Raw genomic sequence first — 72,089 nt, 5'->3', positions numbered from 1 at the left:
ACAGACTTTGTTTTGTGAAACTGTTACTTTTTTTGGAAGTAGTATGTTGCTGCTTAAACTTTACAGATACTCTGATTGCTCCATATATAGAAGCACAGGGGAAGACAAGCGATGCATTTGCAAATATGGCTGCTTTCTTTTGAAACCAAGCGCTGTGTTGGCTGTTTGTACTAGTTTCCTAATGTCACAGAAGTTGACTTCTATTGTTAAAAAGAATTAAGAATCTAACTAGGTGAGATCGGTTATCCTTGGGGAAAGGGTTTAGCTGAAGCTGTAGACTTAAAGAGTTTGGATTCAAATGGCATCTCAGCTTTCAGTGACATACCTTGGCCAGTTACTTGATTTCCTGGTAAAATGGGTATCATGAATCACAATGTCACAAGTTGTTTGAGAAATGAAACAGGATTAATATAGTTATGTGCCACTCCATGCAATACTTAGCACAGAATCAGTGCATAATGAGCTAATAATCATTATAATTGTCTGGAGAAGGCAAATCATCGTTATTCTGTCCTTCTTTTGGCCTAAGATCTGTCCCCTGAGAGTTTCTAGAACAGAGGAGTCACACAGAAGACTTTCTATTGTGTAGAGTAAGAGTAAGGATTAAAGACATGCAAGAATAGGTGGGTCCAGTCTTGCCTTGGGAAGAGAAATGGAAATTAAGTGTAGGATTGGTAAAGAATAGCTCTGGTTTCTTGAGATAATAATATTCCAATTTTTACCAATATGTGACTTTTCATTGTATAAAGTGGTCCCATAGGCCCTGAGCCATGTAATCATTGGAGGAAGAATACAGAGGAGGTAATGGAAGCGTGGTGAGATCAAAAGACATGTCTAAAACCATAAGAGTGGTACATGACAGAACAGGATGAGAAAAAAAATCTCAGGTTCAAACTTGCATCCATTGGACAGACTACCCCCTTTCTACACTACCCTGCCTATGGTTCTCAAAGGAATAGTTAAATCAGATTCAGAAGAAAATCGTCCATGAAAATAAGATAGAAACTGTGTTCACTAGGCTAGATGTATTTGGGAGAGAGATTATTATCTCTTGGGATTTGAAGGCAGAAGCACTGATAAAATTAAAGGAAGGTTATTTATTGATTTTTTCAATGAAAATCTGGAGAATTTCTTTGCCTATATTCATAGCAGTGCTTCAAGCAGTAATTTCCTTTTCTGCTTCTTTAATTTAGCCAGTGATACACAGATTTGCATACAGAAAGATCAGTAACAAACTGTAACTACCAATGGAGGTAATTTCTTAATTTTATTGGTGTGTTGCTAGCATCTAGTTAAATTTAAATTATAAATTCTAATCTAGCAAATATGTACTTTAAAACTAAAATTTCATTGTAAATTTGAAGCAGACACATTTATAACCTATTTCTTAAATTTAGGAACTGCTTATTATAAAGTATTAAAGGACTTCAAGGGAATGTGGCTCTAAGTCATGGCATACAAAATTTCTAAAATTTGAGAATTAACATTGGGTGTTCTTGTTTTTTAAGAAAGAATTCTACCTCTAAAGGCAAGTGTTCTCATTTTGTGTGAACGATAATATATGAATAAACTGTTTGTCTCTTCTTTCCTTTTTTTTTTTTTAAATGAAGGTCTGAGAAAAGAATATTAAATGAAAGGTGGTTTTGTGTTTGTCAGAGTTGCCCAGGACAAATGTAAAATGTCATTCTAATCAGTACTCTTACTACAACTTTAGTAATGGTGTATCTAGCTTTGATTCATAGTCCTACCCAGTTAAGTATTGTACACCTTCTTCAATCTATTGATTTATTATTACAAATTATACATTAAATCCATTTCCACAGGGTTATATTTCAATTTATGATTTAACTTTTGAGAACTGAACAATAATGATAGAACTAATGAAGGAACTGGCTGTAATAAGTTATACATCAAAGTTACTAAGAATACTTCAGATGAAAGTGGAGTGTTTTGTGAGCTATTTTTGTTCTGATTATAACACTTGTTTACGACATCTGGCCATTTCCTAAATTTATTACTAATGAGAGTTTGTCAGCAGCTGATATATCTCTAAGTTTAAGCTATATTTATTTAATTTGGGTTGTTATTACATGAACCATTTCCTGCTGCTTAAGAAAAGTATATTTTGCAGAAAGAATACTCTCATATTTTGATGATATCTATATGTTACAACATTTCAGTAGAATGAGCATTCTTCTTTAATTCTACAAGATGGGGGAAATACTATTCGTTTTTCATTTTTCTACAATAAGTGGGTTTTGTCATGATAAAATAATAATAATAATTGTTGGATTGCTCTTCAGCTACTTAGTATTAGGTTTTCATTGTTGCTGTTTTTTAATAAATTCATGTTCTTGATATTTAACCATGTTTACCAATATTTTGGCTTAACAGTAAATATATATATGGATATATGTAATTACTAATATATGTGTATGTGTGTGTAAATGTATCTATTGTTGAAACAGTACTTTAACATTATCCCCCCTTAATAAAATTAGAACAGTTTAAGCTTTAAATTTGATTGCGTGTAGGTGGTTTTAAGAGAATATATTATGAAGACAGAGTTAAGTATAGAAAGACTACTTTCTATATTTGGTTTTAGAAAACCTAAATTTTAGTCCTGATTCTAACAGTGAAGTTTTCTTAGTGTGCCACTGTATTCTTATCATCTGTTTCATGTTCCAGGCATATGAAATTTTTGGTAAATACCAAGCTGAACTAAGTTGACTTTCTGTCCTAGAGATCATCTCTGCTCCACAGAAGAATGTAAGAATTAGATTTGTACTATTTCGAAAAGGGAAGATTGTATACTTGATTTAAGAAAAATCAACTCACTGCTAAAAGGGGGCAAACATTCTTTTTTTTTTTTTTTTTAAAGATTTTGTTTATTTATTTGACAGAGAGAGACACAGCGAGAGAGGGAACACAAGGAGTAGGAGTGGGAGAGGGAGAAGCAGGCTTCCCGCCAAACAGGGAGCCAGATATGGGGCTCGATCCCAGGAAGCTGGGATCATGACCCGAGTTGCAGGCAGAGTCTTAACCCACTGAGCCACCCAGGTGCCCCAGGGGGCAAACATTCTTGATTTCAAGTTTATTACGTTCTTTTTCTTACGCTTAAAAAATCAGTGTGTAAATTACATACAACCAAATGCTCAGTTCTTAAATGTTCAATTCACTGATTTTGATAGTTGTGTATACTCAGTACCCACAACCCAAAGCAAAATGTAAAATATTTCCATCATCTCAGAAAGATCTTTCATGTCCATTGCTAATAAATCCTCATACTTCCAGAGGAAGCTAGTTTCTGATTTCTACCACAAATTAGTATTTCCTGTTCTTGGACTTCATATACATAGAACTATAACATAGGTACTCTTTTCTGTTTCATATCTCTCACTCAACAGATTGAGTGAGAGATTCACTCATGTTATTACATATATCAGCATTTTATTCTTTTTTAGTCTTGGTTTATTCTTGGTCTGTTCCCTTATCCCTTGCTCCGCTCTGTTTCAGCGTTTACACCTGCGTATTGGGTAGGGAATAGTTTCGGGTGTCCAGTCAGGAAGTCAGGGGCCTCCTATCTCTCCTGCCTAGACCTTAACCCCCTCCCTATTCATGGGGCAGGACCTGTGAGCAGAAAGAGCACCTAGATTTTGAGGAGTGACTGACTGACTATATACTTTTAAATTAGTGGGGGTTAGGAATAGCACAAGTCTCCAAGGAATCTGGAAGCAAGGCTTTCAGGACCTTGAGGGGCCAGCTGCTGCTAGGATAAGTTTACTTTAAACATTAAGGCACTAAGGCAGCCCTGAGTTCCTTGAGGAAGGTCACACTGCATGTTTCAGGTGCGTATCGAGGGCCGCAAGCTGTAAGGGGATTTTAACTGAAGCTTCATTTCTTTTGCCTTTGCTTCCCACATCACTTGTGACTTCATAATTGCCACACAGTCCTCCAAAGTGGTGGTACCATTTTACATTTCTACTGGAAGAATGTGAGAGTTCTGATTGCCTTACTCCCTTCCAGCACTTAGTGGCGGTGTTGTTGTTGTTGTTCTTTTATTTCTTGTTCTTCTAATGTCTGAGAAATAGTATCTAATTATGGTTTTAATTGCTTTGCTTTGCTCTGATAACAGAATATGTAGGACACCTTTCATGTGTATCATTTGTATCTCTTTGTTATGTGTCTATTCAAAGGGCTTTCACCAAATTATTAACTGGATTATTTGTCTTTTTATAATTGATTTATAGGAATTCATTTTCTATTCTGGATGGGTAATTTGTTCATATATCTAAATTACTGTTATTTTTATCCAGTGCAGACTTTGCTATTCATTTTCTTAATTGTGTCCTTAAAAAGCTGAAGCTTTGGGCCCCTGTTTGGCTCAGTTGGTTAAGTAATTGCCTTCAGCTCAGGTCATGGTCCTGGAGTCTCTCATCAACCTCCTTCCTTGGCAGAGATTCTGCTTCTCCCTCTAACCCTCCCCCCTTTTCATGCTCTCTTTCTCTCATTCTCTTTCTCTCTCTCAAATTAATAAATAAAAACTTAAAAAAAAAAGGCTAAAGCTTTTAGTTTTGAAGAGGTTCAATGTATCACCTTGTTTATGGTGCATGCTTTCTGTGTCCTATTGAGCCTGCTTCCCCCTCTCTCTCTGCCTGCCTCTCTGCCTACTTACGATCTCTCTCTCTCTCTGTTAAATAAATAAATAAAATCTTTAAAATAAAATAAAAATTTGTGTACTTATTTGCTCCAGTATCTTTTAAAAATAAATCTATAATAAATAAATAAAATAAATATAAAATCTAATAAGTTTTTTTTATTATTATTATTATCATTGAATTGACAGTGCTTTTACCCAAAATCAGTGTGGATTGATTTCTGGGCCAACACTTTTCTTCAGGTGTTCTGTTTTTGGAGAAAATGCTCACTCTTGCATTATTTGGAACCGGTATTATACTGTTCTGACTACTGTAGATTAAAACTTAAAATTTGATAGTGTGAGCAATCCAGTTTAGTTCTTTTAAAAATTTCTTGACTATTTTCCACCCATTAGATTGTTAACTGGCCTAAATTCACTGATTAGGAGGGTTCTTTATTTTATTTTTTTTTTGAGGATTTCATGGAATTTCTATATGCATAATTATATGATCTCTATAAAAGAGTATTTTGCTTTTTCCTTTCCAGTCACTCTGCTTCTTGTTTCTTTTGTTTACCGTGTGATGGCCAAGACTTCCAACACAATTGTGAGCAGAAGCTGTAAGAGCAAAGAAACATTTTTACTTGTTTTTTTAAATGGGGGGAAAGCATTTAAAGTTTGTGATTGGTAAAGATGTTATCAGCACATGCTTTGTTGATACTTTTGTATTTCTAATGTGCAGAGACATTTTAATATAAACCAGTATTTAATTCTGTTCAGTGCTTTGCTGTACTCGTTTAAACTCATACTTTTAAAAAATTAATTTATTTTCTTTTGCTAATATGGTGAATTACATTGCTTGATTTCTAAATGTAAACCAACCTTGAATTCTAGGAATAATCCTCATGTGGTCATGATATAGTAGCCTTTTACAATATTTAGTTTTCATGTCTATGAAGGATATTAATCTATGGTTTTATTTTTCTTAAAATATTTGGTATTATAATATTTGGTATTTGGGTTTTTTTTACCTCATAGATTGAGCTGGGATATATTATTTCTTCTTCTATTTTTGATAAAACTTCATGAAGACTTGTCATATTTCTTCCTTAAATTTTTTATAGAATTTACTGGAGAAGCCATTTGGGTCTGCAGTTTTCTTTGTTGGAAAGTTTTTATCATGAATGAGGCCTTTTAGATTTTTGCTTTTATGTATTTTTTTTATCACTTTTAATAAGGTTTTTTTAAAGAAATATATTCATGTCATTTAAATTGTCACTATATTGATATGTAGATTTTCTGGAGACAAATTCTTTCAGGTTTTGCTTAATGAAGATGTCTTTATTTCCCATTTACTTTGAAGAATATTTTTACTCGAAATATAATTCTAAATTAACAGATTCATTTTTCTTTTGAATAGTTTAAAGATGTCTTTTGGATTCAACCTGCATTAACTATATTTAATGAAAAATCAGCCATAATTGTTTTACACTTTATGTAATATGATTTTTTTTTAATTATCAAGTGCTTTCAATATTTTCTTTTGCTTTTTGATTTTGGTGTTTCATGATTTCACCTGTAATGTGTCCAGGCATAATTTTCTTCTTAGGGGTTTCTGAACTTCTTGAGTGTTTGAATTGATTTTGGAAAAATAGTGAAAAATATTAATCCATTATCTTTCAAAATTTATCTTTTGCCCCAATCTCTCTTTTCTCCTTTATTTTTATCTTTATATACTTCAATTAGATGTATGCCATACTGTATGAAAGTGTTCCACAGATCTCAGACACTGTTCCTTTTGTCTACACATTTACCCTTTTTGTCTTTCAGTCTGAATAATTTCTTTTTTGACCTGTCTTTAAATTAGTTGATGGCTTTCTTTGATATTTCCACTGTATTAAGCTTATCAAATGAGTTCTTTATTGTTGATGTCATATTTTTTTTTAAAGATTTTATTTATTTATTTGACAGAGAGAGATCACAAGTAGGCAGAGAGGCAGGCAGAGAGAGAGAGGAGGAAGCAGGCTCCCTGCTGAGTAGAGAGCCCAACCTCAATCCCAAGACCCTGAGATCATGACCTGAGCCGAAGGCAGAGGCTTTAACCCACTGAGCCATGCAGGCGCCCCTAGGTCACATTTTTCTTATTTCTTCATTTGTCTCACAATCTTTGGGAAGCATTGTGTATATAAGAACTGCAGTAAGCAAACTTTGCCTCAGATAAGGGCATACCTTTAGTTCTGTCAGGCCTCTGGTGTGGGGGCCGAGTCACAACAATTTGTATTTGAGCAAGGTCTAATCTAAACTGGGCAGCTCAGTGCCTGCCTTCAGCTCAGACCATGATCCCAGGGTCCTGGGATGGAGGCCGGCATTGACTCCCTGCTCAGCCAGGAGCCTGCTTCTCCCTCTCCCTCTGCCACTCCTCCTGCTTGTGTGCTCTCTTTCTCTGTCTCTCTCTCTCTCTCAAATAAATTTTAAAAAATAATAAAAAATAAACTAAAGTTGTTTCCCCTTTTTTTAAAATTTTTTAATTTTTTTATTTATTTGACAGAGATCATAAGTAGACAAGAGAGGCAGGCAGAGAGAGAGAGAGGGGGGGGGAAGCAGGCTCCCTGCTGAGCAGAGAGCCCAATGCAGGACCTGATCCCAGGACCCCGAGATCATGACCTGAGCCAAAGGCAGCAGCTCAACTCACTGAGCCACCCAGGAGCCCCATGCCTTTTATTGGTTTTAACTCAACACAGTCTTTAAATACTTTGACAGCATGATTAGGATTTTCTTTTCAACTAAAGTCTCTGAGCACAGACAAAACTCCAGAGAGTTCTAACCATTCACAACACAGAAGAAAGGCTCTGAACTTTGTAGGGTGTAAGGTCTAAAATTAAGGTGCAGTATCATGTGCTGCCTTGACATGTGGAACCTTGACATGTGGAACCCGAAAGGCCATAGATGGTCTAACCACAAGTCGTCTTCCCCACTTTGCCCTGGTGGATAAGGTTCCCTGTCAAACAGTCCTCTTTATCAGAGGGACCAGGCACATTTCCTGCTTGTCTCTAAGTCATAGGTTTCAATTCCCTGTCAGTCTGTAGAATTATTTAAACAAGCCAAGTGCATCCTCCCAGGGGAGCCAGAAGGCAGCCCACACTCTCATTATGATAAAGTCTTCTTCATGCCCCTAGTTGTTTATCCTGTTCCTCAGCACTACCTCTGTGTGACCCTGTATAGTATGTGATGATGTCCTCCTCAGTGTGAGTGTATGTATAAACTGCTGCCAGTTTCATCCATCCAGTGTCAGGTATCATGTGTTCAGCCATCCCCATAACTCTAGGCTGGGAATTCCTCCTCATCCGTGGGGTGAAGAAGAGGTGATAAAACACAGGGGGAGACCTCCTACTTTATAGTAAGAAAGCATTTTTAAAAACAACTCTGGTGAGTTCCCTTATTTTTCTAGATCCACCTGTGAATTTCTACACCATGAAGATATCTCTCTGAAGTTTTGTCTCCTTCTCCAGCCTTTTGGGGACCATTGGAGTGTAGTCAGTGAAGACCTGACATGCTTCAAAGCTATTTTTATTTTCTAGTTCTCTTTCCTTTACCCAGCCCTTGGAGGGTTAGAGCAGTGACTCATCGGAGCTCCCTTGATAGCGAAATTTCTAGCTTCTCTATTGGCCTTTTTCTGACAGCCAAGGGAGGGACGGGGGCTGACAACTTGCTGCAACCTTACAAAGGTAGAAGTCTAAGGTCCTCCATTCAGCCTTTGCTGCAAAGTGGGGGTGGGATCACATGTTTTCTGTAGCTTTGGTGGGGATAGTGCAGCGATTGTCTGACTAGATTCCTGTCTTTGTGAGCTCGCCTTTTTTTATTCCTTTTTGGCCTTTTTTGAAACTTATTGTTGTGCCATTGTGTTCCCTGTTGGCCAAGTTCTCCACCACTGGGATATGAGACAGAAAGAAAATTCAGGAAACCCAATGCTGTGGTATTTCTTGGGTCCTCCTTGCAGTATGGCTGTTTTTTCTCTACCTTTCAGAGTCTTCTTATGTTTGTTTGATATATACTGTCAAGGATTTTCAGATGTACTTAGCAGGAGGAAAAAGGAAGAATTATATGTGTTTCATATTTTTAGGAAGAGTCACTCAATGGCTAGACATAAATTGGGAAATGAAATATTGTTATTTTTTATATTTTCAAAAGAAATTATTCTTAATTTCATTTCAAACATACTGTTTTCCTTAAATAGAAAATATAAATTAAGCACTAAGATAATGTTGCAAACGATATATCAATATAGACTTTTGCTTATGAGGGATATTTGGTCTTGTGTTATCAATGTGTTCTTTATGTCCTTAATCATAAAGTTAAAAATTTGATATTAAGACCAATTATGTTGTGTTTTCTTTCCTGACAAACTAATAATATGCTTCTCTCACTTAATATTAAGAATAATATAATTCATTTCACTTCCATATTTCCTTTCCTACCAACCCACTAAGACCTAAATTTTGTTCTTAATTTTAATTTGCATACTTAGATTTTTTTCCTGGCATTACGACTTCCTCATTATCCTTTAATACACAGCTCTTAGTCTTCGCTTTGATTCTCATGTGCGGGCCTGGTTTTAAAATAACCTATTTAAACCACATTTTAAAAAATAGGTGAGGTAGAAACAATGGGCTTTTGAAATTTTATTTAGGGAAGATTGACAAGAGGCAATCTGGTTGAAGGGGTATTATAGGAGATTTTTGAAGTTTATTCATAAAGTAAGTATATATATATATATATATGTATATATTTAGATTGTTTTTTGTTTCTTTTGTGTGGCTATAAGTTGGAAAAATAGATCCCCTTTTTAACCCTCTAATAGGTGCTATTACTGAAGTACATTCACAGTTTCATCCATTCATTAATTTATTTAACACATATTTACTGAATGCCAATGAAGCACTGTCCTAGATGCTGGGAATGCAGCAGTCTTCTGCTATCCTGGAGGTTCCATTCTAACAAATGAAGAAGCATACTGTTGTGCTGTCAAAAATAAAGCAACGTCATCTCTTACAGTACTGTACAGAAATTGAAAAAGGCACCCAACCAAAGAGGAAAAAAAAAACAAAAAACAAAAGTTTAGACAAAAGGCAAACTTATAAAAACACAAACTTTCCCCTCTAATTCCATTAACTCAAATTTTAGTCATTAAATTATTAGTATACCTCATTATATGTTTTAGTTGTGAGATAAAAGCAAAAAATAAAGAAGTTAAAAAAAAACATTGAGAAAATGAATTTAAGACAACTTGTCAATTATTTTCCTCAAACTTCTATAAATTTAGAAATTTACTACTTCTTTTATAGGATATATTTTCAGATGTGGAAAAAATCAGAATAGGACATAAATATCTGTTCTATCAATTACCATTGTGTTATTCTAGGACATCATTTAACTTCGTTAAACTTAATTTTTTTATCAGCAAAAATGAAAGTAGAATACTTATCCACCATGACTGGGAGAACTAAATAAATGCCAAATTTAACTTATCTAGCACATTTACGGCTCATGAAAATCTCCCTGAAATCTGTTTCTTTCCCTCCCCCAGCCTTTTGACTGTATGCTTGCAACAGCCTTTGTGTGTGTGTGTGTGTGTGTGTGTGTGTGTGTATTCAAGAGGTTTTCAATATTTTCGAGCAACATAAAATTGAAAAAGGCTTAGAACTTTGTTTTCTGTGATTATTTTTTAGACAGTGACAATTTATGGAAGAGGGTTATAAGAGGTTAGGGTTCCTAGGTTGTTCACTCTGTTAAGCATATATGCTTTGGGCTCACGTTATGAATACAGGGTCCTGGGACTCAAGGTCATGATCCCAGGGTCCTGGGATCCATCAAGCTCCCTGCTCAATAGGGAGTCTGCTTCTCTCTTACCTTTTGCCCTCCCATCTACTCATGCTCTCTCTCTCTCTCTTTCAGAATAAATAAAATATTTGATAAATAAATAAATAAATATTTCAAACTATTTTTAAAAATAAGAATTTCTCATGTGAAAAAAGAATGAAGCTGCTCAGAAATCCTATTAATCTATTAGAAGTTATTCTATACCCCAACATTCTATAAAGGATAATATTCTTACAGCCCTAAAAATTGCTTTAAATAATACATACCATCATTGGCAAACAATAAAATCCTTAATCTAAGATTCTCTTTTAACTCATTTATATTTCTATTTCAACTTAATAAACATTTTTTCTAGTGATTAGAAAATTGATTCATGCATATTATAAAGGAGAAAAGAAAAATACAGTGAACACATTATCTCATTACTTGGAGAGATCCCAATTTGCAATATGTATTCAATGCTATATTTGTGATAAATGAAAAATAACCCAAAAAACCTCCTGATAGTACATAATATAATGATAATATATCATATTATATATCATATATCATAATATAATAAGTTTCATAGTTCCTTTCTTTTAAAATTACTCAAAGTTAATAAATGGCAATAGGGTAAAACAAACTAAAAACAACCTAATGGATAATGTGGGGTATAGCAAAATGATGGGATACAAGTATATGAAACTCTGATGATATAGTTTAATCCACAGATAGTATTTAAAGCAGTTAGAAGAATGGATTGAGTATCTTTAGGCAGTAATCGCAGAAATATAATTTTTCTTAATTGTTATTTGGTGAGTATTTGCATTTGGTGAGTCCGAGGAAGCAGAATTTGAGGTTAGGCCTCTGACAGTTTCTGGAGAACAGATATTTTATGTCTCCAATTACAGGGTGATCTATACATCTAAAACCTCCAAATGTGCTGGGGATTCTCTGGAGAGTTACATGGAAAGATGGCTTGGTGGACTGATAATGAGATACAGAACCTTTAGCCTTTTGATCACAAGGTCATTTGTAAGCTAGAAAGAGGGTAACCAAAAGTCGTTATTGGTCAATACCTTGCAAGAGCAAAATGAATTGCTTAGCTCAGTTCAGTTTTTATTTCCATTTGAGAGCTATTTGTTACCAGTTATAGATCCAATAAGTGACCCTTTACCACTAAAGTTCACTTGTCCTGAACAGGATTAAGATGTATTTTACAAACCATGGAAGCCAAAAAAAAAAAAAAAAAAAATCGTGTGCTATCATTCTGGTTGTTTCTTAAGCTTTCAAGGCAGCCTATTCCTCTGCTTTTATTAAATCTAAGAAAATGTATTTAAAATTGTACACTAAATAGAAGATTTTTACTTGGGTTTTCCTGAATTACTAGTTTGCTCTAAGCCAAGGCTAGTTGTTCGTGTCTTTTACAGATAAAGATGCTGTAATGTCTTTCTCTTAGTAGTAAAAAAAGAAAAAAAATTGTGTTATGAAAATTATACAGTTTCATTGTTCTTTTTAGTGATGAATTACTGCCTGGATTATCTGTGTTGGATCTATTTACTTTTTTACTAATGCAAGGTTTGTTGGATTTTTCTGTGGTATATATTCAAGAAACAGATGGGTTTTAATTCATATTAAAGTTAATTAGGGTTTCTACTGATTAGTATGTGTCTTGGTTTAAATAACTTATTATAGATCTCTAATTTGTCAACAGTATACTTGTAGAAATAAATGGTAAAAATTAAAGGGAGGGAAGAAGTATTATGACCAAGTAGTTAGTAGTTCAGAGAAAAAGTAGGCCTTGTTCCAAATCCTGGTGGTCTGAATACAGGATTAGGGACAAGAGTATGTATTTACAGTAATATGTAACGCAACAGGCATGAGGTTTCTGGTTATCTATTTTTTCTTTTTTTGGTTATCCAATTCTGAAAGAAAAAAATTCTATGGCTGAATATCAGCAAAAGCCTAATGCTTTGCACAAAGTGGGCAGAAAGATTAATTACACATAGATCTGAGCTTAAGATAACATAACAGACCATAAGCAAGTAGAGAGCCAAGAATATTCTTGCTTCGTAATCTCAGCACCTAAGTCAGCTGAAGCTGACTGAGGGTTTGGGTAATTACTGAAAGAATGAAAGAGTGGATGAACTGTTATAATGTGTTATTTATATGTCCAAAGAGTCTGCTGTGGAATTTTTTTACAGATGAGAGAGCTTAATTGAAGCCTGAAAATCAGAGATTTGCTATAGTAGTGAAGTCATAAATCCTATGAAGCATCTCTACTAGGAAAACAACCATAGAAAAGTCTTTAATCAATTTAGTTCTCTATTACCTACAGTTAATATCCTTTTGCAACACAGTAGAAGTACAAAAGCATTATATATGATTCCATTTTAATCTATTTTCACATGACTTCATTTTTCTTCATCTGTTATTATCCAAAATTCTTACTATTCATTCCATAAACTGGTTCTGAGAAGTTCTAACAGCAAAATTTAAAGTAAGTTCCATATATACCTGTATAATTCAATAATCTACACTTCTATTTTTTGGTATTACTTGTCATCACTGAGATTAACTTCAAGTAATGCTTTGGCAGAAGTATATTTATAAAAATAGGGGTATATATATATATTTTTTTTTCATAATTCAGCCTGTGATGTGTAAAAGGTTAGGGACTCTGTCAATGAGTTTTTGTTTGTTGTGCATGCATATAAGCATTTGAACAAAATGTGATTCTCTGGATGGGGCACAGTGGAAAAGAAACGTCATAATTTCTTTTTCTCATTTTCCCTGTGTAATAGAACAAAGTGTTAAACTCCTTGATCCAGCTCATCCAAACAAAATTCCATACTCTCTATCATCAATGTGAAATTTCTCTTCAAATCAGCAACCAATGAAACATGAGTGGACATAGGAAAGAAAAGTTACTTCATGTTTTTCTCATGATTTCCCTGATAATAATTGCCTGTGTTTTCCCATTTACCCTTAGCTTCGTCAGACACCCTTCGCCACCTCCATAGATCCATCCCACCCGAGGTCACAGATCACACAAAACCTAAAGAAACAGGAAATCAAACTTCCTGAGTCCATTACAAAACACAGAAACCTGTTTCCTCTGCACATCTCAAATTGGCAAAGCTCTGTCTTAGCGGAGTCAGTGTGGAAGCAGCTGTTGAAAAGACTAGAAGGACTGTATCTCCCAGTTTCACATGAGCTTTCTTGCTACAAACTACTGAGATGAAGAGAGCAAAGCTATTTATTCTGCTTTCTAGTTTATGGAATGGGGGCTTTGGGCTTATCAACACCACGCATACTTGGACAACCCCTGAGGATGCAAGCTCCCAGGAGAACATAGCCTCTGCTACGGTTCCTCTAAATAAAATGCTTCCAACCCCTCAGATCATGTCAGCTGAGATAGCTACAATTCCTGAGGCAAGAACCTTTGAAAAGCGTCTTCTAAAATCAACACTGCCTCCCTCAAAAAGAGGCACACCTCCTGAGGGTGTGGGAAACCAAACTCTCACACCCCCAGAGAAGACAGAAGGGGCGCTGAAGTTACAGCCTCTCGCCCTCCCAACCAAACCTAGCCTCAAGTTCAGCCCAAGAGCAGAGTCAGTGGTCCTTTCCAACTCTACAATGAAATTTCTTCAGAGCTTTGCCAGAAAGTCAAATCAACAAGCCATCTCTCCCAAAGCAGTTGCAGGCGACCTGGGAAATCGGTCCCCACGGGAAACATACCTCAGCAGAGGTGACAGCAGTGGAAGCCAGAAAACCAACTACCAAAAATCAAGTTTTGAAACAACTAGAGGAAAGTAAGAAAGATTCTTTCCTTTTCTTTCTTCTTTTTTTTTTTCTCTCCTTAATTATAAAGTCTGTAAGATTGCAAGCTAACAGTTTCTCACTCTTAGAAAATGTTTTCATGTTCAGGATGAAATTGGATCACATTTCAGTTAGATAAGGTAATTAAGCATTACTTTATCTAATGTAGAAAAGATGAACCAAAAAAATACAGCTATTTTGTTTTAATTGAACTGATCGTAGTCATTTATAATGGGGCTTTTACTTGAGATGCTCACTAACAAACACTTAATACTACAGTGATTGTTAATTGCTTATTCAACTCAAGGGTATATTGGTGGGCCTCAGAAGGACACCCACAACATGAAGGAAAAATGACAGTACAGCGAGATGTGAACAGACTTAAAAGTTGACAGAGCCTGGTGCTGTTGAAGATATAATTCTCAAGATCAAACCAAGCAGAGCTGGGGTGGAATCCCGGATCCAGTAATGTCTCAGTTGGTGACTTTGAGCAAGTTAATGGGGTTCCCTGACTGCCTTTTTTCCTATGTAAAAATACAGATATGGTATGGAGGTACAGATAAAAATACCAAGTTCACAGAGTGATCCTGCAAGGTTCATATTATTTGAACATACTTAGATGTATGCTTCTCACAGAACAGGTGCTAAGAAACATATTTTACTAGTACTCTTATATTGAGTTATACCATTATCATGAATGTGATGAGTAGAAAAGCCCATTTTTCAAATGGATTTTGATATAAAATTCAAGCAAAGTCCATGTGAATTGTTGAAGTAAAAAAATAAAAAAACTTTTAAAAGTACTGTTAAGGAAGACTTTCCAAAGGGCCCCCAGAATACTAAAACAAACAAACAAACAAAATAGCTGTGAAAAATGAAGGCCAATGTTTTTATTTGTTCAGTGTCCAGAGCAATCTGATTGGAATACTAGTAGTTTAGTGTTATGAAACTAAACTTTCAAATACCTTTTACCTACAACAAAATAATTTCAAGACATCAAATAATGCCTTGGGATCTTAGTTGAATTAAACATCTTACTAACTATATAACATAGTTTAAGGCAATGATAGTAGCTTACACCTGCTCTGTGAGAGACATCATGTCAAAGCAGTTATTGATATTGATGAGTATCAGTGTTATTGATACTGATAACAATATCAGATATAGGTATTGATAGTTATTGATATTGATACGATGAGGAGACACTGGGAAGAATATAAGCCAATAGATTCATATCTATGTATTCTTTATTTTTAAATCCCATTATTTCACTGTATTTCAAAGGTTATGGAATTTTTAAAAATATATAAGTAAGTCTGATTCTAACTAAATATTTATTTACTTAGTGGAATTTAGAACAATAGCAATGTATTATAAAACTAATTTTACAGATTACAAAATGTTCAACTTAGGTTGGGTAAACTATGCCTATAACAGACATTTTAACATATAAATTAAACTTTCTCACGTTGAGGGACAACAGGATGTGGTCTATTAAATGATGATAGCAAATGCCATGTCACTTTATTAGATTGCATGATTTTATTTTTTAAACCAATTATATAGAACTCTTAGTACTCATTGAAAATGATTATGAACTTTTTAAAGATACTGTCATCAAGAGATTTTTCAATAGAATATGAAATATAGTGAAAACAAGCAGAAAAATCCACATTAAAATGTCACATTTTATATAGTATTATTTCATAATTAGATTGCTTTTAAGAGTCTCATGCTCTACCGACTGAGCTAGCTGGGCGCTGAAATACTTGCTTTTAAATAAATGCTAGTTGTTTTATTATGTGCCTAACACTGTTCTAGTTTCTAAGGACACATAGAATTTTTAAAGTAAGAATGATTCTGCCTGCAGGGATATGTCTTATAAAAACTGAGCAATAACATATCTTCCAGATTTTTAAAACTCAATATGTATTAGGAGGAAATAAGATGTTAAAGGTGTAACCTTTAATGTCATCCCATGGATTTTCTAAAGAAAATACACATATATTTTTCTTCAATCATTTGATCACTACCATAACTTCATGAAGAAGATTCTGTTATTATTTCTTGCAGAGAGATTAAGTAATTTAACTAAGGTCACTTAAAAGTAAATCTTGTAGATTCAAACCCTGCTGGCAGGCTTCAGTGATGTAACTTTCAACCCCTATATTATACTCCTTCAGCAAATGCGATCTGTTCTCCCAAATGGTTAAGTGAGAGTGACTAGTTTATGCCCCTGCTTATGAGCCCTCAGAGGCTATTCTTTGCTTCCAGAACAAAGCTCAGATCCTTACACAGTTAACCGTACAATGTCATCTTTGATCTGTCTTCTGCCTACCTCCCCAGCCTTGTCTTTGACGTTCTGGCCAGTAAAATTTGTAGGTCTCTGGTCCACAATATGCTATTAAACCTGTCTTTGTTCCTTGTTCATCCCTCTGGCTAACATGTCCTTTTCCCATCATCTTCTTCCTTTTCACCCAATAATAATAGCTCCAGAAAGCATTCTCAGGCTGTGAGGTGCGTCTTCCAACTTTCATAGAGCGTTCCTTGAATTCTTTTATCACTGCACTTACAATAGTGTATTATAATTACAGTGACCTTTGTGATCTCCTTTCTTATAGAGACACATTTGAATGCTAACAAGGTCTCTGGGTTATAATAGGTACACAATAAATATTTAACAAGCTGAATGTAAAATTTATAGATTAATATTTGAATATAAAGAAGAATCTTTCCCAAAGAAATATTCTTGTTTCTTTATGATAAAATCTAGATGATTTATTTTAGGTTTTCCTTGTTGTGCTTATTTTGTTTTGTTTCGTTTTTCATTATTGCTCTTGGAACTTTACAGTGATTCTAGGTAAAAGGAATCCTATAGAATTTTGCTGGCATATTCTTGTCTCATCTTGTACTCTCTTAGTCTTAGTGCTGCAGGAACTGTTGGCTACCCCAGAGCTGTGGTTTACTATCTGGTAGAGTGGTTATTGATCAGTGAATGGACTCTGAAATAGGCAGATTTTTTAAAAAGACATTAGAATTAACCTATTTATGCATTGGAAAATTATTTGTGGAGGACCTAATATGTCCCCAGCATTGTGTTCATTTTGAGGGTAAAATAGTGAACAAAACGGCCCCCTCTTCTGCCCTCGTGGAGTCTATATTCCAATGGGAAGGACATGAGGAGGAAAAACAGTGAATCACGAAGGCTGATATTGAAACCAAATGGTGGTAAACATTCTGAATGACGCTTATGAGAGTATGTGACAGAGTGAATGACCTACCTTGAAGGTGGGTAGACCTTCCCCAAGAAGATACTTGGTTAAATGAGGTATAGATAGATATCAATTGCCTAATTAACTTTTCCCACAATCCCAACCCTGTACACACCTATGTGAATCTTCATCATCTCAGTTAATGTCTAGCTCCCTAACCAGAAACCCTTGATATATCCATGACATTTTTCTTCCCTCCTTTTATCTAATATATCAAGACTTCTTCTTGGTACTTCTTCCAGTATCTCTCAAATCCCTCTCTACCCTCACTACACCATCCTTTCCTAGGCACCATTATCTACCACCAGACTCCTAGCTTGTCCAAATATTACCACTCTTATCCCTTGTAATTCATGTTCCATTCAAGTGAAAGATCCTTTCAACTTTTTTTTTTTTAAATAAATTTGACATATATCATTGGGTGTTAAAACTTTTAAATCAGATTAATGAATTTCATTTGATATAAGACTTCATCTTTTGTGACACATTATTTCATATACTATAAGAAAGAAAAGTATGACATTATTTCTTAGAATTTTTAGACTTACTTATCTCTTAGAGATTATTTCATATATATGGATATATACATATACACATGTCACTCTTTTGTAACTTAAAATGAAAATATAAATGAAACTGCTTAAGGTGTCTCTAAGGCAATGGCACTAACTACTGTTTGACAAGAGTGACTGAAAAATGTCATTGATTTTAAAATGTATTCTTGATTTCAGAGATGTTGTCTTAAAATTTATGGAATTTAACATTTTGTTCACATACTAAAAATCTCTCAGTAGCTTTTCATTTAGAATAAAATCCTAAATCCTCACCCTGGCCCATAGGGTCTTGCTTGATATGACTCCTGACTTTCTCTATGATCTCATCTTCATCACACTCCCAAGTTCATTCAACTTCTTTTCCTCTGGCCACACTGACCTCTCTTGATACTGAACTTGTCCAGTTTATATGCATCTCAAGAAAACTTCCTGTTTGTTCTTGCTAGAAGGTTTTTCTTTCAGTGTACAAAAAGAGAGAAAATTCCTTTCCTCATGTGTCTTCATCTTTAATGTCCCTCATCAATGAAAACTCTGATTAACTGGTGTAAATTTGCCATTCTTATTGTATCACCCCTATTTTTTCTTCATGACACTGATGTGAAATTATTAAGTTTATTTATGGAGACAGCCATGTCTTTTCAGTCTTTCTGCAATAAAACATACATCCCATGAAAATGAGAACCTTGCCTTTCTTTTTGTTTGTTTGTTTGTTTGTTTGCTTGCTTGTTTTAAGAGTAGGATTTAGTGATTCATCACTTACATATAACACCCAGCGTTCATCACTAGTGGCCTCCTTAATACCCACCATGGATATAGCCAATCTACCCCCCACCTCCCTTCTGGCAACCCTCAGGTTTCTTTATAGTTAAGAGTCTCTTATGGTTTGCTTTCCTCTCTCTCTTTTTTCCTTCCCCTATGTTCATCTGTTTTGTTTCTTACATTCTCTATATGAGTGAAATCATACAGTGTTTGTCTTTCTCTTCACTTATTTCACTCAGCATAATACATTGTGGCTCCATTCATGTTATTGAAAATGACAAGATTTCATTCTTTTGATGGCTGAGTAATATTTCATTGAATATATATACCACTTCTTTATCCATTTATCATGTGGTGGACACTTGGGTTCTTTCCATAGTTTGGCTATTGTTGATAATGCTGCTACACATATTGGGGTGCATGTATACCTTCAAATCAGTATTTTTGTTTCCTTTGGGTAAATGCCTAGTAGTGCAATTGCTGGGTCAGAAGGAAGTTCTATTCTTAACTTTTCATGGAATCTCCATATTGTTTTCCACAGGGGCTACACCAGTTTGCATTCCCACCAACAATGTAAGAGGTTTCCCCTTTCTCCACATCCTGGCCAATATCTGCCATTTCCTGTGTTGTTCATTTTAACCACTCTGACAGGTGTTTGGTGGTATCTCTTTGTGGTTTGATTTGAATTTCCTTGATGATGAGTGATGTTGAGCATCTTTTCATATATCCGTTAGCCATTTTTATATCTTCTTTGGAAAAATGTCTGTTCATGTCTTCTGCTCCTTTCTTAACTGGGTTATTATTTTTTGGGTGTTGAATTTGGTAAATTCTTTTTTTTTTCTTAAGATTTTACTTATTTATTTGAGAGAGAGAGAGAGAGAAATTATGAGAGGAGAGAGGTCAACAGGAGAAGCAGACTCGTGGGACTCCATCCTGGGATTCCAGGATCATGACCTGAGCCAAAGGCAGTTGCTTAGCCAACTGAGCCACCCAGGTGCCCAAATTTGGTAAATTCTTTATAGATTTTGGAAATTAGCCCTTTATCAGATATGTTGTTTGCAAATATCTTCGCCCATTCTATAGGTTGCTTTTAGTTTTTTTTTAATTGGGTGGATTTGGAGTTCAAAGAAGAGATCAAGACTATAGATATAAAACTGGAAAATATGAAAATATTGACACTTGGCTAAGGAGAGCTTTTTGTTTGTTTTTATTTATTTGCTTTTGTGGTTGGTTTGTTGGTTGGTTTTAATGAAAGGGAGGAGAGAATAGAACAGAAACCAGGGCTAGTGAGAGAGATTTCTACTTTTTTATTTATTTTATTTTGAATACATAATTGTCATAAATATGGTAAAATATTAATGAAGCATGCCAGAAATGAAATAAAAGTTGAATGCCAATCAAGACAACCATCTTATTTGCTAAGTTTAATGACCTTTCTTTTAGAACTTCATTTATTTACTCTTTTTCTATAAGCTACATAACTTGTTTTGTGTACAAGTAGGTAGCTTACTTTAAATGAATTATGACTTCTAAAATAACGTTTAAAATGGCAAGTTCTCTAAATCTTTCACTAGATCGCTTTAAGTAAAAATTTTGAACACATTAAAAAAAATTTAAAATTATAAAAACTAACCATTACGTTAATTCTACTATTGTAATATGCATTTTTCTACTTATTTCTGTGAATTATGAGTAGGTTTGGGGTGTGAAAAATCTGATCAACTAAATTTATATATTGTCTCAGTTCCTTGAGACTGCTATACCAAAATAACACAGACTGGATTATAAACAACAGAAATTTACTTCTCACAGTTTTGAAAACTGGATGTCTAAGAATAGCATGGACAAGGGAGAACCCTTTTCTGGATTTCCAGATTTCAAACATGAAAGAAGGTATGAGAGAATCTCTCTAGGGCCTCTTTAATAAGAGCACTAATCCCAGGGATGCCTGGGTGGCTCAGTCAATTAAGTGTCTGCCTTTAGCTCAGCTCATGATCCCAGAGTCCTGGGATTGAGTCTCACATCACCCTCCCTGCTCAGCGGGGAGTCTGCTTCTCCCTCTGCCTGCCACTTCCCCTCCTTGTGCCTTCTTTCTTTCTCTCCCAATAACAAATAAATAAATAAAATCTTAAAAAAAAAAAAAAGGCACTAATCCCATCAAGTGGGCACTGCTGTCTCCCAATGGCCCTAGTCCCAATATTATTATATTGGGTATTTGGATTTCAACATATAAATTTTGGGAGGACACAAACATTCAATCTATGTCATGTGTATTTTGCAAACTTATTATCAAACCTAATAGCATCTGAAGGGGATTGCTCTCACAAGCTGTAAAATTCTTAAGAGAAACACACCATAATGTTAAAGAGTATGTTCTTAAATTTCCTTGGGAAATAAATGCATCTACAGATTACTGCCAGTGAAAACCAACACTTAGTGGACAATATTCTGTGTCTTAATTTTGTCTCATTAATCATTTCCTTTTATTTCATTCCTTTGATATTTCTCCTCCCTAAATTACTACTGGATATATAAATACATACTGTATTACACATGCTAGAATTTAATGAGTGCTTATATAATCCTAGGTGGTTAAATGAGAAATTTTTGTATTTCCTTTTGGCTTTTTCAATATGAAAATACTACTTTAAACATTTATTATTTAAGACAAAATGCTAAAAGACTCAGTTTACAGGAATAACTGGAATAAGTATAGAATTAAGCATCACAGCATCTGTTAGCATGCCTTTTCTGAGGCTTTCTGGTCTGCACACTGGGAGAGCCTGACACCTACTGGAACAGAAGCAGTTTACAATGTTCCCGAATAGGCTGAAATCAGATTGTGAGGAAAAGAAACAAAAAATAAAATAAATTTAGGTAAAATAAGACAAATTTATGAAAAACTATTATATTTAAATAACTTTAAGAATTATTACTTATAAACATATAAATATATATTGTATATATAATATGTTCTACATTTCTAAGTCACTGTGTCTCTTAAAAATATACTATCATTAGCTTTAAAATTTAAAAAATAGGTTGGACTAAATTGTTCAAACTCTATGGAATGGGGACACATTCAGCTCATTCTCCTAAAATTTTACACTGAAAATATTATATATATATACAAAATAATTTGTGACTCTGAGCACTGTATAATCCTCTATCATCAAAAACTCAATTACATTTACCATACACTGCCCACGATGGAAGGCAAATTAATGATGTCTGACAAAAGACTTTAATTGCAAAAGTTGGTATGTAAAAAAAAAGTTTATTCTTAAAACCTAAATTAACCAGAAAGTCAAAGCATCAGAATATTAGAAATTCCCCATGATCTGAGCATTGTGTGATTGCCTTTCAAAATTTGTTTTAAAAATGTTTTATTTCCTTATTTATTTTTTAAGTTTATTTGCCAGAGAGAGAGAAAGAGTGTACAAGCAGGAGGAGAGGCAGGCAGAGGGAGAAACAGGCTCCCCGCTGAGCAGGAAGCCCTACATGGGGCTCCATCCCATCAGGACCTGAGCCAAAGGCAGATGATTAACTGACTGAGCCACGCAGGTGTCCAGTTCTAAATACATTTTCACATGAATCTTTTATAAAACTAATACTTCTATCCAAGTTAAATATTATGTAGAATTTTGAAAAACATGGACTATATAAAGGTACTTAAATTAAAATATTAATGAATTACAAATAAAATTTTGTTTGAAAATAAGTTGTTTTTTTAAGGAGATTAATATCTAGACAAACTTACTTTTGGACTAAGAGCCAAATTAAATATAAAAAGTCTAATGTTTTATTCATGTGTGATTTATGTTAAGAATCATTACTATATGTAAGTACTTACTTTCAATTTCTATTATTTCTTCTTTCATATTGTGTATATGTCTATTTTTTTGGAGTACTTTCTCATTCATGACTGGTGAACTCATGTAAATTCTAGTCTCTTAGATTAATAATTTGATAAAGGTGTTCTTATTATAGTCCAATTAAAAAATAAGGACTTGTATAAAATAAAGATTTCATAACATTTGGGAAGTATTTATGTTCATAATTTTTTAAGACTATAGAAACATTTTGGAGTGTCTGGGTGGCACAGTCGTTAAGTGTCCAACTCTTGATTTCTGCTCAGTTCAGGATCTCAGGGTGGTGAGATCAAACCCTATGTGGGGCTCCACACTCAGCAGGGAGTCTGCTTGAAAATTCTCTCCCTAGGCCCCTCTTCCTACTTATACCGTCCGTTTCTCTCTCCCTTAGATAAATAAATTAATCTTTTTTAAAAAAGACTATAGAAACATTTTGAAAAAAAATTTATATATATAAATATTCTAGGAGCTAAGCTCATCATGTGATCTGAACAAAAAGGATGATGATAATGTTCTGTGATGGTTTTTTGGAAATTATTATTATTATTTTAAAGATTTTATTTATTTATTTGAGAGAGTGCGAGCAGTAGGGGAGGCAGAGGGGAAGGGAGAAAAAAATATATATATACATATACACACACACACATAATGTATATCTGTATAAGCAATTACGGTTAAGGTAAAGTTATCAGGTCATTAGAGAAGTGTAAAAGGAGTCGTGTGTCTCTATTTGCATATATGGCAAAATCGGGAGATATATAAATATATTAGTAGATACACAGTTACCTAGTCTCCTGGTAAAAAAATCCTACTAACTCTCTGAATCATGTAATCAGCAGCAGCAGTGATTTATATTAATTCATTTGGTCTCACAACAACCCTGTGAGATAGGTTATATTATTATACTTACTATATAGAAGAGGAAGCCACATGTAATGAACAAGCTAATGGCTGGTAACAGTAGAGTCAAAATCTCCAAGTAGTCAGTCTGGCTCAAGCATAAGTCAACAACTACGTTACCTGCCCCTCTAGTCAAGGAAACTTTTCCTTATTATTTTGTTTCGCTTATGTACTATCCCAGTCTCTGCTCCTCCCCTTCTGCTTCATTCAGGGAATAAACAGAAACAAAAACTCCAGACACAGAAATGCAATCTCTTCCTCATTTGCCACATGTGTGGAGTAAAAGGAGAATGAAAACCTTGTCCAGCAGGCAGCCCTTCATCATCAGAAATGACCTTCTGAGTCTGACTTCAGAGGGGGGCAAAACTGTGTTTATGATGGTCGTGAAACTGAGAGAAACCCCTCCTTTCCCTATTCTTCCCTTTCTGTCTTTCTCCCTTTTCACCATTCATATTGTAGCATGTGGCAGAATTCCTTTCCTTTTTAAGATGGAATAATATTCCATTGTAGATAAGTAGATGATAGATACCTATATATCACATTTTTTAAAAGATTTTATTTATTCACTTATTCATTTATTTATTTAATTTATTTATTATAGAGTGAGAGAGATATTTATTTATGGATAAATAAATTTATATAAATGTATTATAAATTTATCTATAATAAATATATATAAATTTAATACATTTATTATAGAGATATTTATTATAAAGTGAGAGAGAGAGCACAAGCAAGGGGAATGGCAGGCAGAGGGAGAGGGAGAAGAGGGAGAAGCAGGCTCCCGCGCTGAGCAGGGAGGCCAATGTGGGGCTTGATCTCAGGACCTTGGGTTCATGATCTGAGCCCAAGGCAGCCACTCATACAACTGAGCCACCCACGCACCCCAGTATATGTCACATTTTGTTTCTCCATTCATCTGTCCATAGGCACTTTGATTGTTTCCACCTTTTGGCTCTTGTTGTCCGTGAAATTTTAATGTATTGTTAAATTAGGATAGTGTGCTAGGGAGAACATTGACTCTGGTTGGCGGTGTTATCTGAAAACTGGTGTTTTGTTTTGTTTGTTTTTTGTTTGCAAACTTAGAGCACATATTTATCCTCAGGAACTTAGTACCTGAACTACTGAACCACGTAAGGCTTTATTTGATTGTTTTCTTCCCTTATTACTGACATCAACAAAATTAGGCTTGTTAGGATATATTCTTGCTTTTGATATTTATTTTGCTTTTATTTTTTTTTTGACTTTTAATTTTTTATTTTTTATAAACATATATTTTTATCCCCAGGGGTACAGGTCTGTGAATCACCAGGTTTACACACTTCACAGCACTCACCAAAGCACATACCCTCCTCAATGTCCATAATCCCACCCCCTTCTCCCAAACCCCCTCCCCCCTTAGAATGAAATACTTTTTACTAACTTGTAGGAGAGAGAGGGGCAGAGAAAGAGAGAAGAAATTTACCACATACGCTACCGAGTTGAGAAATGAGCAGGTTGGATTTACAAAAGTAGTAAACACTTGTCATTAAAAACACATGACTACTTTTGATATATTTAGAATATGTTTATATTACTAATCATCATTGAGTTTGGTGGGAATTTAATTGCTATGTGTTTCAGGGGTTTAGTGTATGATGATGTACTATACCATAATTTCATAATTTCACTGTTAGTGATGGACAAACTTAGCTCAGGTGGTTTTACTGGAATATATTTCCATGCAGTCCTTGCCTTGTAATTAGAACAAGTGTTCCTCAAAAGGTAAATGAGTAGCAACATGAACGGACTATTCTTTTGTGAAGGATCAACAAATATTCTTATCTACAAATTAAATCCCATGGAAAACAGTCCTTTCCTTGAGGCATTTATGAATTCATTAATACATGTATATATGTTTATCATTTGTTTGTGGTCACCTTTAGGTACAAAGTAAAGAATGATTCTCAAGTCAAAGAGGCATAGATGTTTGTTAGGTGAGGTGTGGGAGCAGATAGGAGAGTTGCAAAATAATTCTCTTTCTCTGAGAATGTTTTTTCAGAGGTAGCCGTGACTGTTTCATTTTCCTCTTGTTCCTCTTTGAATCCCTAAATTCCTCTAAATAGGAGATGGCAGGAAACAAAATCATAAAGTCCCTTCACTTCATAAAGTCTCTCAAACACAAAATCTTCTCTAACTTCCTAGGGAAAAATTATATACCATTAGCTAATTTATGGTGGAGGCTTTGCTTAACTCGATGTCTAATGAATATCCACAGTTCCTATGATTTTCATATAACTATGTCAATTCAAGCCACAGGTTATCAGTATACAAGTTGGAACATTCTGCCTTTTACGATAAGATGGCAAGCAATTTATCAATATGAGTTTTAAAGACTAATATAAATGGATGCTGTTAATTGGTCGATTGTTGTCTTTTATTTCTTAAAGAAAATATTTATACTGGTCATTATTTAAATGACTCCTTTGTTGCTCAGTCTACTCTCGGTTCAGGATAAGAATGTATAGGATTAGGTCACAGACTTTTCAGGTTATGCTTCAAATGGCAAATCACTAATTAATGGAACATTTTTTTTTTAATTCAGTCTTTTTACTAGATCCTTGGGAGACCAGGTTTCTAAAACATTTCAGTCAAAATTACAGTATAGAGTAGACTGTTTATTTACGATGCTTCTCTTCGTTCATTATCCACAAGACTTCAAGTCATTTAAGTCCAGCTGGAATCCTTTTTCTTCCTTCTATTTTGCATGGTCTGCAAGCTGGCTGATCTTCATAAGTAACGAAAGCTGCCTGGTTTTCCCTAGAACAAACCTTTTACATATTAACTTGGAAAATCCGAAGAATCAATACAAGCTTTTTTCCGTACATGCTGCAGCACAAAAGAAACCGTGTTATTACCCTTAAAGAGAATCCCAAATGCAGTCTGCTGTTTGGAGGGTTACGACCCCATGGAAAGCTGAACACTTCAAAGTAACTGCTCTCCATCCACCATAATCAGTCTGGAAAGGTACAAAGGATTTTTAGATTTCAGCAAAATGCTTGTCTGGGATCATTACATTTGCCTTTACACTGCCTGTCACCATCTTACCATGCTTAATTTTCTATTTTTAAACTTATATTTTCCAATAATTTGGTTTTAAAATTTCTATTTACGTTTTTAACATCCCTTAATGAGCTTATTTCATCAGTAGCATAAACCTAATTACAAGTCACACCAGGGGCTCTTTGGCTGTGGGTATTTCTTCCAATTTGCACTGGATCAAAGATTGCTGGGCCATGAGCGATCTGCTGGTCTGCTTTTTGCCTACTCAATGCTTTCAGTCCTGAGATTGTCTTAGTATTTAGGAATTTAAAAGATCTCTGCAGGTGACACTGTGATTCAGTCTCACAACAGATATCTATATCTATCATCTATCGATCAGTCAATCCACCTATGCATCCAGCTGTCATCTCTTTTTCCAAAGCCCAGAGTATGGAGGGATGGAGATACTGTTTTTTTCTGTCCTGCCTTGTATGCCTCCCTCAACACTCACGCAGCTAATTCAGGTGACAGACTATTTAACTGCTTCTGTTGAAGCTGCTCGTTCTCTAAAATTAGAATGATCAGTGAATTTGCATACGAAATCTAATTCACATTTTAAAGTCTCCCTTTTTTGTGGTCCTCTCAATTTGAAATCTTCTGTATTTCTATTTCTTGCTTTTGCCAGTTCTTTGTTTCACAGTGTTTTTGCAAGTCTCACCATGCTTTTACAAACTGTACCAAAAGGCCTTTTTATTTCTTTATGGAACTAACCATTCAAACTTCTCATTCAAAAGATCCTTGCACAATAAGCTATATGGTTCTCACTGTATTTGCTGTAGGTAGATGAATGACGGAGTCCGCTTTATTTGCAGAAAAAACATTAGGTCCAAAGAAGCCTAAATATTCCAAAGCAGATGTTTATTAACTTCAGTGTCTCTACTCTGGGGAATAACTGTGTTCCCCCTTTGGTATTTAACATTTAGATTGATTTTTTAAAAGATTTTATTTATTTATTTGACAGAGAGAGAGAGAGAGAGCACAAGCCGGGGGGAGGCAAAGGGAGAAGCAGACTCACCACTGAGCAGGGAGCCTGAGCCGAGGTTCCATCCCAAGACCCTGAGATCATGACCAGAGCAGAAGTCAGATACTTAACCGACTAAACCAACCCAGGTGCCCCAGATTGAGTTTTTAATTATTTTAATTATTATTTGTATTTTTAGGCAAAATAGATTTTAAACATTCTACTGATTTAGAGGCATACATCCCATACAGATTTGAACTTGTAGCGATTAGATTATACTGTCATATAACGTTTCTTTTAATACCATATTTTGTAAATCATCCCTGCCCCTTGCCCCCAAAAAACCTCATTATAAATGAGAAAGAAGAATCTAAATTAAATGTAACCAGATGCATATTTACAATAGGGAAAAAAAAGTAAGGATTTTTAAAAACTCATGATATAATTTAATCATTCACTTAACCTACAGTTATTAAGAATTTTCCATAATATGGTGTAGGGTCTTTATGATAAAATAACTTGGTATTACAACCAGAAGTGAAGCTGAGCCTTCTTTCTCTAAAACAACGTTTATATATATATTCTGCCACCAACCTTTAAAAATTAAAAAAATAATTTATGTAACATATTAATTACAAGCACAATAAAAACACTTTCCAGACTTCTACCTATAGCAACTAGGTCTCACCCATCTGTATTAGGGAACTTACTTTCTCATGTAATTTGTTTAGTAACTTATTTTTATGCAATTGCAAATAACTGATACTTTGTGTCTGCATTAATTTAATAGTTAACATTTAATTCTCTCTCTAGGTCCTATAACTCCATTTTTAGCATTAATGTATATTTACAATTTAAAACTCCTTGACGTAGGGAATATCTTTAAATATCTTTATCATTTTGGGGGGCTTCTAATGTTTGAATGTCATCTAGAAATATGTACTTTATTAAGACCCATTTTTGTCTGATCATGACATTTTTGTGGCAAATGACTCTGATGCCGTGGAAGTTTCCCAGCTATTTCTATACTATTTTATGTGTTGAAGAAAATAAGCACACATGGATGGATATAAAGGAAGTTTTTTAGAAACTGGTTTGAGAAAAGTTGTGGATGCAGTATGGTCTCATTGATAAGACATGAGTATCAGAACAGTAAGTCAGCTAAGGCTATAAGATGGGATTTATTTATGTTGTTCTTAATCATAATATTTTAAATTATGTTATATTTGATCCATACAAAATAGGTGCATTTTTAAATATAGTTTTACCATATATACACATATCCCTAAACAATGTATTGTTCACTTTTATTTTTTAGCTTTACATAAGAAAAATGCATCATACTGTATTTCTTCTGTAACTCACTTGTATCACACAGATTTGTTATATAAGTTAAATTTGAGCTATTAGATAATATTATAGTTCATCTTTTTAAAGGTGAATAATGTTCATTGTGTAAATATTTCAGCATGTATTTCTGCATTCTATGTTAAATGAACATTTGAGCCACTTTCAGTTTTTGATAATTATAAATAATGCCTATTGCTAAAAATATTCAGATATATGATTCCTGGTATACCTGTGCAATTGTTTCTCTAAAATATGTATCAAGAAGCATAGCCACTGGGTCAGAGGATATTTGCATGTTCATTTTCACATAATATTAACAAATTGTTTTTCAAAGTGGTTGTACCAAGATATACTTCTGTCAACAGTATTTAAGAGATTCCTCCTATTCTCTATATCCTCTCTATGTGAGATTGTTCAATTCTCAATGTTTGCTTATTCTGGAGTATCAGATATTATTACATTGTGATCTTAATTTGCATTTTCTAGACACCAAAAAATTGACCTTTTTTATATGCTTAATGACCATTGGTATTTCCTTGTATAAAATGTTTGTTCAAGTAGTTTGTCAGTTTTTCTATTGTTCTATTTTTATCTTGTCCTTATCTTACTCATTGGTGGGAATTTGTTATATTTTATGAATATTAATCTTCTGATTCATAGCCTCTCTTTCTCTCTCTCTCCTTCTCTCTCTCACAGAGAGGGAGTTTGGGGCAGGGGCAGAGCGAGAGGGATAGAGGAGACAATCTTAAGCAGACCCCAAGCTGAGTGCAGAGCCATTCATTGCAAAGCTCAGTCTCTCCACCCTCAGATCCTGACCAGAGCTGAAACCAAAAGTCGGACATTCAACCGACTAAGCTACCCAGGTGCCCCATAGCCTCTCTTTTTCAATCACTTCTGGTGTCTTTACATGAACAAAAATTCTTAAACTTTATATAGTTCATTTTAGTTACTACATTAAAAAATTTATTTTTCTGTATATTTGCTTTAGATCTTGCTAAGTTCACTATCACCAATAGCTTTTATTTATTTATTTATTTTGTAGATTCATCATGATCTTCTACATAAAACCTAAGTTTTCTGCAAGTAAATATACTTTTATGTTTGAAGTCACTGGGAGACTTCACTTCTCTTTCTTGCCTTATTGCATTGGCAAGATAATCTCAGGTCATGTGGATATATGTCTTTGCTTTCTTCTAATTGTCTTATAGTTTTAGCTCTTGCTTTTAAGTCTTGATCAATTTTTGAGTTGATTTTTATATCTGGTATGAGATATAGGGGTCCGACTAACTGTTTGTCTGTGGCTATCAATTTAACTTACCATTATTGGTTGAAAAGAACAATCTTTCCCCATTGAATTGCTTGGCACTGTTGTCAAAAATTAGTTGATGATAAATGTAAGGTTTGTTTTCTAAACTCTAAATTATCTTCCATTGATCTATAGCACTATTCTTAGGCTGGTCAAATACAGTCTCACTTACTGTAGTTTGTAATAAACTTTGATATTGGATATTGTGAGGACTGAGCCCTCCATTTTTTTTTCTTTTTCTTTTTTAAAGATTTTATTATTTATTTGACAGAGATCACAAGTAGACAGAAAGGGAAGCAGAGGTGGGGGAGGCAGGCTCCCCGCTGAACAGATAACCCTATATGGGGCTCAATCCCAGGACCCTGGGATCATGACCTGAGCCGAAGGCAGAGGTTTTAACCCACTGAGCCACCCAGGTGACCCTTTCCATTTATTTTTCAATATTGTTTTAGCTATTCTGAGTTTCTTACATTTCCACATGAATTTTAAAAACAACTTTAAATTTTTGCAAAAAAAAAGGCAGGAGGGATTTTGACTGGGATTGTGTTGAAGATGTAGATCAATTTAAGGAGTATTGCCATTCTAACAATGTTAAGTCTTCCAGTCGATGGATGCTTTCCATTTATTTAGGTTGTCTTTCTTTCAATGATATTTTGTAATTTTTGTACTTCCTTTGTTAAATATGTTCCTGAACATGGCTCATTTTTGATGCTATTGTAAGTGGAATTGTTTTCTTAATTTCATCTTTGAGTAGTTCATTGCTAGTATGCAGAAATACAATTGCTCTTTGTATATTGAAACCTTGCTATACTTGCATATAAGTTCCAGTAACATTTTTGTGGATTTTTAATAATTTTCTACATAGGAGAAATATATTTCTATGATATGTTTTCAATCATATATATATATATATATAACTGCTTGACTAGAACTTATAGTAAAATATTAAATAGAAGTTACAAGAGCAGACATTCTTGTTTTATTCCTGATCTCAAGTGGAAGCTTTCATTCTTTAAACATTTAGTATGATGTTAGCTGTAGGTTTTTCATAGATGCCCTTTATTAAGTTGAGGTAGATCCCTTCTTTCCTGAATCAATGTCTGCCTTCCTTTCTCTCTTTATGTTTTTTATCTGGAATTTATCTATAATGTGCTTAAGGGAAGTTTTACTTTGTATTTATCTTCCTGGATACACTGAGCTTCTTAGATCTGAAGACTGATATTCTTTAGAATATCAGCTATTTGCTCTTTCTTGATCTTTTTCTCCTACTCTTCTAGAACTCTAATGTATTTTAGACCACTTGAGTTTCTGTTAATTTGTTTTAATATTTTTTCCTCAGTACTTCAGATTGGATAGTTTCTTTTGCCCTACCTCCAAGTTCATTGATCTTAATGTCCAGGATCCACACTTCTGTTAAACCCAATCCAGGCAACTTTTATTCATATCTTGTATGTTTTTGTTCTATGTAATGGTTATTTTTTTTTTTAGATTTGCCATGAGTTTATTCATTATGCTCATTTTTTCAATAATGATCTTGAACAGGTTTACAATAACTATTTTAGTCTTTGGTTGCCTGCCAATTCAACATCTATGTCATCTCTGTTTTGTTTTGTCTCTGTTTATTGGATGTTTACTCGTATATTGGTTCTATATTCCACCTTCTTCACATATCTGGTTCTTATTATTGTTTATTTTTTATGCTGGGATGCTACGCTCTGAACAGATTTTGTTGTCTTCCCTTAAAGAACATTGACTTTTGTTCTGGCATGGAGTTAGTTATATCAAGGATGGGATTTTTGTTAAGGCTTTCTTGGAGTGTGTGTAAATTAGACTTACCTTACTGGATACAGATATTGTTAGGTTCAGAAGAACACTCAGATGTTTAATGAGTCTCTCCTCTTTGGCTGTTCAGAATTCTCCATGATGGGATAAAATCTGGAATCTGTTCAGCTCACACAGCTTCACAATATTTGTTCTCTGGAGGCCTTGAAAAGACTACTATTTGCAAGCTCTACATGGTATTCAACCCAAGATTTATAAGAAACCCTATTTTTTTTTGTTTTGTTTTAAATTTTTTTTATAAACCTATAATGTATTATTAGCTCCGGGGTACAGGCTTGTGAATCGCCACGTTTACACACTTCACAGCACTCACCATAGCACATACCCTCTCCAATTTCCAGAACCCCACCACTTTCTCCCTACCCGCCCCCGGCCCCCTCAGTTTGTTTTGTGACATTAAGAGTCTCTTATGGTTTGTCTCCCTCCCAATCCCATCTTGTTTCATTTAAGAAAACCCTATGTTGACTTAAGATGACATCTCTGCTACCCGCCACATTTTATCTACATATTCTTACCACCTCAGCAGCCCCAAACTCATATATATTTCCCTCACCCAGTGCTCTCTCTCTTTGGATTTATTCCTTTGCAATGTAGTTTGAAAACTGAAGACAGAAAACTAGATTCAATATGGAATTCACATCATGTTGTTCCCTTCTCTCAAAAAATCATTTCACTGTATTGTCTGTTGTTCCATTATATATCTTGTCCAGCTTTGTAGAATTTACCAAAGGAAAGTAAATCTTATAGTCTGTAATGGCCAAAGCCAGAAATTTCTGAAATTTGTGTTTTTAGTTTATTACATAAAAAAAGAATCAGCTTATTCACTTGTATCAAATTAAAGTCTGACTTAAAAAGGCTCTAAATCTGTAGATTAATTTGAGGAGAATTGACATATTTACATTGGCTATTCCCATCCATTAATAGGATTTATTGGATTTTCTTTTGGGCCTTTCAATAAAGCTTAAAATGTATATGTTATATCTTACACTACTTTCGTTAGATTTAAAAAGAATGATGTTATATTTGCTATTTTAAGTACTGTCTTTTTAAAATTTATTGTTAGTACACTGACCCATAACTGATCTTAATGTTGTGGCCATACATTTGTATTAATTATAAAAAATTTGTATTGATCTTAACTACACACTGAACTCTTTTAATCATTTGCATCTGGGCTATTTCATATTTTTTATTCACAGTCATATCATCTGCTACTAATAATAGTTATTTTTTCTCTCTTTTGATTCTTTCAGCATTTACTTATTTGCTTTTGTCTTATTGCACATTGTTCATTAGAAGTAATGAGCCTACATCTGAGTCTACAATCTAAGTACTAATACTGACATTTGCCATAAAGGCAGTCTTGGATTTTTACTTAACCTACAGCTGAACAATACAAGTTCTAGTTTTAACTCTTATTTATTCTTAATTTACTTTGATCTTGTAGTGTTTCCTTACTTTTCATGTGTACAGCAATGCAGTAACAAATGTGTTTTCTCTCATCGCCAGATATTTTAAAGATAGAGACCAATTTTTTAAAATACCTACTCCACAACACCAACAGCAATAGAGGCCTATGAAAATAATTTTCATGGAAAGAATTGTTTTGGACAATGATTTTTTTAACTAAATTTATCTCTTCCTTAGGAATTGGTGTGCTTATGTACATACCAGATTATCTCCCACAGTGATACTAGACAACCAAGTCACTTATATTCCAAGTGGGAGAGGGTCCTGTGGCTGGGCGAGTGGATCTTGTCCTCAGAGGTACGTGACATTTTTTTGAAAATAGCCACTGCTTATAGTATATTTGTGTATGCTTTGGAATATACAAAGTTAATCATCCCAAGTGCATATGTGTATAATAGGGTCAGGGTAGGGTCATCACAGTAAATTAGATGCGTGATTTGGGGGTAAGTTAAAACGCAGTTACCAGTAGTACATGCTTCATATGGGAATTTTTAGAATATGTGAGATAATGCAGTAATATGCTTAGCCTAGGGACAGATAATTTGTGAGTCTTCGGTAAATGTTAACTTTCACGCTTATTTCCATTTTTACTATTACTATTACCTTTATTCTATGATCTGATCAATAATCCTGTCCTTTAATTCTTATGACATTCATATGCAGTTTTAAACTTTTATTGATAATTTCTGCTTCATATTAGGTCAGAAAGAAGTCCATAACTTAATTGTAATTGTGCATGATTAAACAGCTAAGTGAGGCCTTTCTTTCTATGCCTACTTTAATGATTCATGTTATTTAATTTTCATTTTTTAAAAAGCCTATTTAGGACATTTAAAAATTGTTCAACTGTGGGGCTGAGTAATTGATAAGTTCTCTGAATTCCTACAGTCCTAGTTGCTTATCTGAAGGTGTTTCGGAAGACCCTGAAATAAAAACTAAAATTATTATTCAGGCCATGATGGCTCATGTTATGCAAATTGTCATACAAATATGTGAGGCAATGAATCTGACACATTGGCAGTCTGGAACAGTGCACAGGAAGGATATGTAAAAATCAAGGTGTTTCTTACTCCCTGGAGGAATAGCTAAGGTTCATGGTCCAGAGAGCTAAGCACATCTTAGGGATTTGGGAGAGCTGAGCTCCAGTGCTGCTTTCAGCATTTACTCCCTTTGTGGCAATTTCCCTGTCGACATGATACACAGAATGCATTGTTAATTCTTCAGTAATGAAAATATTACCACAGCAACCCTATTATACTGCCCTTCTGAGTTCAAGGTGAGTATCTCTCTCTCTCTCTCTCTCTCTAAACAAACCAGAAATATGGATCTTTATTCTCATCTCTTATCTTTCTCTATCTTTGAAAGTGTCTCTCCATTCATTTATTATTTCAGTACCTATACAGTGTTTGTCACTTTCTCTTTTATTATGCCAGAGCCACATCTAGCGGGGATCTGGTTTGCTAAAGCAGGGACATTGACTCTAATAATAATGCAACTATCTGCTTGAGTTCATCCTAGGAAACTCTTAAGGGTCCTTTTCCAAACAGCCTTACTTTCTATTTAGCTTTAGCTACTGGACTGGAGCTATTTCACTGGACAGAGTTACTTATTGACTATAATTTACTGAAATAAACACAGGTAAATGACTAGCCTACTTTGAGATATGGGAAGAACTTGTAGTTCATCTTAAAACTGAGGAATAACCTCACACATATTGAATTACCCTTCAGGTCACAGCAGAAACTAAAACCCAAGTCACCTAAAGCCCAGTTGGCTCCAATACATTCCCTCCACATGACCAGGGTTTATCCATGAAATTGATTATTGTTGGCCCCACATAGTTGTAGGGGACAAGCTAGATAATTAAGGAGAGGCTAACCCATGTAGCGTGGATTAAAATTCCACCCCGATCACTTTTAGACTTGAAACTTTGAGCACGTTATTTCATCTCTCTGTTCCTCATGTTCCTCATCAGCATATCATGATAATAATAATAATATTTTTCATATAGAACCAATACAAAAATTAAACAAGGTAATATATACTGATTCAATAGCCTCACTTGATAAATATTAGCTAAACATTAAAGTCATAGGGATAAGAATAATGTGGCTAAATTGTATTTATAGATTTACATTTACATATATAGGGCCTACATTTAGTACCATTCACCATTTATATTGATTACTATGTTAAAATGCAGTAATTTCATTTTCCTTCCAGGGTTTCTTCTCAGAAATATTTTCTCATATTAGATCTCTTCCTCTCTCCCTCTCTTCTCTGTCTCTTTCTATCAGAGATAAATACCATATGAGAGAAATAATACTAAAAATTAAAATTTTAAAATTTGAGAAAGGAGGGCCCCTGGGTGGCTCAGTGGGTTGAGCTGCTGCCTTTGGCTGAGGTCCTGATCTCAGGGCTCTGGGATCGAGTACCGCATGGGGCTCTCTGCTCAGCAGGGAGCCTACTTCCTCCTCTCTCTCTACCTGCCTCTCTGCCTGCTTGTAATCTCTCTCTGTCAAATAAATAAATAAAGTCTTTAAAATTTGAGAAAGGGAACACTGCAGGTTAAAAATCATAGTGGCATTGTAATTTCAGTTAGATCACCATTACAAAATTTAAGTTATTTGATATTGATCTAGGGGGAAACAGATCCTTTTAACTCTAATGATATAAGAAATACTAAGAATTGAAATAAAAGAAATTGTCCTCATAAGCTATTTTAAAAAAATTAAAAGAAGTTTTAACATTGGTTTTGTAAAAAGTATTATCAAGGAAAAAGCTATGCTATGTTTAGAAAATGTAATGATAGGTATAAACTTAAAATACCAAATAGCACAGATCTTAATGCTTTTTGTAATTTATTTAAAGAAATGTAAGTTTAACAATAATATCGATGAGGGGCATCAGGATGGCTCAGTTGGTTAAACGTCTGACTTGATTTCAGCTTAGGTCGGGAGTCAAGGTTATGAGATGGATCCCCACACTGGTTCCGTGCTGAGCATGGAGCCTGCTTAAGATTTTCTCTCTCCCTCTACCCCTGCCCTACTTTGACCTCTCATGTGCTGTCTTTCTCGCTCTCAAAAAAAAAAAAATAATTATTATTATTATTATTATATATATAAAATGATAATAGTATTGATGATGAAGAATATAATAATAACAGATGACATTTATTGAATGTTCCTTATATTTTAGATATTGTTTCCAAAAGTTTAATTATCCCAACTGATGTTTAATGTGAGACAAATAATTGCTCTCCTCTCCAGATCTCAGAAGATATCAAATCCTGTCTACAGGATGCAACATAAAATCGTTACCTCATTGGAATGGAAGTGTTGTCCTGGATTCAGTGGAGCAAAATGTCAGCTAAAAGGTATATTTTAATAGTAATTTTTAATAACATTTAGAAGCATAAAACTTTTGGAGAATAAGCAACTGATTCCAGTGAAGAAAAGAGTTGTATTTTCCCTTTTGAATCAAAGTTAAGGAACATGTAGCCAACTCATTAAAACTGTTACGTCTCTAGAGCTTTCCAACTTAGTAGCTGGTTTAGCACCCCAAATCTCATAATGAGATATCTTATATATTCCTATATTGTTATGTTAGTTTTAGAGAATGAGTAAGTGGAGATCTATCACATTTTTTCTTAACTATATGCTATGGAAACATGCCTTATTAAAATATCAGAAATCCTAATTTTATATTTTAAATAATCATTAGAAGTGATTCTATATGAAAATAAACTACCTTCTAGTTTTGTTCCAGTTCAATTATTTAAAATAATATTATGTATGTGAATGAAATTCAGTTTTAAAGAATATACAAATGTGGCATGAATAATTGTGCTTTTCTTCTTAAATCCTAATAGAGCCATTTTATCAACTGTGATTTTAAGGATTTTCTGGTGGCAAGGCTAATCAAACACATAGTAACCTGCTGTGGCCTAACATCTGTGTGGCTATTATGTTGCTCTTGGCTTTAAACAAGTTTCCTTTGAAAAATAAGATATGGCATCAGCATACATATTTTAAACGAATGAATATTACAAGAAAAACCATTAGCAGTTGTGAGGAATTCAATCAGCAGTGTGAGAGACTGTGATTAAAAATTAATGTAAGTGTGGAGAAACCATTATGATTCACATTTAAAAAAAGAAAGTTGTAGTACAAAAGCTCTAGGAAACTTACAGTTCCGTTAGGATGTTATATATGGTTTTTCTAGCCCATTCAGTGAGAATCTGTAGGCAAATTCAACTGTAATGCTATTTGTTCTGGGTTTGGCCTGAATTTCAGAGATGTCATAAAAATTTAATATATTTTCAGGGTATAATATGAATATGTACTGCATTTTTAATCAGGTAAAATAAACTTTTAAATAAAATTTTATCTATGCCAAAAGTATTCAGAAACAAGATAATTTAGCGTAGTCTAAAAAAGTCCAAATATGATCCTGCTTTCACAAGATTCCTAATTTATGTGAGGTGCACAGTTCTACTCCCAGTGGTAAACCATATTTGTTTATAATCTGTTTATAGCAGATGATAAAAGTTATGAACAGTATTTAGAACTGTATTTCTAAGTCTGACTAGTTCTATATTTTTCTTCTTTCATGCAGAAGATCTTAGGAGTATTAATTCCATTATTATTCTTAAAGATTCAAGTGTTTGTTCACAGAATACCTTTCTAGAAATTTAGAATGTCATTACACACCCTGTTGCACCTACGAAACTGAACGTTGATGCGTGGCAAGAAGCAAAATCTTTATGTCAAGGAATGTCATAGGCTGCAGCTGATTATGAACTGCCATTACTTCATATTTTGTCCTTTTTATCTACTAATCAATTATTAATCACTAAGGTGGACTATAAACATCTATGAGGAAAAATCATAGAATTCCATCATAAATGTACACAAAAGAAACAAGGCTAGTTGACAGTTTTGAACATCTACTATGTGTTGTCACCCCCCCTTTTTTTTTCAAAGCATCACATGAAATATTTAAATTAAATTCAAACAGTTTAGCTTTGATTATTTACTGACATCTCATGTTCTTTTTGGAAGCAACCTGTGGATATTTTTAATATTAGATTTACAGATCGTCATCTTGAATCCCATTAACAACAATGTTTCAGAACATATCTATGACCTTCTGTCACAGTACAATAATTAGAATTATTCATAATTCAGGCATCTGCTGATTAAGCTGTTGTGTGAAAGTCATCTTTCTATTGAAATCTGCGGTAGGAATAACTTTCTGATGGCAGCTATGCCCATTGTGTCATGTCATATAATCAACTCAATATCACTGTGATTCCCAAAAAAAAAAAAAAACAAAAAAAAAACACCTTACTTCTCCCTACTATATTCTGACCATGCTACTCTTCACTTTTATTGCAATACATAAAAGCTGTTGAATTTTTTATTAGTGCAGTTGATGCACTGGTAGTATCAAGAACTACTGTGTCTTTGTCCCTTGAATCAGTCTTCAATTATTTCATCTATCCTGGGCTTCTTTTCCTTCCTTCCTTTCTTTCGTTCTTTCTTTACACATTTTCCCCTTCTGATTCCTCCTTCCTACAGTCCAAGTCCTCCCCACCCCCAACAACCATCACACTTTATATATTCTCATTCTTACATGGAAGGGAAAATTGTCAGGTTTCCTTTGACAACACTCTTCACACTGTCTCATATGACAAGCAGCCCCAAATATGACAGGAATAATCAGTGTGGCTCATCCATTCTTTAAGCTTCTTCAGAACCCTCAAGGGTTTGAGCTGGTCATGTAGCTACTGTGATAATTACTTCAGTGTCAGGAGATCATTTTATATGTAGAAAATTTGTAAAACACTACATACATTTTACAAATCCCTACTTTCCCCAAAAGTTGCATCCCCACAAATAAAATAAATGTCATAATACAAAGTAACAATTTCTTTTTCACTTAGATTGCAGTAGAGTAGTCTTTTTAAATATACAGGGAAGATTGATAGAACAGGAATAAAATAGAACAGTTAACCACTGTAATCTCTTTTATTTCTCCTCTTCCACTTCTCTACCTGTTTCTTTTTCTTTCTTCCCCCAACTCCTCTACAGCTCCATCTCCAATCTGTTAAGGATACTGTAATTCAAAATCCATGAGGCAATTCATCCTGTTGTCTTACTCTACAATATGCTGTTTGTAATATTACTGACCCTTCATACATGTTCATTTTGCTACAATTTAGATAATCAAAATTCTGGTTAAATGTTCTAGATTAGCTTATTAAAATATTAGTCATACTATCAAGAGGAAACCAACTTTTTAAGAAGTCTAAGTGAATAGAATTTGTTGGTTAAAAAAAGGAAGAAGCAGTATGTTCAACAGCAAAGTAATAGTTTTGATGTATTTGGTATACATTTGGTATACCTTTTTGAGGATCAAAGAGTTTATCTTCAGAAAAGAACCTAATTTTGTGATGTGGACTCCAAGACATTTTTTTTAATGTCAGCAACAATATACTTTTTAAACCAATTTTATAAAATTTGCAATAATGTGCTTTTCCAGTAGATGTCTCTAAAATGTTCTGAAGTAGAACAAGGAAATTGTGGTTTGCTGTAATGACACAAAAGACAGGAATTTCAGTTCAAAAAATGTTCAATTAGAAAGGAGGAAAGAAAAGTTTCTTTGTAAATCTGTTTAAAAAATTCCAGTCAGGGTGCCTGGGTGGCTCAGTGGGTTAAGCCTCTGCCTTTGGCTCAGGTCATGATCTCAGGGTCCTGGGATCGAGTCCCGCATCGGGCTCTCTGCTCAGCAGGGAGCCTGCTTCCTCCTCTCTCTCTCTGCCTGCCTCTCTGCCTACTTGTGATCTCTCTGTGTCAAATAAATAAATAAAATCTTTAAAAAAAAAAATAAAAAAAAAATAAAAAATTCCAGTCAACTTTACTCAGATCCTCTCTATAAGAAAATTATGTTTTATGAAATGTATCACAGATATTATGAATGCAGAAAATACAATCATGCAATTGTTGAAATAAACTGATCCTGCCATATGTTATGAATATATAAAAATGTTTCATTTTACAAATGTGGAATAATTCAATAAATTTTATAAGCTATTATAGCATTTTAAATATGGGACTTCTCCAGTAAAATTGTTTTAAAATATGACTTCAATTGATATAAATATTTAAAACAAAAAAAGTCCCTGTATTTCTTATATATTTGCATATCTAATTCATTCCAGTGGCATTAAATGCTTTCTCCTTTAAGAAAGAACATTACCGGGGCGCCTGGGTGGCTCAGTGGGTAAAAAGCCTCTTCGGCTCAGGTCATGATCCCAGGGTCCTGGGATCGAGTCCCGCATTGGGCTCTCTGCTCAGCAGGGAGCCTGCTTCCTCCTCTCTCTCTTCCTGCCTCTCTGCCTACTTGTGATTTCTGTCTGTCAAAATAAATAAACAAAATCTTAAAAAAAAAAAAAAGAAAGAAAGAAAGAAAGAACATTACCACCCATAAGCATCTTGCTCAATTATGATACATTTAGTCAAAAGTCACCATATAGGGGCACCTGGGTGGCTCAGTGGGTTAAGCCTCTGCCTTTGACCCAGGTTATAGTCTCAGGGTCCTGGGATCAAGCCCCAGGCTCTCTGCTCAGCAGGGAGCCTCCTAGCCGCCCCCACCCACAGCTCTCTCTGCCTGCCTCTCTGCCTACTTGTGATCTCTCTGTCAAATACATAAATAAAATCTTTAAAAAAAAAAAAAGTCATGTATCTTCAGTCTTTGTTGCACCAAATTGCTTTTTTTGATTTGACTACCAAATCTCAGTAAATCTTTACATATGTACTGACCATCATCAAGTAAGCATTCACCTGGTATTGCAGGATCAGCAGGAAAAGGGTCTTGTCACACAGGAGGGTTTTTGATTCTAAGAACAAGCTTGCTCATTACTGAGTTACCGTTAATGGCTTCATCTTTAGGCCTCAAAGGTCTGGAAGGAAAAGAAAAAAAAAAAAGAAAAAACCTCATTAGTTAATACTGCCTAATAAAAGGAGGAGGAGGAAGAAGAGAAGGAGTAGGAGGAGGAAAAAGGAAAGAGAGGGACAGAAGGAAGAAAGGAAGGAAGGGGCACCTAATAAACAAATTGTTGCTCTTGACGCTTGCTGACCTTGCTTCTCTAAGTCCTTGATCCACCAAGGACAGTGTTTCCATGCAGGAAAAAAGAGGAATTGTATTGAGGGAATAGAAAAAAATAATAATAATCTGATTTTTAAAATATATTGCATTTTCTAAAAATCTGAAGTGCATGAAGATCTTTAAAAGTTATTTGACTTAAATAAATGTCCTTCTGTCCTAGCACCCATGTCTCAGAAAGATCCAAGAAAAAGGGACTGAGAAATCCGTTCTAGAGAACAAAGCAAAGGTCTGTGCTGAAGTGCAAGATACGATAAGATTGCCTGGGAAACCTAGAATTTGTAGTAGCTCTTGTGGTAGGGAATACATTTGGGAAGACAGAAAGATTGTTAAATGAAAAAATAAAAGAGCATCGATCATCCAAGAACTTGATCACAGGAGAGTAACTGACTCCACTGTGAAGAGATCCTATCAGCACTTCTCCACCAGCTAAATCCCATGCAATAAACTGGGATGAATACAAGTATTGAACTCCAGTCCACAAATAGAGCTGGGAAAAGATAACATAAACTATTGAATTTGTTAAACAGGCATTTCAGGCTTTTACAGCCTTGGCAGGGACCTGATCCAAAGAATTCCAGAAAAAGAGATTCATATGACAGTTGGCTCTCAAGGATCTTTGTGTGATGTAAATAGCTGTTTCTTCCACTTAGGAGTACAATTTCCTCACCTGATTCCTCTTAAAACAATAAATTAAAAAATAATTATAGCTAAGAGCAAATGTAAAATTTTAAATCTGTACACACACACAATCACATTAGTTTTTGTCACTTAATATTTATGGTATTTTCCCCATTCCATTTTCTTTCAAATCAGTCAGGAGAAAATTTCATTTTTCTTCACATATATTATGTTTTCATAAAATGAGGGGAGAATTACTGAAGATTAGTAGGCAGAAAACTGAAGACTTTCACTTGATACTTCTATGTATTATTCTTTGTCCCTTTTAAGAACTTTCTTTTTTTTTCTCTGATAGTTTTTTCTCTTCCATTCGTCAATGATTCTAAAGGGTTTTTAAAAATAATTTATAAAAATTTTTGACATTTTTTTTACATGGATGATTCCAGCTAAATGATGTTTCTGTCACACAGATGATTTCATGTAGAGTACTGTCTCAACTCCTTTAAAGAATTCTCCATCAGATTTAGAGTCAATGGGTGATACCAAGTCTCGGCAAGTTGATCATTTCTATTAACATACATAATAGTGCCATCCTACCAAATTATCTGTTAGTCTTTACTGAATTAGCAATGACTGCATTCAAATTTTTTTCCAACCCTTAAATACTATGTGCATTTTAAACATTTAATATATTTATTACAAACTAAATCATGAAAATTGTAGAATGTCCTATTTAATTAATTCATAGAGCTTTGCAAATGTCATTTGGCCAAATTTGTGGCACCATAAATCAAGGAATGTAAATATTTATTGTATTTTTTAGTTCTGTTGTATAAACATTATTTTCATACAATTAGAAAAATTGATGTTTTCTCATGTAATTGCTTATTAATTTTTGTTTCAAATGAAATACATATATTTTTCATATCTGAAATGTCTTCTAATCCTAGGTTAAAAAAGAATTGACATCTCTATTAGAATGTTATTTCTGAGGGTGCCTGGGTGGCTCAGTAGGCTAAGTGTCCGACTCTTGATTTCTGGTCATAATCCCGGGGTTGTGAGATCGAGACCCGAACCTGCTCAGCATGAAGTCAGCTTGAGATTCTCTTTCTCCCTCTCTCTCTACTCCTTCCCTACCCGTGCTCTACTCCCTCTCTCTCAAATAAATAAATAAAATCTTTAAAAAAAAAAAAAAAAAAGAATGTCATTTCTGTAAAGCAGTTCTCCACTTTTTTAAAACATGGCTTATTTTCTGAATGTTAAATATAAAACACTAGTAATGATATTCCTATATAGGAATTATATTAGGTAAGTTCTATAACATTTTCTTTTCTAAAAAATGATTTATTATTTAAATTATATGACGTTAAAATTCTAATTTTATTTCATAAACATTTTCCTTTATTGATTTTTATTAACACTATTTGATAAAGTATTTGTTCAATTTTTTTATTATTTCAAAAATGTTGCTTTACTTGAAAATTTTTGTTTCTAATCTTATTTCATGAGATTAATTTCATAAAGTTCTTTAACATTTTCCTCTTGATTTCAAATGAACTTTAATGGAAATTGATTGTCATTATGAAAAACAAATCTACTGTTTCAATTTTAAATGAAAAAAGTTTAGGGGTGCCTGGGTGACTCAGTGGGTTGAAGCCTCTGCCTTCTGCTCAGTCATGATCCCAGGGTCCTGGGATCGAGCCCCGCATCGGGCTCTCTGCTTGGCAGGGAGCCTGCTTCCCTCTCTCTCTCTACCTGCCTCTCTGCCTACTTGTGATCTCTGTCAAATAAAATAAAATTTAAAAAAAGAAAAAAGTTTAGAACATTATTTGAGTCAAAGTTTACATAGCTTATAAAAATCCACTAATTTTTATTGAAAATAAAATTGAATTGATTTTCATTTCAGAAATACACATTGTTTTATATTTAATTGATTTTTATATCAGTTTAATGTTTTCATATCAAAAATGCTCCAGAATGATTTTTTTAAGAGAGAGAGAGAGGTAGAGGGAGGGGCAGAGGGAGAAGGAGAGAGAGAATCTTAAGCAGGCTCCATGCTCAGCGCAAAGCTGGATGCAAGGCTTCATCTTACGATCTTGACCTGAACTGAAATCAAGAATTGGGTACTTACTGAACCACCTAGGTATCCCTATTATTGATAAAATTTCTATGGTTTTTCTTTTTACAAAAAAATCACACTCATAAGAAGTGCTTCTAAAATTTAAGCTTTTATCTCTTTTCTAGTGTTTTTAATAATTTATTATAAATTATTTAATTATGTTTATCAAAATTACCTCCTCCTTATAAAGGCCCACTTCTCTTTGGGATGATAGGAGACTCAAGTTTGTCATTTATTAGAGTTTAAATAGATCATGTCTTTAACATATGTTCTTATTATCATCAACAGGCAAGTGTGGTTATTTAAAAGTCCATGAAGATCAAATTCTGGATTAAAACTTTAATATGAAAATATTTGGGATTTTATGCCTTGTAACAATGAAACATTAGAATTAGAATTTTTCACAATTTTTTCTAAATCAGTACATCTTAACTAAGGTCATACATCAAAAATCACTTGTAGAGTTTAAAATTATATGTATATAATATAAAAAATATATAATAAAATATATAAATACATATATGTGTGTGTATATATACGTATATATATATATATGCACATGCTCAGTTCCCAGAACAGATCTTTGGAATCAGAATCTCTGGGTGAGGTCATGGAAAAGGCAATGACACTTTCAGTGTTTCAGAACTCACAGGTGCTTTTGTTTCTCAACCGTGATGAAAAATCATTAAAGAGGAAGAAAAAAAAAAAAAAACCAATGTGTTTAAAATTGATAACAGATAGAAAAGGAAATTGGAATTGTAACTTGTTTGTTGCCACAAAACAATATAATTTTGTTGTTACTATAATCACACATTTCTTACAAAGTACCCTCTGTCTGCCATGTTATTGAAATGCCTTTAAATGCACCAGCTTTTTTTGTTTTCCTATGATTTTTTGGTTTTGTTTTCCTGTGATTTGATGAAAAAGGTAAGCAGCAAGAAAATGTAAACATCATTTGTTCATCACATGTTCACATGAACATCACATGTTCCCTTTGCTATAAATACTTGCTCATATCCTGAACCCTCTCCCACTACTAAGAGAACTAGGGAAGGCTGTGAGATAGGTAGTTGCTAGGGAAGATTTATTTTGATGCTTTATTCCGGTGATTCTCAAACTTCAGTGTGCATTGGAAACATCAGAAGAGCTTGTTAAAACATGCATTACTGTCCCACTCCAGACTTTTTTATTTTTTAAAGATTTTATTTGTTTGTTTGGCAGAGAGAGACACAGTGAGAGAGGGAACACAAGCTCTGTCCCAGGACCCTAGGATCATGACCAGAGCCAAAGGCAGACAGTTAATGACTGAGCTACCCAGGCATTCCCATACTTTTCTAAGTTAGAAGGTCTGAGATGGGGTCTAGAAGTTGTATTTTCAAAAGTTTGCAAGTGGTCAAAAAAAAAAAATACTACCCATAAAAGAAAAGTTTCCAGGTGATACTGATACTGCTGATATAGGAATGCTGGTTTGAGAAACATCACTTCACTTTCTAGTTACTCTCTTCCATATGCTTAGATTTTAGCTGTTAGAAAAATGCTTTCTACATCATCTAAAGAGGAAACTTGATAAAATCTATGCAATTATTTAATAGATATATTTATATGAATTAGTTTGTATTTAGCCTAAAGGAACCTTATTACTAGGACCTAAGGGAAATTTAACACTTTTTGCCACTTTTGCAGCCCTAAAATAAGTATAATTTCCCCAAGCTGCAGATTGTTTTCTTCCAAATATATCAATAATTATATAGGACTTTCCGTAATACAGTGGAGAGAAAAAAAAGAAACAATATCAAAACAAAAACCTTGAAAATGAATGGAAATTCGTTAGTTTAGCTCAATGCCCTAAAGAAAAGCAATGCAAAATTCAATCTAACAATAGAGACTAACTCACATTAATACTAAATATATTATTCTTTCTATGGAGTAGAAATCCTTTAGTATTACTGTCACAGTCACATATGCCTTAGGGAGCTTAATTAACATGGGCTAGAGGGAAAGTTTCATTGGTACATAATTTCACATGGAAGAAGCACAGTTAGACACCAAACGCTTATTTTCTCATATAATTATTTTCTCAATAATGAATACGTTTATTTATTAAAAGTCTGCAAATTACAGGCCTGCCTTACTTGATGTGTTCAATGTTTTTAATAATTTTCACTCTAAATTGTTTTCTCCAATGAAAAACTATATTTCCATCTAAATATTAATTTGATTCATGGGAAAGGGGAATCAATTCTTTAACAGAGTAGACTTGTTTTATAAGAATTTCTATTTTTCTGAAATTTCCCTGATTTTACCGGTTGATTCCCCTTACGACTTGCCATGTAATAGTTTACTTTTACTAGTGGTCCTTGTGTTTTGAGTCTAGGTTTTTCCTAAAAATCTGGGAACAACTCATTTAGTTAAGCAGATACTCTTTCAGTCAGGAACCTGTAGCTCTCCCTTATTTCCAAGGAGGAAATCCAGCAGGAAATCGCATTGTTAAACAAGCAGTCTTTGTGGCAGTCCACTTACAGAGCCACAGTAGACTTTAACACAGCTGATTTTCAAGTCCCCTTGGTGATGCGGGTAGTCCATGTCCTCCAGTTTGCACAGCTGCCACATGCTACCATCCATTCTCGCCTAAAAGCAGGCCTGAATAATTTTATTTTTTCCAAACGGAATTAGAGTCCTGGACTTCCAACACAAGGTAGTAGCACATTGCCCTCCTGATTGGGACAGAGCAGCTCTTTCTGCAATCCTGGCAGACTGTCATGCTTCTGGACAGGGAAAACGAATGGCAGCGATGTCCCTGAAGGACTGGAAGAAATGAGGCTGTCCCAAGGCTTAACTCTCTTTTCTCTTTTTGTGTTTGTCTAGCCCAGGAACAGCAGCACCTGATACACAGCAACCAGGCTGAGAGTCACACCGCTGTTGGCAGAGAGACCCCTGAGCAGCCGCAACAGCAAGACTGCGGTGACCCAGGTCGCAGATTGTAATTGCTAACATCCCTAATCCAATTATCGTCGACACTATAACAACTTCCAAACAAGAAAACACTTGACTGTCAAATGCTTGATGGGGACACATTCAGCATACCCTTCAATCCTTTTCTACTGGTGCGCCCTGTTGGGAGAAACCTTGGAGGAGCTGAAGGTTCCCAGCCTTGAGGGATCATGTATGATTGTGAAGCTCTGTGTGCAAACACAGGAGATGATTAAAAATGCTGTTATCCTAATTGTAAGGAAATCACAGGTTGCCACAGTAAGGTCAAGCTTTTGTACTTCAAAAAGGGCAATCATGGAAGAATTTTGAGGTGGAAGGAGTGACGTGATCCTTTGAAGGAGCTAAGAAGGCTCCCTTCCACTGACTGAGGAGAGATCTCCAAGGATGTGTGGATCACTGACTAGGGAAAAGAACTGTGGCTTAGAATCAACAAGAACTTCATGTTGATCCAAAGTTGGCAAGCCACATATTTTTCTCATTGTTCTAATTATAAGTATTTTACCATTTCTTTTAGGCCTGACTTTATTTCTTAAAAACATTTAGTCCTAATAAATAAGACACTCAAATTGAGAAATGGGACTTAGGGGGAATAAAGGTGAACATATCCTAGAAATTGTGCATTTTTTTTAAGGGATTGGAATTCCGTATATTCATAAAATAGTATAAAATCCTCCTTGAATTACTGACGTGCATGCAAAAAAGCAGGGGAAGTATCATTGCTATGTTAAATGATTCAGACTAAATCTGAATCTTTATCACTCACTAAAGAACACCTCAGTAAAGAATAAAATCTTCAGACTATAGTTATGACTACACACATATATAGAGCCACACATACTTAATTCTGTAACATTGGATTTGAAAGCAGAAGATGAGGTAGCAGCTCTGCATCCTCAAACCAGTTACCTTGGTTTTCTTTATTTTCTTTTTTTTTTTTTTAAGATTTTATTTATTTATTTGAGAGAGAGACAGCGAGAGAGAGCATGAGTGAGGAGAAGATCAGAGGGAGAAGCATGGAACTGGGAACCCGATGCGGGACTCGATCCCAGGACTCTGGGATCATGACCTGAGCCGAAGGCAGTTGGGAACCCGATGCGGGATTCGATCCCAGGACTCTGGGATCATGACCTGAGCCGAAGGCAGTTGTCCAACCAACTGAGCCACCCAGGCATCCCTTACCATGGTTTTCTGTCCCTTAGTTTCTTCATCTCTTAAGAATGCAACAATAACACTTTAAAGTTAAAAAAAAAAGAAAAGGACTGAAGATTCTGAGCAAAGTTAAAACATTTTAGAAATCTATTATAAATATATATGTCTTTTTATATATATATCATTTATTTATATATTTATTATTTATCAATTATATTTATTATAATATTATATATACCTATATATTTATTATATTGTATGAACTATTATATAAATATATTATTATATATTATAAATTTTCACCCTTAATGTAAAATTCAGGCTGTCATTTGCTGAGTAAATATATAGTAGTCCATATTTTCAAATAGAGAGTACAAACATGATTTATTTGAAATACCTTTAAGCCTGTCATGATATTTGAATAATATATTTGAATAGTATATATATATACATACACACATATTCTTTTCTTTTCCATGCAGCAGTGACACAAAAGATGACCGAGCAGATGAACTACCAGGCAATGAAACTGACACTTCTTCAGAAGAAGATTGACAATATTTCTTCAGCTGTGAGTGATGTAAGAAACACATACTCCTCCCTAGAGGGGAAAATCAATGAAGATAAAAACAGAGAATTTCAATCTTTTCTAAAAGGTAAAAGTAAAGTAAAATATTCATTCAGTTATCTTTTCTCATATCATTTTAGAATCTTCACTTTAGATTGAGTAGTATAAAAGTCTAAGACTATATTTTTGGAATAAGATATTTGTAAATTATTATTTGAAATATCTAATTTTTTTCTGAATTGTCAAATCTTTTACTCAATGTTTCATCTGATTTATTTTCATTAAGTACTAGTTAAAGAGTAACTTGTATTTCTTTTTAGTTAAAATGAGCTGTACTTAGTTTACTTCCATCGTGGTCTCCAGTTCAAGATAAAGATGAGTTAAGAAAGGATTATCAAGGACACCTGGATGGCTCAGTTGGTTAAGGGGCTGCCTTTGGCTCGGGTCATGATCCCAGAGTCCAGGGATAGAGTCCTACATCCGGCTCCACATTGGCCACGTCAGCCTGCCTCTCCCTCTGCCTCTGCCTGCCTGTGCGCTCTCTCTCTCTCTCTGAAAAATAAATAAATAAAATCTTTTAAAAAAAAAGGGATTATCAAGGCACAAATATATGGTTGTCTCAATAATATTGATGAAGATACTGAGGATAAATCTAAAGTGTGCTGTTATCACAGAAATTATTTAGTTTATAGGGTATAATCAATAAAATATATCCTCAGACATCTCAGGTAACAGAAATAATAATTTCCTCATAAATATGAATCAGCTTTGCTCAACTTTTGTGCTCTTAAAACAGCAGGCTGTATTCCTTTCTGAAGGTTGTACTGGATAATCAATTTCCTGTTAATTCCAGTTGTTGTCAAAATTCATTTTCTTGCAGTCGTGGGACTTTTCTTATAGCTATAAACTGAGGCTCTTTCACAGCTTCCTGAGGCCACTGCACTTCTTGGCTCATAGCCTTTTTCCTCCATCTTCGAAAACCAGCAACACTGTTGGGTCCTCATGGTAGGTCTCAAACCCAACTCTTCTACCTTCCTTTTTCTCGTTTAAGGACTCAGTGATTACATTGGACTGACCTGAATAATCCAGGATAATTTCCTCCTCTCAGGGTATTTAACCTTAATCACATCCGCCAAGGTCCTTTTGCCAGGAGGGTAACATAGTCACAGGTTCAGGAAATTAGGGTGTGTATCTTGAGTGGAGCAGCGTTATTCTACCTACCACAGGGATCTGTAGATAGCGAGCAATTGCTGTGGTAGTGTTATATACAGGGTACCATGGGACCACCTGATGGTTTCAACAAATCCAATCTAAGGGCTTCTTTCTACAAAAAGAAGCCATCTCAACTAATAAGCTATAGATCAGGAGGAATTAATTAGGCAAATGGTTTCAAGGAGGGCATGGATTTTCTAGGCAGGTAATTTGGTCACTAGGAATCGCTCAGTTCTCTGGGTTAATTGCATGTTTCCCAATTTTAGGATTAGTGATCCCTTTCACTTTGTTTTACACGTAAAAATACACTTATTGTATAATCCCATATCTATCACATTATTTTTTTCTTTATTTTTCACCTGCGGTTCACAGGTAAAAGATAAGGTGGACGTTTTGTATCATCTACCAGTATGGCAGCACCATGATTTTTTTTTTTTAATTATGTAGATAATTGGTATTGTTAAGCTCCTGAAGGAAAGACCCTGCCCTACACTTCTGGCATGTCCCTATGACCAAACTTACCAATGGCAAGCATGAGAAAGGAATATATTTTCCCTGAAGCGATAACATGAGAAAGAAGTCAAATAGAACAGTATATAATTGATTATAACCACCATAATGAAATTTGTTTAGCAAAATTCGGTTGTTATTACCAAAGAGAATTAGAGAGAATTAGACCTGTCAACAGCTTTTTGTGAAACTACTAACAAAGATTCTGGCAGTGACACAGGAAAAAAGCATACACTCATAACAGCAACAACAACAAAATTCTCCCCTCAATGTGAGGTGTTAGTTGTGTGCTAAGCATAATCAATTATGAAAACTAGAGAGCTCGTAGTTAATGAACGTTCATTCAGGAAACAAAAACTAAACTCACCCCACAGTACTGTACTTGCCTAACAAAACCACAGCCCCTTCTCTTGCTTACTCTACATCCCAGTTCCATAAGAGATACCTGAATGTTATGCATAGGCCATACAGATATTGACATAAAGCACTTTGATATGTTTTTGCAAAATCAGATCTTGCACAATTTTTTAGCAACAAATTATAGAAATGTTATGTGAAAAACCCCTTTTCCAGAAACAATAATCTGTTTTTAAAGCTAATAGTCTGTTTGATTTCTTTTCAGACATGGCTGTGATTTTATCCCATACCCAGTGTATTTTTCCATTAAAGATTTAAAATATGATAGGGGCACCTGGGTGGCTCAGTGGGTTAAGCCTCTGCCTTCAGCTCAGGTCATGAACTCAGGGTCCTGGGATCAAGCCCCACATCGGGCTCTCTGCTCAGCGGGGAACCTGCTTCCCCCCTCTCTCTGCCTGCTGCTCTGCCTACTTGTGATCTCTCTCTCTGTCAAATAAATAAATAAAATATTTTAAAAAATTTAAAATATGATAACTGAAGCACCTCCTAATTTCTATTTTCACTATTTACTTTTTTCCTAGTTACTTTGATTAACGACTCTGAAATAAATTTTACCTATTTACAGTGTTTTTACCTGTCATTCTTATTCTCACTTTCATTTTTTTTAAAGATTTTATTTATTTGATAGAGAGAAATCACAAGTAGACGGAGAGACAGGCAGAGAGAGAGAGGGGGAAGCAGGCTCCCCGCTGAGCAGAGAGCCCAATGTGGGGCTCCATCCCAGGACCCTTGAGATCATGACCTGAGCCGAAGGCAGAGGCTTAAACCACTGAGCAACCCAGGCACCCTTATTCTCACTTTTAGGTCATAGTGTTTTTTCTTTAAAAATTTTATTTATTTGGGCGTCTGGGTTTGACTCAGGTCAAGATCCTAAAGTCCCACAATCAAGTCCCACATCAGGATCCCAGCTCCACAGGGAGTCTGCTTCTTCCTCTAACCTTCTCCCCTCTCATGCTCTCTCTCACTCTCTTTCTCAAATAAATAAAGAAAATCTTAAAAAAATAAAAATAAAAATTTTATTTATTTATTTATTTATTTATTTATAACATGCTTGCTCATGCAAAATTGGGGGGGTGGTAAGGGACAGAAGGAGAGAGAGAGAGAGAGAGAGAATTTCAAGCAGACTCTGTACTGACCACGAAGCCCAATACTGGGCCAATCTCATGACCCTCAGATCCTAACCCCAGCCAAAACTAAGAGATACTTAACTGCATGAGCTACCCACATGCCCCAGATCACATTCTTTTTGTTGGATGAATTTAAACAGCTATTTTTGTTGCCACAATGAATTAATTCAATTATTCTTAAGTTTTAGTTTACCTTTTCAATCTTGAAAAATATTTTAAGGCCAAAATTATATAAATTCCAAAAAGGTCTGATCCCTAACCTTAAATATTTTATTGTATTTCATCAAGTTGTCATGAAAATTTAAGACAATTTTAACTAACAGGAAATGACTAAATGATCTTGTGGGAAGTGCAATAAAAAAAAGAAATTTGCTATTGAGTAGCACCTTATACCCAGTGAAGCTAACATATTCTATTTTTAAGTATTCGAAGTCTAGTTTTCCAAATTTTGCTTTCTGGGTAACATATAAAATACACTCAGTGACGATTTGTTGTGCAAATGAGTAACCAGTTAAATGCTAAGTAAAATTTAGAAAATAAAAATACTTTAAAAACCTGCGGTGTGATTATTCTTGGTATCACATATAAAAGCTAGGACTAATTCAGTATAATTTATCTTAATTGTGACTGCTTAAACTTTCTAATTAATGTAGCTTTTCCTTAGTATTTTGGTGGTCATTATTGTTCCCATACTTAACATTTCTACTATTATTTTTTCCATTATATACAGATTGATTTTCACTTACTTATATTATTTAGCCTGTTAAATATATTTCAGTCTTCACTATGCTTAGAAATGTAAAATATATATATATATATTTTTACTCTGGAAATACTGTTCCCTAAAGATCAATCAGCAATATTGAACTATAGAGTATAAGATTTCCAGGGAAGTCTTTATTTATGTAAACAATATTTACAGCTTTGTCTTTGTACCAGATTAATATCAAGATGCTCAAGCAGTACATCATTCTATTTGCTATAATTGATCTTTCACATACTTTTTATGTAAATCTCTCATGGGTCTCAGATACTCTTTAAAACGTGCTTATGAAATAGAGACATGTAGAAACTATATATTTTTATTCTACAATGATCTTTCTTAAATAAGTCTTACGACAGCCATAAGTCATTTCACAGTTGTGCAGACCTTCCTGTTCAAAATGCTTTGTAGGACATTGGCCACATTTTACATTACAGTCATTAGTTACCATTTGGATTTGAGTGGAAATATCTTCCATTTATAGATGCTTCATAGCTATGCAATATAAATACACCTCAAGCATATGTTTTATTTTTTCCCATTTTCTGTTTTTGCATGTAACAGGTTTGGTACGTTGTTTTTTTTCCATTTTTAAATATTAATTTCCTCTTCTGAATAGCTCTGAGTCTTGAGTTCTTCTGGATCCTTTTCCTTTTTTTTTTTTTTAATACTACTTTTAGAACTGTCCATAATTCTGACTTTTGATCAGTCCATGCTTTCTAATACTGGAAATACTAATATATGTTTCATTAGCAGCAAGTTTCCTCTTATTTTTATAAACTTTATTTATTTTATTATTAATGTCATATTATGTTAGCCAATATATATCTTGAATTCTTATTTTCATTTGTCTTTGTTTTGTGATCCCCAAACCTCTCATTATTATTTTATTGTTGATATAAACTATTGTCGAATCTTGTGACTATTACTTCATAATTTTCCTTATTTGGGAATTTCATTAAATTTCTTCTCTGCAGTCAATTTATTCGTTTTTATGAGCTCAAAGCACAAGCCCTGAAACCTAATTACTAGCAGCCTAATAGCATAGTCATGAGATAACACCAGGTATTATTTACTGAGCCAGAGAACCCAAAGCCATTTATTTTCATACCAGAGTAAGACTAGGTTTAGAATCATAACATATGAGGATCTATTAACTGAAATCAGTGGCAGTTCCTTCATGTCTTTTGTTTATGACTGTGATATGTTCTACACCACAATTGATTTCTCTCCTCAGACTTACCAGTTAAGAAGGCTTTCACCTTCTATGAACTGTAGTAATTTTTGGAATTTCATAAGTAAGTGTAGTGAAGAAATATTTTTATTATTACATGTTAGTGGTGCTTAGCTCAAATTTTTTATCATTTTAGAGATATCTGAAGTTTACCTAATTAAAATCATATATCATTTATTGTTGTTTAATATTTTTTCTCTAGGCCTAAAATCCAAAAGCATTAATGATCTGGTAAAGAACATAGTAAGAGAGCAATTTAAAATATTTCAAAATGACATGCAAGAGACAATAGCACAGCTCTTTAAGACTGTATCAAGCTTATCAGAGGACCTTGAAAACACCAGACAAATAATTCGACAGGTTAATGAATCTGTGGTTTTAATAGCAGTCCAGCAAAAGTCTGTTTTAATGCAAGAAAACAGGCCCACTTTGACTGATGTACTAGATCTAAAAAATCGCATTGTAAATATAAGGCAAGAAATTACTGTCACTTGTGAGAAGCCTATTAAAGAACTAGAAGCAAAGCAAGCTCACTTAGAAGGTGCTTTAGAACAGGAACATTCACGGAACATTTTTTATTATGAATCCCTCAACAAGACTCTGTCTAAAATGAAGGAAGTACACAAGCAGCTTTTATCAATGGAACAAGTATCAGGTCAGAAGGGAGTTCCAACTGCTGAGTCAGTTCACAGTAATGTCACTGAGTACATGTCTGCTCTACAAGAGAACATAAAGAAGCAGGGTTTGATGATGCTGCACATGTTTGATGATTTGCACATCCAAGACAGCAAGATTAACAATCTCACCATTGCTTTGGAGATGGAGAAGGAGTCTATTAGGGGTGAATGCGAAGACATGTTATCCAAGTGCAGAAATGATTTTAAATTTCAAATTAAGGACACAGAAGAGAATTTACAAGTTTTAAACCAAACACTGGCTGAAGTCCTCTTTCCAATGGACAATAAGATGGATAAAATGAATGAGCAGCTAAATGATTTGACTTATGATATGGAGATCCTTCAACCCTTGCTTGAGCAGGCAACACCTTTTAGAGAGACAGTGGTGCAAGAACCACCAAAGGAAGCAATAGCTACAAGGAAGAAAGTGGAAAACCTGATAAGTGCTGTCAACAGTCTAAATATTCTTATCAAAGAACTTTCAAAAAGACACAACTCACTTAAGAATGAAGTACAGAGTCGTAGTGATGCCTTGGACAGGCGTATCAATGAATATGCCTCAGAAATGGAAGATGGCCTAAATAAGACAATGATTATTATAAATAATGCCATTGATTTCATTCAGGATAACTACATGCTAAAAGAGGCTTTAAATTCAATAAAGTATAATCCCGAAGTCCATCATCAATGTACCCAAAATATGGAAACCATTTTGACATTTATTTCTCAATTCCAACACTTGAATGATTCCATTCAGATGTTGGTCAATGACGATCAGAGATACAACTTTGTTTTGCAAGTTGCCAAGGTCCTTGCAAATATGCCTAAGGAGGAAAACCTAAGTCAGTCCAGCTTTCAAAAGATTTATCAAATGTTCAATGAAACCACCTCCCAAGTGATAAAATACCAGCAAAATATGAGTCATTTGGAGGAAAAAATGCTTTCAGCCACAAATATTTCCAAAAATTTTGAAACTAGGTTGCAAGGTATTGAGACTAAAGTGGCCAAGACACTCATACCTTATTATGTTTCACTAAAAAAAGGCAGTGTGACCACAAATGAAAGAGACCAGGCTCTTCAACTGCAGGTACTGACTTCCAGATTTAAGGCGTTAGAAGCAAAATCCATTCACCTCTCGGTTCACCTCACTGCACTTAACAAAACTCTGTCTGAAGTCTTACTCATGTGTCATAATGCTTCTACACGTATCTCAGAACTGAATGCAAGCATACCTAAGCGGATAGAAAGTTCACAACCTGATCTTCAGCTTCTTCAGAAAGGCCTGACAGAATTCGTGGAATCAGTAATTGAAATAAAATCTCAAATCGCCATATCTAATTTAACTTGGTATATAAATCAAACACTGTCTGGTAGTCTTGCCAATGTTGCCAAGTCTCAGAAGCAAATAAAACCAGTGCTGAAGAAACCCAGTTCACTTAAAAAACCAACAGTGAATCTGACCACTGTCCTGATAGGCCGGTCCCAAAGAAACACAGACAACCTTCTAGTTCCTGGTAAGATATTGCTAAAATAATAACATTTAATCTCTCTTTTTATTTAAAAGATGTTTAGTAGATCTGTGGGGTTTATCAATACCATAAGAAATAAAAGGCACTTTCTTGAACTTGAATGAATAGTTAAGTAATTCAAAGATCACTGATATACCATTTGAAGCTGATTCCATCCTATGTAAATCAGGCATTAAGTGTTTATCATGTAAATATTTGTCCTACATGTTTCTTTTTTTCTGACAAGACCCCTGTAATACAATCAGATTTCTCCCTGTAGAACATTTTTGCTTTTATGTAAAATTAAGGAAAACTATTAGATAATGAGCTTCTGAATGAAAATGACCAGACTGAGTCTTACTCATTTTGGCATTATCTGACAAAATGTCTGGTATACTATAGGAACTCAGTAAATATCTGTTGAATGACTGAATGAATGAGTGCATACGTGAGCAGGAATTTGATTTGGGTAGGTCACAGCAAACTACAAATGCCAAACTAAGTGTCTTAGTCCATTTGGGCCACAATAACAAAATACCAAAGACTGAAGGAGCCCCAAATAACAGAAAGGTATTTCTCGCAGTTTTGGGGGCTAGAAAGTCCAAGATCACTGTGTCAGCATGGTTACACTCTGGTGAGGGCCCTCCTCCTGGGCCACAACCGGTGACTTCTTGCTGTGTTGTGAGCCATCTCTCTGGGTATCTCTTAAAAGAACACTGATCCTGTTCATGAGGCCTCCATGTCCCAAAGGCCCTACCCCCTAATATCACCAACTTTGGGGTTTAGAATTTCAACATATAAATTTTGGGTGGACACATGTAGATTATAACACTAAGTCCTTTAGACACAGTTTTGTAAGAACAGTCTTTGAAACTTTGGAGGAGAGGGTTGGGTATGAGAAGAAACATATCTCAGAGGCATGAAGCTAGCAGTAGTTATAGAGCAAGACTGCAAAGAATGAAATTAGAGATACCAGTTAGGACAGTATTAACAGAGTGGTAAGAGCCAGATCTGAGGAAGAGGAAGGTGAAACAGAGGGGACAAATGTGAAACTTGTTGTGAAGGTAAAATTAACAGAAACAGCTGGAGAGTGGAAAAACAGATGATCCAAGGAACAACAAATCAGGATTTTGGGTCATAGTTGTTTCGGGGATTTCTCTGTAACTTTAAGCAAGTCCACCTCTCTGGGTCTCTGTTTCTTCCTTTTCAGTGATGGGATTGGGGTAGGTATTTTGCTGAGCTCATTAGCAGGAATATGTGCAGAGCGCATTACTGTATAAAAAACGTGAACTGTTCACAGCCTGAATGCATGGCACCTGGGAGGGAGAAGACCTAGAATACTCTGAAGTTTTGAATTTGGGAAATGATAGGGTAGCAGGGTAATTAATAGATGTTGTAAACACCAGAAGAGAGGCATAAATCTGGGAGGAAGGAAGAATTCAATGCAGTGCTTATAAACATACAGAAGTCTCTCATGAAAGAAGTGTCTCATGAATGTGTTTGGACTCTTCACAATGAGAAGAATAGCTGCTGATTCTGACTAAAAGAAATGGCAGTGTTCCTCTCATAGGAGTCTGCTATTAAGTTATATGCGCAACCGGATGAATTTTTTATTGTATTGCTTTCTTTTTTTTTTTTTTAAGATTTATTTATTTATTTGACAGAGAGAGATCAGAAGTAGGCAGAGAGGTAGGCAGAGAGAGAGGAAGGGAAGCAGGCTCCCTGCTGAGCAGAGAGCCCGATGTGGGACTCGATCCCAGGACCCTGAGATCCTGACCTGAGCTGAAGGCAGCGACTTAACCCACTGAGCCACCCAGGCGCCCCTATTGTATTGCTTTCTAATTACAGAAGAGTGATCACTGTCCTGACATAATATGACTCCATCTTTAGTCTCCGAATGTTTTGATAATATTAAAAATCACAGAATAATACAAAGCTGAATTGCTTCTTGACTACTTAAATTACTGTATTTATTTATGGCTTCCTTGCATTTCATCTGACCCAGGAAGACCAATCTTCTCATGTGGAATCACAGAACAAACAATTCAGATGTACATGTTTCCTAGAGAAAGATGGTAGTAGTTCGATAGGAGATGTTCTTACACTAATTCAGGAAAAATGATAAGCTGTTCTTTTTCCATTTTATCTCAATCCTTGGTCTTCTGTGGACATTGCAAATGAGTTTCAGTTAAGCTCTACTCCAGCACATGTGGTCATACACCAGGCAAACCATGTTATTTCTTTTTTTTCTTAAACCAAAAAAAATGCCTGGACCTATATAGTAAATATAAAATTTAAATAGCTTCAAAATTAATTGAGATAAAAGGTTTAATACACATAAGAACTTATAAATTTTTATAGTATAAAGAATGCCTGTTAGTTTATAAAAATTATATTTAGTTATTTATATAGCAGGTGACTCAATATTGAACTTAATGGGCTAATAATTGCTTCCTGTTACTTTATTTACTGGAAGTAGAATTTTTTTATAGACCTGTCTACAAAAATTAGTAATTAATTACACTTTATGTAATTAAATTATTTATACTTTATAAATTAAATAATTACACTTTAGGTAAGACCAGCAGCATAATGTGTAGGAACCTTTAGTAGTTGTGTAGATATGCATACTTATTAAGCCAGCTTCGATGGGCCATAAAATCGATGGCATTCGTTGGACAGCTGAGCTGGTGAAGTCTGTGCATGGTGATAAAACCAGTGGACTCAGTCTAAGTTCTCCTGTAACAACAAACCAGCTGTGGGGCACCTGTGTGGGTCAATCAGTTAAGCCCCTGACTCTTGGTTTCTGCTCAGGTCATGATCTCAGAGTGGTGAGATTAAGCCCCTTTGGGCTCCATGCTGGGCACGGAGACTGTTTAAGTTTCTTTCTCTCCCTCTCCTTCTACCTCTCCCCCTGCTCGTGCTCACTGTCTTTCTCTCTCTCTCTCTCAGAAAAAAAAAAAAGAAAAGAAAAGAAAAGAAAAAGAAAAAAGTAAAGAATAAACCAATTGCAGTTAACCACTTTGTTTGATACCCTGTTTCATACCAAGGGTGGGACACACTGGCACACTGGCTAAAATTTGGTTGTTTCCTTTGACCTTTACTATTATATTATAAATAGCCATGTAGCCAGATTAACATCAGAAGATAATTTATCATCATCTTATGAATCTCACAATAATGTTATTCAGATTAGAGTCACTATCATTTGCAGAATAATAAGTGCCATTAATAGAATGAAAAATCCTATGAATTTAGTTTTTAAAACTTAATTTTAATACTGATAACTTCCTTTTAAGCCTAATAGTAATATTATAATAACATAACATTGGATACTACTTATTAATAACTATATCACAGGTGCTATACAAATTATACTATATATGTTAGCTCACTTAACAATACTTAGGAAGTAGTTGTCATTATTGTTATTTTGAAGATAAGTAAACTAACCCTCGGAGAGATGAACTGATCTCTTCTGCGTAAGGTCGTGCAACTAGCTGGTAATAGAGCCTGACTCCTGGTCTGTTGGACCCAGGACTCAGTCCTCAACCGCTCTACTCAAAGAGGTTGTGGAGTATGTTCACCTGCCTTTCTCTTCCTTCTGCTTCTGTTCAGGGCATCAGATCTGAGTATGGCTGTATCTGAATATTCCAGATGGCCAGAATCAGTACTCTGAAGGAGTTTTCCTTCTTGAGGATCTAAATACTGCCATTCATTTCTGTATGGTAAAGGTGCTCCTTTTCAGTTTGGATTTTTGGGCAGTTGTCATTGGAAGTGACCATCAATTATTCACAACATATTTCCTTGACTAATGTGGTGGAAGGGCAAAATGCAGGGTCCTATCCCTCTCACTTCTTGTGAGGTGGCCCCACATTCAGTTATGTTAATTATGATTCCTCCTAGGCCAGTGCTGATAAGCTATTCCAGTTGAATCACTAAATATTTGATTTGTGTCTAAATAATATTCCCATAGACACCAAGAAGGTTTTATTTCATCTTTGAAGATTTGTTTGTACAGCAATTGGCAGACTTGTCCCTGCAGGAGGGTTTGGCTGCTTGCCTCCTAAGAGGAACTCAGTCCTGTGTTAACACATCCATATTGACGACAACATCACGGAGGATAGGCACCTGATGCTTGAGACCACTGACTTTTTATTGCAACACTATTCCCAATGTTTGCCAGGTATACTTAACTCTCATAATAAACCTCTTTTATTCATAATTACTCCTTTAACAACTCCTCTTAAGAAAGATTACCTTCCACAGAAGATTTGGTAGTGTACCAAATACAACTTTTTAAAATTATCATCACTGAGGATATAAGCGATTTAACAGAGAAAAAATAAGAGCCTGGATATTTCACTGTTTTATTCTGTTTTAAACCCACTTTTAATTTTTGTGGCTCAGCATTGAGGCAATTATGATGACTAAGGAGCACTGATTTTGGAGTCAGGAAACGAACGTTCAGGTCTTGCCTGGCAATGTTTTTGTTTGTAACAAGTCATTCATTTTCCTAAAATTTGCTTTCCTCATTTGTAAAATATAGAATAATATAACCACCTCAAAAGTTTATTTTGAGGATTGTGAACTAACTTGTAGATAGTATGTTATTAAATTAGTTATAATTATATGATGCTTGTTTTTAGCTATACCCAACATTTATGGGTTTTCTCTAATATTTTCACTTAATATTTGATATATACTCTTTACATATATCAACATAATTTACAGACTTAGGTATTCCATCATCCCCTATCTTTTCTTTATAAATAATTGCCTTTTAAATTCAACATATGTTTATAACTTATGTCTATAATAATAACTCAAAAAGAATAACATAGAAAATATAAAGGCTCAGCTGCACAAAAATGAATGTGTATCAATAAATGCTAAAAAATATCTGCAAAAATTTTAATAATGGTCTTTTCCAAGGTATTTCCTACTCTTTAGATGTCTTCCCATATTATTAAAAAAATAACATTTTCAAGATAACTTGAGGCATCAATAAGTTGACTTCTCTCCAAAATGGTTAACTAAAAGCTGATTAAATTTTGAAGGATAACTGCTTGCATTTAGAATTTATGGTGTGTTTTATAGGGTCTCCAAAACCACACACAAGTTCGGTGATCTGTTAGCATCAACTCCTGGAACTCAGCACAGAGTGATGCACATAGCTGAAGTTTATTATGGTGTAAAGATACATGGTAGGATCAGTGGGGGGAAATGATACAGGCCGAGTCTGGAGAAATCCACGTGCAAACTTCCTTATGCTCACTCTGTCCTGGGATGGGACATGCTTGTGTGTGCTCTTTTCTCTAATCACAAATACACATACACACACACACACATACATACATACACACACACACACACACATACACACACACACACATGCAAATGTGCAATATTTCTGTCAAAGGAAGTCCATCAAATAGCACCCAAGGGTTTTACTGGGGCTTGTCTTAGTCAATTCAGACTACTATAACAAAGTACCATAGATTGGATCGCTTATAAACTATAGAAATTTATTTCTCACAGTTCTGGAGGCTGGAAGTCTCACATCAGGCCATCATCACTGCAATCTGGTGAGAACCCTCTTGCAGGTTGCAGACTGCCAACCCCTTGTATTCTCATGTGGCAGGAAGGGATATAGTGAGAGACCTCTCTGGGGTCTGTTGAAAAAGGCACTACTCCCATTCATGAGGACTCCACCCTCATGACCTAGTCACCCCTCCAAGTCCCTACCTACCAATATTATAAGATTGGGGGTCAGGATTTTAACATATGAATTTTGAGTGGACACAAATATTCAGTCCATAACAGGACTGGTCACATAGGCACCCTCTGCCTAGTCCATACCAAAATTCTGGACTATCAGAAAGAAGTCAGATGTTCAGCCTAAACATATTGTTTGTACAAATAGTCTGGGCACAGTGGATGACACATACAGTTAGGAAATGGCAAGAAGCCAAGAGCCCAGATGTGGGCTAAGGGAAAAACCTGGCAGGCAGCCCTTTCTAAAGATCGCAGTCTCAGGCCTGCTTAATGAATTCCTTTCTGCTCATGATTTTAAAGGTATTCTTTGTGTCACAATTGATTAGCAAGCCTACCCACTGGGGATAGTCTCCCTAGTTGTTGTCAATAAAACCAGTGTTGAAGAGAATATTAAGTGAATTATTTTCATTTATGGTTCCCTGGGAGAAGAATACGCCTCTCCAGCTTTCTGCGTAATTCTCCTTCCAATGGAAGGATGACAGTTGAGGAGAGGATGCCGGCAAAATTGACAGCCCCTTCCTGCACCTTGTCGTGCAGTAAAATAGCTATGATGTCTTAGGTGAGCAGACAGGAGCCATGTGTTTGATTCCTGCATATGAACCAAAATTTATAACACATGGTCTGACAAAAAAAGGAAATTGGACAGAATACCAGGTCCCATTTACACAGACACTGCACCTGTTTGGGTTCTTTTTCCATCTAGAGTCACAGGAGCTCTTTCTCAACAATGGACTATTTCTTTGGCATCTGAGAGTTGAAACCAAATTTGATTATTAACTGATCTATAATTAAATACAACAAATAGATGTCCTTCTACTGGTCATCAAAAGCACTGTGAATTCAAAATTGCCCATGTGGTATTATTTTGTGTCATATTAATTATCAAACATGAAAAGGAAAGTGTAGGGATTATTAAATCACATATAGTGAACTTACTGCACAGTGGTCTGAGTTGCATCTTGACAAAAAACTGAAGGATAAAAATAATAGCTGTACCAAATTTTTATTGAACATGAAGTTTGAGAAACATGCTTTAAGGTTGCCAATTTTAGTATACACAGCTTAAAGTGACTCTGAAAAGAAATAATACATATTTTATTATAAGTTTAATTGGAACTATTCAACTATGTTTATGTTGAATAACATTTTGTTGTCTCTATGGTTTTCTTTTGCCTTTTCCTAATGAGTAATGATTTGTACAGATTTTAATACGTTTGTCATTTTTTAAATGTGCCTTTGATTAAAGGTTATGACTTTTAAGAAAAAGGTGAATAGAGTTGATAATATCAAATAAAAACATTTGATTTCCTGGGTCATGACTTAAGATAAATAAATGATAATTTAATGACAAAGGTTAGAGTAAATCTTCTGGGACAGGGATAATACATTTGGTAAGGATTGCTGATGTGATTAAATGAGTTTTAAAATTATATTTAAAGGACTGAGGAAAAAAGATCTCAAAAACAGTATCAAGAGCAACAGATATGACTTATAAAGAACAAAAATAAAAACACTATGAAGGAAAAGTAATAACAATATTACAGTTAAAAACATTATAACAGTTAAAAACAATCTAACAGTTAAAAACAATATTTCCATCCACCCATCCATACACCAATGGACAAAATATGAGTACTTAGAACAAGGAGTTTGGAAATGTCATATAAACAAATAAATATCCACATTTTTTAAAGTTGTTGGAAAGGAATATATAGAGTATTTTTAGAACAACAGAGGGATAAACCTTATTTGATAGGAACAATTTTGATAAATGGGGACACAGCATAGTGTTGAAAGTTAATATGTCCATAAGTGGAAGGAATCATTTTAGAGAGCATTGGAATTGGGATGAAAAATAAAGTCCTAATGTTGTGTGGACATGTTACCTTGAGCAAAAGTGGTGTAGTGGATTTGTACATAATGTGTTTCTCTGTGTAGGAAAAGCTGGCCCAAAGGCAATGCTAGGTTTCCTCAGTAATCTGTTGGAAACTCCATTCTGCTCCAAGCAGAAATCTGCCCTCTGCAATGTTATTATTAAAATAAAGAAAGAAAAAATAAGATTTTTTAATAATTTTTTATTTTTTTTAATAAACATATATTCTTTATCCCCAGGGGAAAAAAATAAGGTCTTAATGATGAAATATGACTAAACAATGAAAATACCAAATAAAATTTAAAATACATGTAAAACACACATAAAAATAAGAACGAAGGAGAAAACATCAATATAATATGCTGCTTTATTTTATCCATTGAATATCTATTGAGTAAGTGTTGAATGAGCCCTGAGAAAGATTGAGTAGACAGAGTGGTAAATTCAACACACTTCCTCTTCTTACGGACCTCATGCATTACACAAATAATTATAATAAATAAGGGCAAATATTAGCAAAGGCAGAGTGCTTTTGAAAATGTAGGGAGCTCTCCAATCAGTTCAAATTTAACATGAACATTTATGAAATATAGAAGTAGGATTAATAGGAAGGTGTAACTTGAGCATTTATTAGGGTCCAGAAAGAACAGACCAGAACGAATTGAAGCTTATGAAACATTCCAAGATAATGGCAAAAAAAATTTAGTCATGGTCAGAGCAGGGAAATGAATATTGAAGGATTAGTTATGCCATTTGCACAAGATAGTAGAATGTCAAGTTAGCAGAACTGTTCAACTAATTGCACCGACCTCTACCAAAGAAAATAAATGGACTGGAAAGAGTTTAAGAATTCCTGAAGCCCAAGGTAGGGGAGAAGCTGTGAAAAGTTTGCTTGAGATGATTCCTTGTCTCTAGAAAAACATGCCAGTGACTCCATAGCATCAAATTCTACCTGGTCTTTGAGAACTGTGGGAAGGGATAGAGTGTTGGATTATATATCATCATCTACTCAATCTTCCAATGATTTGCTCATTCACCTTGTTTTTAAGTTTTTATTTTCACTCCAGGTAGTTAACACACAGTATTATATGAGTTTCAGATGTACAGTATGGCGACTCAGCAATTCCTTACATGACCCTGTGCTGGTTTATTCATCTTTAAAAAGACATTTTTGCACTCGGTATGTCAGGCACTGTGCTAATTAGCAGTGACACGCCGTGTAGTCGAGGACCCAAGCCCTGACTTCGAGAAAGCTCACGATCTAATTGGAAGTCAGGACATGGGAGCAATTACAGTGGAGTGCGATAAGTTCAACAAGAGAACTTCTGTGCATCTGACAATAATTAAGAGAATTAACGTAATTAATTCTATTGATGGGGATGAGAGAAGATTTTGAAAAGAAAATAATGCTCTTTGGGGGTCTGATCTTTGTTGTTAATTCAAGAAAAAATTGCCTTTTGAGACAAATATGTGCAGGAACTTACAAAGGTACCTAATCATTTTTTAACTATTTTAGTAATAAAGTAAAAAATGTAAGATGGATGATGTACCAAAGTAGATTTTAGCCGATTGTATATTAAAATGTAAATAGTTTCAATTTGATAAGTCAATGCCAATCAGTCTTGGTTGTTATAAAGCTCTGTGCTTGACACTGGTCCACTAATATTTTTATCAGTGATTTAGATGAACACATAAAAAGTAAATTTGGAAATGATGAAGTTCATTAAAACATCGTGTACAGAATTAAAACAAAGAACAGTTTCTATGGACAGGTGATAAGTCCAATAAGATAAATGTAATTCTTGGTAATAATTGCAAGTTCATGCTAAAATGACTTAAATAAATGTGAGATTTTAGATAATTTCAGTGACATCAAGGCATAGAAGACCTGCTATGATGCAATGTAATATAGATGCAAAAATAGACAATGAACACTTCATGTTTATATAATGTTAACAGAAGTATAAGGTCATTTTATTTCAGTATAAGGTCATAACTGGCGGTTGTTACTGTAGCCTGCTCTAGTCAGTCTATTCCTAATACATCCAGTTCTGGGAGCCATAGGCATAATTTTATGTGTCATAATGTGAATTATTGAGGCAGGGACTTGGAGACCAGAGATATCTAAAATATCAAAGAAGGCAAGAAAGGAACTTAAAACACATGTGACAGAAGAAGGTGCAGACCAGTGTGCGAAGCACCCTGAACAGGAATTCGGAGGGTACATGAGAGGTGCCCCAGCAGGCAAACCAGGTGTATTTTCAGCAAGTTTGAGCTACTACAGTGATAGGAGACAGCAGGCCCCAAGCAAACTCAAGTGAACCCTTTCTCCAGATGAATGACCCTGGAATAAAGGGCAAAATGGCATCCTCTAAAAGTTGGAATAAAGAAGTTGGAATAAAGGGCAAAATAGCATCCTCTAAAATGGCTCAAAGAGAACAAGGAAACACCCCCTTCCTAGAGGTAATGGAATAGACAAAGGAGAAAGATGAAAAGTGCATCCTAGATGTTAAATAGAAGGCAAAGACCCTGGTCATATAGAATCAACATAGAGTCAATAGCAATACAAAAAAAAAAGTACATCTGTTTGATCCCTGTTTCATGCATGGGGCAGTCTCCAGGTGAGAGTGCATTTATAAGAAAATGGGAAAATAAGAATTATAGAGCTAATCAGATAGCATAAATAATTCAGTGTGCCCCAGCTCCCCTGCACAGTTGATTCATTCCTAGTGAAACCCAGCAATTGAAGGCCACCCTGTGATTCAATCACTGTGCTAGATTCAGAAAACGTGAAAACAAACGAAGCCAGTGCTTTGACGTCAAGAATTCACATTTCCATAGGCATTACAAAAAAAAAAGTACATCTGAAGTTTGTAAAGTGAGGAAGAAATGGACTAGGTTTTAGAATGATAGCTAATAGTGAATAGAGGGGTTTAAGAACCTATTCACTTGGTTGAGAAAAGATGTTAAAGAAAATGTAGGCCAGTTTAAAACATTTTGAAAAGCTATTGCATATATGTAATGTTTTCCATATGTATCTTAGTGAGAAAAATAGTGTATGGAATATTGCAAAAGTATATCAAAATAATATAAACTATTCTTTAATTACTAAGTAATATATATTTTCTTTGAAAAAAAAATTTCTAATACCGGCATGTAGTTTGGTCACAATCTATGTGAATTTGAATTATTTAAACATGAAGCATAACATATATGAAACATTTACAGATCGCATTTCTTGAGAAAAATGTTAAACCAAACAACCCTAAATTTAAGTCATCAACAATCCGTATTTTGAAATGAGTGAATTGTAAACTGTTCAAACTTGTCACAAGGTGGCGCCATAGCGGTAACTGTGACCAACAACCTATTCTTCCCCAACATTTTCTGTTTTTACATAATGATGTATGATGTTTATAACCATATTCACAATTTAAGGTTTTCTAAATAATTGAAAATATTCTATATCTAATGTGTGAACTGGATCTTGCTACCTTCAGTAAATCAAATTTGTCCGGGGATCTATCTCATACTTTAACTACTGTCTAATATTCCTTAGGGAAAAGATACCTATAATTTATTTAACAATGAAATGGTCATTTAGGTGTCTTACAGTTTTTCACTAATGCAAATGATGCCATAAAGAACATTTTTAACAGTTTTCTTTGTATACATAGGCAAGTATCTCTGGAGTATATATTCTGCCAGGAAAAATTTCTGGCTTTGAGCAAATGAACCTTCTTAATTCTGATAAATATGGTTAAATTGTTCATTCTGAGCTTCTAACAATTTAAGCTCTAACCAACATTGTATGAGAATGCCCATTTTCTTCATCACTGGATATCTTGTATCTTTTTGAATGTTGACGCCTGATAAAGTGTTGGTGGTAAAAATTTATTATTCCTTAATTTGTAGTGAAATTGAATAAGCTTTAAAAATTTTAATGAAATTTTGCATTTTTCATTCAGTAATTGGCCAGTTCATATCATTTGCCCATTTTTCCAGTTTTTTTTTTTTTCCCACAGTCTCTTAGATTGGTCAGAACTTTTCATGTTTTAAATATTATCCATTAGATCTTTGTTTCTGTCAAAACATTTTTCTCTTAATCTGTCACTTATCTTTGACCCTGAACTTTTGAACCTTATCTTTGAAACTGAACTTTTGAGCCTGCAACTTTGGTTGCAAATGTGTTTTAATTCTTATGTGGTGAAATGTCAGAATTTTTCTCTACGGCTTTTGGATTTTTTGTTTTGTTTTGTTTTGCTTTGAGTTCTCCAAAATTTTAAAGCTCTACAAAGATATCCCTTTTACTTGATCATAATACAATCATATAGGTTGTTGTTTTTGCCTTTAGCATTTTTGTACATGTGCAAAGTATGTTTTTATGAATATTCAGTTATGTTAGCACCGTGTATTCAATAGAATACTTTTCTTCTCCAACGGTTTGTAATATTACCTTTATCATGTATCACTTCCAAATAGATCTAAATCTGAGTCCTGTTACCCTATTCTGTTCTACAGTTAACCAAAATCTTAACATTTTCACATAAAGAAGTACAGTGGATTATCCCCACTTAGACTATCACAGGATGATCCCCACTTCCAAGACGGAGTTAAAGGAGCTCGGAGACTTGAGAGGTTTGTATGAAGTCCTGTGACTACACGCGCAGCCAGCCTGCGCCCGGGACCCATTTTTCTTATTTCTCCTTCAGCGTTTTTCCCATTCTGTCTCAAACTGTAAGATCGAGGAGAAAATAGGTCACCTTCACCCTCTTTTATCTGGACTCTTTTTCAGCAACAGAGGAGTATTCGGACTGTAGCAGGTCCCCATGCCAGAATGGGGGCACGTGTATAAATGGAAGAGGGAGCTCAGTCTGCGCCTGCCGACATCCCTTCACCGGGGACAACTGCACTGTCAAGCTGGTGCAAGAAAACGCTTTAGCGCCAGGTACGAAAGCGCATGCGTCCTTGGATTGGCTCGCTATCCTAAACAAAAACGCTTCTTGAAAACGTTTACCAAGGAGTATTTAAACCAGATTAATCTGGACTCGTGAGGATTAGTTCCTTTTTTCTCTGAAATTTACTGAGTAACATACGTGATTTACAAGTGGAAATGTCGGCCCGGTAAATCCATATTGATGTACACTTGTTGACGTTTTCGATATTGATAGGACAGAGGCAGTCTTTTTCTTTTCCCGGGCAGCTTAAAAGAAAATACAGATGCATATATGTGATGGGTACAAACTCCTTCTCCTCAAACAAGCTGATAAAGAAATAGATCTTTGATTCATATCACATATGATTTAAATGAAGCTTTAAAAAGTAATTAGCAGCGCGTCTTCCATGAAGGTTAAGCTAATAGTGTCATTTTGACTGGGTGAGGACTGTTAGAACATGCTCAAAAGTACTGAGTAAAACAAAAAGCGCCCCCCCTTGTTTTTGCCCATTTACCTTCATAAGTATTGTTTGTTATAAATTAACTTCAAGAGTGTACCATTTCTGAATTTTTCATTTAAAATTTGTGCAGCATTTAAAATATATTTTCTTTAATGACCACAAAAACATATTTCAAAACAGCCTTTTCTTAATAATATGCTGCATAGCAAAGAGTAAATTTTTTAGTCTATTATTTGAATCTCAGCCTTTGTAAGTACATTTGGCATTAATTACACAGAAAATTGCTTTTGTCTACTTCTCTGTACTGCATATGATTGCATTTGGTTTCCATTTTAGCCTCTAGAAACTGTTTGACAAGATGCTGGAAAAATTGTTTCTACATCATGTCAGCTTCAATTCCTACAAGGGGCTTTAAAACGTTCTGGCATACCATAATAATCATAGAGTGCTTTGAATTCCTTTATCTCTGGAGAGATCAAAGCAACATGCAAATTAATCTTTGAGGCATTTCTATGAGGGATATATCAAGCGCTATTATCATTCCATCTTGATCTGAATGGAGAAACTGAGGCTCACAGAGAGCAAATGATTGCAGGTAATTCAGCCAAGAGAAGAAGCAAGCATCCAGACACTTATACCCTTGTTAAAAATTTGATGAATGACCTTGGTTCCTTCTGTGACCCCTTTTTGTAACTGTGATAAAATGATAAAGAAATGAGAAAAGACAAAGCATGATAAAAAAAAAAAAACATATACCAAAACATGAAAACCGACTCCCTTTTTTTCTTGTAACAGATTTTTCCAAAGGATCTTATAGATATGCACCGATGGTGGCCTTTTTTGCATCTCACACATATGGAATGTCGACGCCTGGTCCTATCCTATTTAATAATTTGGACGTCAATTATGGATCTTCATATACACCAAGAACTGGAAAATTCAGAATTCCTTATCTTGGGGTGTATGTGTTTAAATATACCATTGAGTCATTTAGTGCCCATATCTCTGGATTTTTAGTGGTTGATGGAAGAGACAAGCTTGCGTTTGAGTCTGAGAATATTAACGGTGAAATACGCTGTGACAGGGTTTTAACTGGGGATGCTTTATTAGAGTTAAATTATGGGCAGGAAGTGTGGTTACGACTTGTAAAAGGAACGATTCCCGCCAAATTTCCCCCTGCTACAACATTTAGTGGTTACTTGTTATACCGTACATAAATTCGTATGAAAGACAGACTATCAACTTTCTTAAGAAGGAGCCAGTGTTTTATTTATCTTTGCCTGCACATCTGTTCTGTTTTTGTCTTTTCTACATGAAATGAAAATCAGCTTCTTTTTTAATCTGAGTAAGGCTGTAAGTTTGTCTATGTCATAAGGTTATTTGAATATCTTTCGAATAACCTGTATACAATGAAGTTCTTGCTTCTAATGAGATTTAGGGGCAGAGAAAGCAAAGTGTGTTTTAACAAATATTTTAACATAATGGTTCTTATTCTCTCATGTTAAGTCATTTAACATAAGGTAATCCGATTAAATGGCAATCATTCAATTTTGTCAGTCACAGTAGTCCTTCCAATAAAATGCTTACCTCTTGTTATTCACTATGTATATAAATATATAACATATATTTCCTAAATTCACAATTCAAATAAATTACTCAAAGACCAAGAAGTGTTGTTGTTTTTTAACTTTGATTTTAACTCTTCTCTATTGGGTTGATCAATTTTATGTGTTAAAATTTTCATTTGTAATCAAAATTAAGAAAGTTGCATTCGAAACTTGAAATACGCTTAACTATTTTTCTCTGCCTATAATAAGAGGTTAAAGTAATAACTGACAAGTTGTTGAACATTTAAGTCTATGTCTGAGCATATGTAAGTGGGTCTTTTACCTGCGCCCATTATAGAATATCTACAGGGAAAATAAAGGCTTCCTCTAGAGAGTATCTTTCTTTAGCAGCACATGCAGGCCTGCTCATATTCTTACAAAGAGCACATAACCTTCCAAAGTAATACTACAATTTATGGAATGTTCACTATGTCCTGATTCTCTTCTAAGCAACTTACCTGTAGCATCTCACTGATTCTGCACAAAAACTCTTACAAAGTGGGTATTAGTATTATCATTTTTACAGCTGAAGAAACTGAGACACAGAGAGATTAAGGAATGGACCACGCTCCATGACTAGTAAAGACTGAGGCAGGATTTAGAACAAGGCCAGGTCTCCTCGGCAGCTGTCACACCTTGTCCATTTTGCCTCCAACAGACCTACCACAATTTATGTAAAAATTTC

The 72,089-nt window shown here is 34.6% G+C and overlaps 1 protein-coding gene across 1 annotated transcript; it reads left to right on the top strand.

The window, feature by feature from the left end:
- The first annotated feature begins 13,610 nt into the window (after nucleotides 1-13,610).
- On the top strand, nucleotides 13,611-71,464 carry MMRN1 (multimerin 1). The gene is made up of 8 exons (XM_004756069.3): nucleotides 13,611-14,310; nucleotides 33,862-33,981; nucleotides 36,954-37,060; nucleotides 47,459-47,563; nucleotides 49,216-49,389; nucleotides 54,767-56,755; nucleotides 69,196-69,348; nucleotides 70,593-71,464. The coding sequence occupies exons 1-8, from the start codon at nucleotides 13,736-13,738 to the stop codon at nucleotides 71,012-71,014; spliced, it is 3,645 nt and encodes a 1,214-aa protein (XP_004756126.1). The 5' UTR covers nucleotides 13,611-13,735; the 3' UTR covers nucleotides 71,015-71,464.
- The last annotated feature ends 625 nt before the right edge of the window (nucleotides 71,465-72,089 follow it).

The sequence above is a fragment of the Mustela putorius genome, unplaced genomic scaffold, assembly GCF_011764305.1.
Source record: "Mustela putorius furo isolate JIRA1106 unplaced genomic scaffold, ASM1176430v1.1 tig00000382_pilon_pilon_pilon, whole genome shotgun sequence".
Lineage (NCBI taxonomy): Eukaryota > Metazoa > Chordata > Mammalia > Carnivora > Mustelidae > Mustela > Mustela putorius.
This window is presented reverse-complemented; position numbering and strand designations above follow the sequence as displayed.

Bases quoted from the DNA above. Each gene is read 5' to 3' on its own strand.
- MMRN1 (XM_004756069.3), top strand. From the start codon at position 13,736: ATGAAGAGAGCAAAGCTATTTATTCTGCTTTCTAGTTTATGGAATGGG. The intron at 47,564-49,215 runs GTCGCAGATTGT...TTTTCCATGCAG, and splicing joins GCAAGACTGCGGTGACCCAG to CAGTGACACAAAAGATGACC. The intron at 69,349-70,592 runs GTACGAAAGCGC...TTCTTGTAACAG, and splicing joins AGAAAACGCTTTAGCGCCAG to ATTTTTCCAAAGGATCTTAT.